Source organism: Oncorhynchus clarkii, chromosome 30 (assembly GCF_045791955.1).
Source record: "Oncorhynchus clarkii lewisi isolate Uvic-CL-2024 chromosome 30, UVic_Ocla_1.0, whole genome shotgun sequence".
NCBI lineage: Eukaryota > Metazoa > Chordata > Actinopteri > Salmoniformes > Salmonidae > Oncorhynchus > Oncorhynchus clarkii.
The window spans coordinates 28,644,990-28,717,078 of record NC_092176.1 but is presented as its reverse complement, the minus strand read 5'-3'; the positions used below and the strand labels follow the sequence as shown (position 1 = coordinate 28,717,078).

The following is a 72,089-nucleotide window of genomic DNA, read 5'->3' as shown; positions in this document are numbered from 1 at the left end:
TCCAACAGGACAACAACCCTAATCACACAGCCAAGACAACGCAGGATTGGCTTCAGAACAAGTCTAAGAATGTCCTTGAGTGGCCCAGCCAGAGCCCGGACTTGAATCTGATCGAACATCTCTGGAGAGATCTGAAAATAGCTGCAGCGCGACGCTCCACATCCAGCTTGACAGAGCTTGAGAGGATCTTCAGAGTAAAGGGTCTGAATACTTATGTAAATGTGATATCCACATACATTTGAAAACATTTCTAAAAACCTGTTTTTGATTTGTCATTATGGGGTATTGTGTGTTGACTGATGAGGGGGAAAAACTATTTAATGCATTTTAGAATAAAGCTATAATGTAACAAAATGTGGAAAAAGTCAAGGGGTCTGAATATTTTCTGAAGGCACTGTATGTGACTGTACATCAAATGTTGCATTTGTAAAATGTTTTACCTAATTTTTCGCCTGACACAATAATTTTGCATACTCTTAATCATTCCCAAACTATTGGCATGCATAACCTTTGTTTTAACCAATTCTGAGGGTTGTTAAAAGCTGAATTTTTACAATAATACAATAGTCAACACACTCCCCTTTAACAACTCTAAATAGATTTGGCACAGTACATCAAGTCACTTGTCAATGATGTTGCAGACAACGTTTGGAAGGTCTATTATTTTAATCTAACACAATCAAAGTTAACATACAGTGCATTCAGAAAGTATTCAGACCCCTTCACATTTTGCACATTTTGTTGTGTTACAGCCTTATTCTAAAATTGATTAAATATTTTTTTCCCTCATAAATCTACACACAATACCCCATAATGACAAACTAAAAACATGTTTTAAGAAATGGAAGCAATTCATAAAATAAAAAAAACTGAAATACCTTATTTACATAAGTATTCAGACCCTTCGAATTGTGCTTCAACAAAGTACTAAGGAAATGGTTTGAATACTTAAACGTAAACGTGATATCAGTTTTGTTTATACATTTGCACACATTTCTAAAAACCTGTTTTTGCTTTGTCATTATGGATTATTGTGTGTAGACCGATGAGGGGGGAAAAAACTATTTAATCAATTTTAGAATAAGGTTGTAACGTAACAAAATGTGAAAAAAGTCAAGGGGCCTTTAATTGACCAATTTATAGGCATGCCTAATTTAGGCATCTTTCTTTTAACAACGTGATGTTGTGCTCCAAAATGATAACATGAAATAACATGATGTAGGTCATTAAATATTTGAAAATATGTTTATTTATTAGCCTAGTGGCAAAAAGTATTTAAACATATCATGTGAAATAGGCCTCGTATGAAAAAACTGTCAAAAGCTCAAGAGATTATGTTACATGTAACCCTAGATTATTAATGGATTGTTCATATAGAAATATCAACATATTATTTGAACAACTCCAAAGCAATTGCATCCACTGACTTCCTGACTGATTTTTTCTATTATCAAGACACATGCTGTTTACTCTTAACCTCATGAGGTCTCCTAAATATCAGCCAACTAGGTTGGACTTATGACTAAAAAGGCTTCATGCATAGCTTTTATTTTTACTCATAAGAGTAGGAGTTAAATTGCTATTCTGAGCACTTATGACCAATGTTCTACTCTGAGATGCTTAGATACGGACCCTGGACCCATGTCCATGCAATCGTATTTATTGTGATCACAGTGCTATCAGAGTGCTATAGCGTAGCCTGTTCTCCGGTTCAGAAGGGAACATGTTCTGGAAATGGCAGACAGTGCCACTGTTGTAGTCTCACTGGATGAACACTTTGGCAGCAGTAGCTGCCTGCTGCCTCATATCCTGCAAGCTGTGAGTCCAGAAGGAAGTGAGGAAGGAAGGAAGGAAGGAAGGAAGGAAGGAAGGAAGGAAGGAAGGAAGGAAGGAAGGAAGGAAGGAAGGAAGGAAGGAAGGAAGGGCAAACTTGCTTTAGTTGAAGAGCTGAGTGAGGATTTAACACATAATGAATACATGTTTAGGCCTAGATCGCACACATAGTTGACAGCCTAGATCCCCCCGGGCGACCCCCAGGTGGTGAGGGTAGGTAACAACATCTCCACCCCACTGATCCTCAACACTGGGGCCCCACAAGGGTGCGTTCTGAGCCATCTCCTGTACTCCCTGTTCACCCACGACTGCGTGGCCATGCACGCCTCCAACTCAATCATCAAGTTTGCGGATGACAGTACAGTGGTAGGCTTGATTACCAACAACGATGAGACGGCCTACAGGGAGGAGGTGAGGGCCCTCGGAGTGTGGTGTCAGGAAAATTTCAGCCTCCTGAGGTTGAAGAAATTCGGCTTGTCACCAAAAGCACTCACAAACTTCTACAGATGCACAATCAAGAACATCCTGTCGGGCTGTATCGCCGCCTGGTACGGCAACTGCTCCGCCCACAACCGTAAGGCTCTCCAGAGGGTAGTGAGGTCTGCACAACGCATCACCGGGGGCAAACTACCTGACCTCCAGGACACCTACACCACCCGATGTCACAGGAAGGCCATGAAGATCATCAAGGACAAGAACCACCCGAGCCACTGCTCGTTCACCCCGCTATCATCCAGAAGGCGAGGTCAGTACAGGTGCATCAAAGCAGGGACCGAGAGACTGAAAAACAGCTTCTATCTCAAGGCCATCAGACTGTTAAACAGCCACCACTAACATTGAGTGGCAGCTGCCAACACACTGACTCAACTCCAGCCACTTTAATAATGGGAATTGATGGATATTGATGTAAAATATATCACTAGCCACTTTAAACAATGCTACTTAATATAATGTTTATATACCCTACATTACTCAACTCATATGTATATGTATATACTGTACTCTATATCATCTAATGCACCTTTATGTAATACATGTATCACTAGCCACTTTAAACAATGCCACTTTGTTTACATACCCTACATTACTCATCTCATATGTATATACTGTACTCGATACCATCTACTGCATCTTGCCTATGTCGTTCTGTACCATCACTCATTCATATATCTTTATGTACATATTCTTTATCCCTTTACACTTGTGTGTATAAGGTAGTAGTTCTGGAATTGTTAGGTTAGATAACTCGTTGGTTATTACTGCATTGTCGGAACTAGAAGCACAAGCATTTCGCTACACTCGCAGTAACATCTGCTAACCATGTGTATGTGACAAATAACTTTGATTTGATTTGATTTGAGATGTACACACTAGGCAATTTGGATTTCTACCACAAACAAATGATTTAGGCCTAATAGTCTAATTATTTAACATCTATTGCATGACGTAGCATGAACAACAACCATATCAATAAGCCTAATTGATTTGATTAACTGATTAACCAATTCTGTTTACAAAATAACATGGCTTCCATTTAATAACATAGCTGCCATTTTTGGCAGAACGAAAAACAGATTGCAGTTTCCTGTTGCAAAGATTACACTACAGTGTGGTCTCGGTCTGCTATGAAGCTTGTTTTATCTTGCACAAGAACACTGATAAATAATGAATGTTAACAAATTGAAAGTTAAAAACAAAATATGTAGCCTATGCATCATGAATAAGACTAGGCTATGCTTAAACAATAGTATGAACAAGGAAACATATGACATGAAACACTGATCTATGAAGTGAAGACAATGAATTAGGACGGCTAACGTTAATCATTCATAATCCTATCCTGTTTTATAATGGAAACCACTACCAGACTGGGAGACCATCTACCGCCGTGGAGTAGGAGGGATGGCTTGCTTTTTGTTAACATTCCAGATGGCACCCTATTCCCTTTATAGTGCCCTATTTGGGCCCTGGTAAAACTTGTGCACTACATAGGGAATGGGGTGCCGTTTGGGACAGAGCCTCTGATTCATGATTAACCTACAGTGTGCTGTGCTAACAGGATATAATTTGTGATCCTTCATAAACCGCACAATAAGTCAGTTTCTTCGACTACTGAAGCATACGTATTAGGAACAGGATACAGCCTATATGATCTATTATGCTCATCACAACTTTGTTTGGTTACGGATAAAATGTCCTCAAAATACATAAACTAACTTTGTCTGTCTTCCATTTAAGATTTAAGCCATACAGCTATTATGTGATAATCCATCACTCTGACAAGCTGTTTTAACACAGGTCTCTGGCTATTCCTCAGACAGCAGATAACATCAACTCTAATCTGACATGTTTATCTAGCTAGGTTATCATGATTTATCCAAGCAATTATGTTTTAATTGCTGGGAGAGTAGGAGTAGCTAGCTATAGCCATTTCAGTGTTATTTTTTTCTGAAGGAAAAATCAATTTGCTTTAACATGCCTGAGAAGAGGAATAGGCTAATATAGTTTATGAAGTGCTTCCGTGTGTGTGTGTGTGTGTGTGTGTGTGTGTATGTGTGTGTGTGTGTGTGTGTGTGTGTGTGTGTGTGTGTGTGTGTGTGTGTGTGTGTGTGTGTGTGTGTGTGTGTGTGTGTGTGTGTATGTGTGTGTGTGTGTGTAAAAGTTTGACACACAAAGGTTGGTTAAAACTACAACTTTAAATCAAGCACCAACAGCTTATATGTTTTGTTCTCAACATAGCATTCAGAAAATAGGAATGAGGACCAGAAAATGCTAAACAAGAGCTACCGCTATACTTAATTTTATATAAGCCTCCTTACCCTCATGAAATCATGATTAATGATCATGATTAAAACTAACTTGCTAACGTTATCTAGCTAACTATAGTGTTATTGTAAAGTATGCATATACAGGCTTAGATAAGGGGCATTTAACTCTGTCCTAAGAGTTTTGGAAAGCTAAAGTATGCAAACACAATCAAACCCACAATTAAATATCTACTCTCATATGCTGACTTGTCTAAGTTCTCTACCCTACAATTATCTACAAGGTGGGCCAATGAATCACTGACATTGCATTGTAGCTAATACGTGAATAGTTATTAGGGTGAAACATTTTCAACTTCAAACTCAAAAGAAGACAGAGGAATGAGGGAATGTATTATTGTTTCATCAGATTTAGTGGTACTCGCAAATTTAATTTGCTAACTCAACTTCAAGAACAACAGAAGCATAATTAAGTTATCAATGTGTTGATTAATTAGCTGACTATCTAGCTAGCTAGTTAAAATTTGCATTTGTCAAAATGGTTAGCCAGCTAGCTAGCAGCTCATCTTGCAGTCTGCCTCACACATTCATTAAGAAAAATAACACCAAGAACAAGTTAGATAATACAATTTAATACAAAACAATTTAAAATTCAATAATGCTCCATCTTTAGTGATTAGTAGCTGAGTACTGCTACTAATGTGTCCATATACAAGTTGTCCAATTCACAAGGTTCCTGGCCAGCAAATTGATAAAAAAAAAAATTGTGGGAATAATAAACCCAAAATATCTAATTTGCTATCAAATGTATAGATAGACTTTATTAATCATATATTCACAGTAAGCATGATAGGAAAAAATTAATCAGAGTTTGGGTGAATTTTCAACATTTTCCAACTAGCTCTGATCCAGGGCATCACGGCCCTGCACTCGAGCCCCTCTCAGATACTCGCCAACCAGTCCGTGCTATCCGGTTTCCTTGGGATGTCTTACTCCTACCCTTACCCTTACCTTCATTTTAGTCTTTACCAAACCCTAACTTTAACCCTTACCTTAACCTTTTTAAATTTCAGCTTCCTGTGGTAGGGCCTAGTGATGCACAGATTGACTCATAACCCGCAGTCCCCACGGTTTACTCCACGGGGCACACGGGTTTAAGGTCATTAATTATTGTGTAGCTAAAGGGCGGGTGGCTGAAAGGCGGGTTGAATAAAGAGAAACAATACCTTCAAAAATCCGCAAAGGTATAATTATTGTACAGTTTATATATTGAGGTTTTTCTTTCATTGTTTTAGGCTGTCTTGTATTACTGCATAAGCCTAAACAGCCAATCGCCAAATAATGCTTTCCGGGTGGGCAGAAAAAGTTAACATCAAGCCACAGAGTTAACATCAATCCACGTAGGAAAAATTACGAAGTTTAACTCAATAAGACAGAAAATAAGCTGCGAAAGGAGAGTTGAAAATAAAGAGAAGACAGGGCCAGAAACGTAATGTTTGGAAAACATTTGGTGAAGTGGTAAAAGAGAATTATAGTAGTGCCGGTGTATGTGTGATGATTATACAAATTCGCAATCACAAGACGGGACTTCAAATGGGCCTATGGCATGTCAAGGGAACTGTAGCCTACTGTTTAGATGGGTTAAATGGAAACTGAAATCTGGACATTGACTAACCAGAATAAACTACTGTCTTTTGGCAAATTCCAAAGTCCTCTGATAACACTAGTCCTGTGCGAAACGACATCCCTGTGTATCGAGAGAAATGTCTGTGTTTGACAGGTGTTGCTTGCGGTTTGAGCAAGAAAACAAAAACTGATTCGATAAATCGAATGAAGTGCTGCACATAGCCTATAGATGAAGGGCCTACATGTATCGACTTTCACAGTGAACGCCATTGTTTATACATTTTGTGCGAATGAATTGAATATTGCCAAATGCATCATAAAAAAAGATTGCAACTCTGAAATAACGGACATTCTGGAGTAATACAGTTGAAGTCAGAAGTTTACATACAACTTAGACAAATACATTTAAAACTCAGCTTTTCACAATTCCTGACAATCCTAGTAAAAAGTCCCTGTCTTAGGTCAGTTAGTATCACCACTTTAATTTAAGAATGTGAAATGTCAGAATAATAGTAGAGACAATTATTTATTTCAACTTTTGTTTCTTTCATCACATTCCCAGTTGGTCAAACATTTACATACACTCAATTATTATTTGGTAGCATTGCCTTTAAAATTGATAAACTTGGGCAAACGTTTCATGTAGACTTCCACAAGCTTCACTCAAAAAATTGGGGGAATTTTGGCCCATTCCTCCTGACAGAGCTGGTGTATCTGAGTCAGATTTGTAGGCCTCCTTGCTCGCACACGCTTTTTCAGTTCTGCCCACAAATTTTCTATGAGATTGAGGTCATGGCTTTGTGATGGCCACTCCAATACCTTGACTTTGTTGTCCTTAAGCCATTTTGCCACAACTTTGGAAGTATGCTTGGGGTCATTGTCCATTTGGAAGACCCATTTGCGACCAAGCTTTAACTTCCTGACTGATGTCTTGAGATGTTGCTTCAATATATCCACATAATTTTCCTACCTCTTGGTGCCGTCAATTTTGTGAAGTGCAGCAGTCCCTCCTGCAGCAAAGCACCCCCACAGCATTATGCTGCCACCCCCGTGCTTCACGGTTGGGATGGTGTACTTCGACTTGTCCTTTTTCCTCCAAACATAACAATGGTCATTATGGCCAAACAGTTCTATTTTTGTTTAATCAGACCAGAGGACGTTTCTCCAAAAAGTATGATCTTTCTCCACATGTGCAGTTGCAAACCTTAGTCTGGCTTTTTTATGGTGGTTTTGGAGCAGTGGCTTCTTCCTTCCTGAGTGACCTTTCAGGTTATGTCGATATAGGACTCGTTTTACTGTGGACATAGATACTTTTGTACCTGTTTCCTCCAGCATCTTCACAAGGTCCTTTGCTGTTGTTCTGGGATTGATTTGCACTTTTTGCACCAAAGTACGTTCACCTCTAGGAGACAGAACACGTCTCCTTCCTGAGTGGTATGACGGCTGCGTGGTCCCATGATGTTTATACTTGCGTACTATTGTTTGTACAGATGAACATGGTACCTTCAGGCATTTGGAAATTGCTCCCAAGGATGAACCAGACTTGTGGAGGTCTACAATTTTTCTTCTGAGGTCTTGGCTGATTTCTTTTGATTTTCCCATGATGTCAAGCAGAGGCACTGAGTTTGAAGGTAGGCCTTGAAATACATCCACAGGCACACCTCCAATTGACTCAAATTATGTCAATTAGCCTATCAGAAGCTTCTAAAGCCATGACATCTTTTTCTGGAATTTTCCAAGCTTTTTAAAAGCACAGTAAATTTAGTGTATGTAAACTTCTGACCCACTGGAACTGTGATACAGTGCATTATAAGTGAAATCATCTGTCTGTAAACAATTGTTGGATTAATTACTTGTGTCATGCACAAAGTAGATGTCCTAACTGACTTGCCAAAACTATAGTTTGTTAACAAGAATTTGTGGAGTGGTTGAAAAAACGAGTTAATGACTCCAACCTAAGTGTATGTAAACTTCCGACTTCAACTGTAAATACATAACCAATGTTCTCTATTTATACTAATCTTGTGCAAATAGGGCTATAGCCTCAATAATAACTCCTACCGAATTAAACATGTATTGCAGTAAAATTAAGAGTGGAGAATACGATTCATTTATTTATGCACCTTGAGAGAATGCAATGCTCAGTTAGATGCCATATGTAGAGGTGCTGTCTTCATCATGAAAGCATAAAACAATCTGATAGTATTTCAACCACATATAATATGCATCGGAGCCGAACTGTAATCTCATCAGAAACACGTTGGGTCACAGCTTTCTTTTTCCTTCCAATCGGTCAAACTGATGTAATTTGGAAATATTGCACAGAAAATCTTTTTGTGTTTTGTGTTTTATTGTATTTTCTCTCCAAAGAAAACTTCACCATGTCAACTCGATATATTACATTAATGTGTGGAGCAAGTGTTTATTTTGTCTTCTAGGGCAACATACATAAACAAAAGAGAAGCTACATGTATCTAATTATAGACAAGTTGACTTACAAATAGTTTACCAAAAAGTCAGAAATGATTAGCATAAACATATCGAATTCAGGCAACAACTAAAAAATCCTGCACATCCTGTCAAAAATGCGTTCTGCAGTCTTTGACTATGGCCGACAGCGCATTTCCTATATTTGAGGGTTAGGGTTGGGTGCAGGCCTCTGATTTTCATTTCATCACATATAGTCGGGCAATTGCGGATGGGGTATTAGCAATTGCGGGCGGGTGCAGGTGAACAAAGAGCTGACCCGCGCACCACTAGTAGGGACATCCCAATGATCAAATCAAATAAAAAAAAATGTCACATGCGCCAAAAACAACACAGAAATGCTTACTTACAAGTGAACATTCTTACTTACGAGCCCTTAACCAACTTTGCAGTTTTAAGAAAAAACTCCCCCAAAAAGTAAGAGATAAGAATAACAAATAATTAAAGAGCAGCAGTAAATAACTATAGCGGGGCTATATACAGGGGGTACTGGTACAGAGTCAATCTCAATGTGCTGGGGGCACCAGTGTCGAGGTAATTGAGGTAATATGTACATGTAATTAGAGGTATTAAAGTGACTATGCATAGATAGCATAGTAGGAGTAGCCATTTGATAAGCTATTCAGGAGTCTTATGGCTTGGGGGTAGAAGCTATTTAGGAGCCTCTTGGACCTAGACTTGGCGTTCTGGTACCGCTTGCCGTGCGGTAGCAGAGAGAACAGTCTATGACTAGGGGGGCTGGAGTCTTTGAAAATACCACCTGGTATACAGGTCCTGGATGGTAGGAAGCTTGGTCCAAGTGATGTACTGGGCCGTACGAACTTCCCTCTGTAGTCCCTTCCGGTCAGAGGCAGAGCAGTTGCCATACCAGGTAGTGATGCAACCCGTCAGGATGCTCTCGATGTTGCAGCTGTAGAACCATTTGAGGATCTGAGGACCCATGCCAAATCTTTTCAGTCTCCTGAGGGGGAATAGGTTTTGTTGTGCCCTCTTCACGACTGTCTTGGTGTTTTTGGAGCATGTTAGTTTGTTGGTGATGTGAACGCCAAGGAACTTCAAGCTCTCAACCTGCTCCACAACAGCCCTGTCGATGAGAATGGGGGCATGCTCGGTCCTCCTTTTCCTTTGTCTTGATCACGTTGAGGGAGAAGTTGTTGTCCTTGCACCACCGGGTCAGGTCTCTAACCTCCTCCCAATAGGCTGTCTCGTTGTTGTCGGTGATCAGGCCTACCACTGTTGTGCCATCAGCAAACTTAATGATGGTTTTGGAGTCATGCCTGGCCGTGCAGTAATGAGTGAACAGGGAGTACAGTAGGGGACTGAGCACGCACCCCTGAGGGGCCCCCTTGTTGAGGATCAGCGTGGCGGATGTGTTGTTGCCTTCCCTTACCAGTGGGGGTGGCCTGTCAAGAAGTCCTGGATCCAATTGCAGAGGGAGGCGTTTATTTCTAGGGTCCTTAGCTTCGTGAAGAGCTTTGAGGGCACTATACTGTTGAACTCTGAGCTGTAGTCAATGAATAACGTTCACAAATAGGTGTTCATTTTATACAGGTGTGAAAGGGCAGTGTGGAGTGCAATAGAGATTGCATCATCTGTGGATCTGTTGGTGTGGTATGCACATTGGAGTGGGTCTAGAGTTTCTTGGATAATGGTGTTGATCTGCGCTGTGACCAGCCTTTCAAAGCATTTCATGGCTACAGACGCGTGTGCTATGGGTCGGTAGTCATTTAGGCAGGTTACCTTAGTGTTCTTGGGTACAGTGACTATGGTGGTCTGCTTGAAACATGTTGGTATTGTACAATCAGACAGCGAGAGGTTGAGAAGACACTTGCCAGTTGGTCAGCGCATGCTTGGAGTAAATGTCCTGGTAATCCAATTGGCCCTGCGGCCTTGTGAATGTTGACCTGTTTGAAAGTCTTACAGAGGCTGCTGTTCTGTCCTGCCGATGGAGTGTTTTACCAGCCAGCTGAATGTTCTTCACTTTGTCTTCAGCCACAACTCGGTGAAACATAAGATGTCATTAATGTCCCGTTGGTAGTATATACGTGCTTTCAGCTCGTCCCATTTATTTTCCAAAGATTGAACAATAGTTAACAGGATGGAAGGCAAGGGCAGATTAGCCACTCGTCGCCTGATCCTCACAAAGCACCCGGATCTTTTTCCACTAAATCTCCGTTTCCTTCTCCAGTGAATCATGGGGATCTGGGCCTAGATGGGTGTCTGTAGTAGTACAGTGCCTTGCAAATGTATTCATCCCCCTTGGCACTTTTCCTATTTTGTTGCATCACAACCTGTAATTTAATTGAATTTTTATTTTTATTTCATGTAACAGACATACATACACGAAATAGTCCAAATTGGTGAAGTGAAATGAAAAAAATAACTTCTTTCAAAAAATTCTAAAAAATGTAAAATGGAAAAGTGGTGCATATGTATTCACCCCCTTTGCTATAAAGCCCCTAAATAAGATCTGGTGCAACCAATTAACTTCAGAAGTCACAGAATTAGTTAAATAAAGTCCACCTGTGTGCAATCTAAGTGTCACATGATCTGTCACATGATCTCACCTGTTCTGAAAGGCCCCAGAGTCTGCAACACCAGTAAGCAAGAGGCACCACCAAGCAAGCGCCAAGAAGACCGAGGAGCTCTCCAAACAGGTCAGGGACAAAGTTGTGGAGAAGTACAGATCAGGGTTGGGTTGTAAAAAAATATAAAAATCTTTGAACATCCCACAGAGCATCATTAAATCCATTCTAAAAAATTGAAAGAATATGGAACCACAACAAACCTGCCATGAGGGGGCCGCCCACCAAAAACTCACAGACCAGGCAAGGAGGGCATTAATCAGAGAGGCAACAAAGAGACCAAAGATAACCCTGAAGGAGTTGCAAAGCTCCACAGCAGAGAATGGAGTATCTGTCCATTGGATCACTTTAAGCAGTACACTCCATAGAGTTGGGCTTTATGGAAGAGTGGTCAGAAAAAAAGCCATTGATTAAAGAAAAAAAATAAGCAAACACGTTTGGTGTTCGCCAAAAGGCAAATGGGAGACTCCCCAAACATATGGAAGAAGGTACTCTTGTCAGATGATACAAAAATTGAGCTTTTTGGCCATCAAGCAAAATGCTATGTCTGGTGCAAACCCAACACCTCTCATCAACGTGAGAACACCATGCCCACAGTGAAGCATGGTGGTTGCAGCATCATGCTGTGGGGATGTCTTTCATCGCCAGAGACTGGGAAACTGGTCAGAATTGAAGGAATGATGGATGGCGCTAAATACGGGGAAATACTTGAGGGAAACCTGTTTCAGTCTTACAGAGATTTGAGACTGGGACTGAGGTTCACCTTCCAGCAGGACAATGACCCTTAACATACTGCTAAAGCAACAAGCAAGTGGTTTAAGGGGTATAAATCAAATGATACAACCCCCCCAAAAAATGTTATTTTAATTTGAATTCTAGGTTTTAAGGCAACAAAATAGGAAAAATGCCAAGGGGGTGAATACTTTCGCAAGCCACTGTATATCCCTCCCGTCTGGTAATAAGAGATGGTAGCAGAAACATTATGTACAAAACAAGTTAAACAACCCGAAAAAACAAACAATAGCATGGTTGGTTGAGAGCCAATAAGACGGCACCCTCCCCTCCGGGGACAATCTTGTTTACAGTCCTCAAACTAGGGGTACGTTCAGTTCGACAGAACGGTGAAAAAGTTTCATTTTAATTAAGGAAAGAGTACTGTACTGTAGTATCAGTATGTTAAGCTACAATTTCGCTCAATGTACTCCATTTAATTTCTATACATGACAGTTCCTTAAAAGGTGTTGGCAAAAGAGCAGAAACAGACTGGCACCCAGGCTGCTGAACGACCAGTTGAAGAACAGCATGATTATGGCGACCCAGAGAGCAATTAGAGGCCTATGGTGTGTGTGTAGCAGACATGAGTCGGTCATGGTATCTCATTGTCAGGTGATGAGCTAGTGGAGCCTACAAAATAAGTGATGCCCTTCTGCCGTTCCTTTTGGTAAAATAGTCAAGATGTTGGTTTCTCCCATGGAAGACCTGGGTTCAGATGACCTGGAGTCCCGTAGGGTGGTGCACAATTGGTCCAGCGTCATCCAGGATTGGCTGGTGTAGGCCGTCATTGTAAATAAGAACCTGTTTTTAACTGACTCGCCTAGTTAAATAAAGGTTCAATTTTAAAAATTTTACAGTATAAATAAATGTAACCCATAGGAAGCCATTTGGAAATATGTAATCTGTAAGCATTGGTTTAAGGGTTAGCAAAAAATAAGCAGTTTTTTCAACTTCCAATGTCCTCCAATAGTTGCTGAATTTCATTCTCACATCAGTTTTCTCCTCAATTTATGCACCTTGGTTGGAGAGATATCCCCACTACTCAAATAGTTGGACTTAATACAGAGATTTCTCAGCTAAAATAGACCAGCAGCAGTCAAACCAATCGATTTGGATAAACCTGTTTAAAAGTGAAATCGCTGGGCTATTTGTTTGTGTAACCAAATAGGGATGTCACACAACACTAATCTTATAGACACAATCGAATTTGAGAGATTAGGAGCATGGTATTTTTAGCCTTTGGTGACAAAATAAAGGCCTCATTCTAGTCATTAGTTAGCATGAGTTTCATGTTGGATTATGGAACTGCAGACCAAAACAGCTGTTTTTTGCAAATACGACCATGAATGTGTGAAAAAGACCACCTTAACATTATCTACCTACCACCACCATTACAATGCACATTTACTGTACCCTTTAACAGGCTGTGAGCCCTCTGTCTAGGCCTAACACAAGGCCATGTCCAGGTAAATAGTAATTCTAGAAGTCACTTTTACTGAGCAATTCAGCTGCAGCTGACCCATATAATTCCCCAATCCCAGCCCTGCAATGGTCAGCCTGTGTGTGAGAAGGAAGTATAGTCTTTCCATTAGAGCCCCACTTCAGCATGAGTGGACTGAGCTGCAGTAAAACCCTCATCGTGGGCTATTAACCAGCATGTGTTGTAAATGATGGGCCCAAATGGTGCTCATTAGTGGGCTCTCCTCCTCTCCCAGACTCCGGCCATCACAGAGGGGAGAGAGCTGGGGCTTTAAAGGCCTGCTGCCTGCCCCATTGCCAGGAGAAAAACAAACCCTGTAGAGGCGCAATATAGGGATTTTTACATTTATGCAGATTCACTCTAATTACCCTTTCCCTGAAAGCCAATCTAGGCAGCATCCCAAATGACACCACATTCCCTTTATAGTGCATTGCTTTTAACCATAACCCTAAAGGCTAAATAGGAAATATTGCGCCATTTGGGACGTAAACCTAGTCTCTAGCCCTCGTGATGCATGGGAAGGATGGCTGTGAAAACGCATTCCTCCCTGGCGAGTCACACAGATCCACCAAGTAAACACCCTTTTATCCTGGGCTGTGAAAAGCTCTGAACCTGGCAAAACCTGTTACTTACTGTAGCCTAGCGCTAATACCCTGTTAAATGTCATTGGTAATGTTTACCACTATGTATCATCCATATAAAGGGATATGATTCAGTCAGCCATACTCTGAGGTTCTGGAGTATTCTTGACTAAACAAAAGATACTAGTGACCCCAAGTGATACTTGTGATGTTATATTAATTTCTAATACATATAGCCACTTGTTTTGCAATAATTAAGAAAGTAATGTGCTATATAGATGTTTGAAGCTGATAATGCCCTTTGGGTGGTGGACCATTGTTGATCTACATAGGAAACTGTTGAGCGTGAAAAAGCCAGCAGAATTGCAGTTCTTGACACAAACCGGTGCACCTGGCACCTACTATGAAACCCTGTTAAAAGGCACTTTCAAATCTTTTGTCTGGCCCATTCACCCTCTGAATGGCACACATACACAACACATGTCTCGATTGTCTCAAGGCTTAAAAATCCTTCTTTATCCTGTCTCCTCCCATTCATCTACACTGATTGAAGTGGGTTTAACAAGTGACATCAATAAGGGATCATAGCTTCACCTGTTCAGTCTATGTCATGGATGTTTTGTACACTCAGTGTACTTTACCCACAATATACTTCATAGCATCTCAACTGTCTTTGAGCCTATTCTGCAGTTTCTATAAATCTAGTTGTGTAGAAAATGAATGAATTACATTAATTTAGAACTGAAGGGGCCTGGTAGCATTAGGCTACCAGCATTATACATGGTAGCATTAGGCTAGAAAAAAGGATTGTTTGTATGACACATTTTGGAGTAGATCTACACGTCAGATATTACAAATACATACTAGATGACATCAGATGACATCCCTCAAGAATGTTAACATTTATTTGAAAATGCCTGTTGACACTTTTGATGAATTTACTTTACTACAGAGGCAAATACAAGCAAAACAGGCATAGAGTGAAAAAAGCTGGAACAAAGGAGTCATCAATGGCCCAAACTCCCAAAAGAGGGACGGGCCTACGTAAGTAATGTCAGGGAAACACAGGGAAACGGGGGGAAATGGGGGCCAACAGATATCATCAGTTTAGCATGCAGTAGAAGAAACCGTAGATCCCGTTGAAAGACTGCACAACCCACCCACAAACCTATTCCATCATTACATGCTCAATTAACAAAAAACTCAGAAACATTAGTGTTGGTTGATGTGATGCATGACGAAACAAGTCTGATGCTGAATGGGATATAAATGGAGGTTGTCTTGAGGGCTCCAGTGATCCATCTCACATGGCACCCTATTCCATTTATAGGTATGCTCTGGTCAAAAGCAGTGCACTACAGTATATAGGGAATAGGGTACCATTTGGGGTGCATATTCAGTCGATGCATACTGTGTATGTCATCTTGTGAGCCAGAGAGTCTCAGTGCTGTCTGCAGCACTCCATACCAGCATGATTCTCCAGGAGACAAGCGTGAAATGGGCCCCCACGCCCACTTGGACTGCTTGGGGTTATTATCATTTTAAAGGCATGCAGATCTTTTCGTGAGGCAGAGGCCGGCCTTTTGCTTTGGCTTGAGATCCTGAAGCCCAGGAGGGGTGACGCAAGCTGGTTCCTTTTAAAACAGATTTACAGCCATGAGACTAATAAGTGAAGACACACAACTGGAAGAGATTTCAATTTCTTTCCTAGAGTAAATATAAAACCTGCTACGTGTGCTGCTAAACTGAGATCCTTGTGTTTAATATCCTTTAATGTCCACTCTGCCCCAACAGCCTCCTTGTGGACTCGCTGTGGAAGCCAAGATGGAATAGCATAGTGTGCTTTGTGCCAATCTGGAGCAAGTGGAAATAGTGTTTCTTTGCTTGCTAAACAACATGCTAGGGGCGGCAGGTTAGAGCGTAGTGGTTAGAGCGTTGGGCCAGCAACCGAAAGGTTTCTGAATCGAATCCCCGAGCTGACAAGGTAAACATCTGTCATTCTGCCCCTGAACAAAGCAGTTGACCCACTGTTCCCCAGTAGGCCATCATTGTAAGTCAGAATTTGTTCTTATCTGACCTGCCGGTTGAGGCAAAATATAAAATCTTTCATAAAGCAAAGGACTTTTATACTGAAAAGAGTTCTGCATTTTGTTCCTGCCCGTATTTGTGTTGGAAAACTCAACAGCCTTGTGGAATTTATGAATGATTTCTCTGAACTTCAATCATTCCTACTCACGTAATCACAGATGCAGGAGGTTAATGGAAAGTGAAGCGTGCCACCCCAGGAATCCCATGGTCTACCCCAAATTCCAGACATAATGACATTATTTCATTATCATCTCACATCCTTGTGATTTACTGCATCAAACCTGGTCTTCAGTTTGAAAATGTAAACAATCACTCTCTTCAAGCTACCACGTAGGCATTTAAGGATAAATTATATTATATGGCTTTAAATGTTTATTAGCTGTTTAATATCCTGTTTAAAGTGTCTTTTATCAGTTTGCTGCATTTTAGTATCTTGTTTGAGTCACTTCTTCCCGTAATTACCAAAGCCTCCCCCTCCCTCTCTCTCCCCTCCTATTTGGACCTACTCAGATATCGCTGTGTTTAAACTGTGCCTCTTACTACAGACATTTTCAAAGATATGCATAATACATATCTCAACCGTAGTTTTGGTATAGCGTAATTCATTTATTTACATAGAATACTTATTCATTAACAGTCAGACAATCTACTGTTTTATTGAGGACATAGTTTTAGGGTTCAAAAGATAAAATAATGACTAAAAATGAATGTGTCCCCCCCAAAAATTAAATCAATACCCTGACACCAATAGCGATTATGGTAGTATTTGTGATCCAAATATTAAAATGGAGGTATAACCCTAGCCTACATAATCACAAATGTTTATCATTCATTCTTGGAGCCAGGATGTGGGTTACCCTCATAGTAGGCATGTTTTGACTGGGATCATGGAATCAGATTACCTCATATTTTGCTCAGCAGTCTGAGAGGCGTTAATCATCCCGTTAAATCGAGACAGTTTCATAGCCCCGTGTGTGAGTACCTGCCTATGACCCACATAACTCTACTGCTCCCTAAAATGTCTAATTTAACAAGCAGCAATCTCTTAAGTGGCACATTCCTAAACAGTATCACTGACCAAAACACTTGGACCACCAATACCACTTAAATCCTGTTTCTCCTTTTGTCTAGTAGTGGGTATAGCACAATACAACTGGCATCCAAATATGTTAAAAGGCATCAATATCCGTCACAGTATGTTCCTGGTTTATGTAATCCTATATGATTTTAACCTACACCATTTTATTTGCTTTGCATGAGATTAAGGACATTTCTTTAGGTTCAATCTTGCTAATACTTAGATATTGCACACGTTTTGCAGTAGTCAAGTTGCTTTGTTTCTTAACTTAGCTCTTACATCGTCTTCAATTACACCATCAAATTACCTTTTTTTCAGTGCAAATTAGACTGATCAAAGCAAAACCACAGTATTCACTCGATTATCTATATATATTATGTCTCTTAAAAATGTTCATACATTTGTGGTCCATGAAGGGCTTGCTCATACCAAATGGGTTGGGGAAAGGATTGTGTTTATCCCTCCAAAACCACTTGAGATTTTTATTTATTTATTTAACCTTTATTTAACTAGGCAAGTCAGTTAAAAACAAATTCTTATTTACAGTGACAGCCTAGGAACAGTGGGTTAACTGCCTTGTTCAGGGGCAGAACAACAGATTTTTACCTTGTCAGCTCAGGGATTTTATCTAGTGACCTTTCGCTTACTGGCTCAACACTCTAACCACTAGGCTACCTGCCACCCCATTACATGGTCCTAAATTGAAATCTCTCCTTTCCTCTGGCTACCTTATCACATAGTGCTGTTGGAACCATTGGAATGTTGTGCTTTCTGTGCTTAGGAGTATTCCAGTCCATCTGATTTCACGCAATGATTACCAAACAATAAGAGGCCCAAGGAGCCAATGGTCAGACTAGTCCTGGGGCAGGGTCATCATCCGTGGCCTCAGCGGCAGTGCACTGAGAAATTTACAGCAGTTACAGTATGTTCGCTTTACATGTCAACATTTCCTATGCTTTGTTTAACCTCCCTGAGGTTTTCTATTGTACTTTAAGCTTTCCAAAAGGTGACGGGACCACCACTTTGAGACAATCATGAGACAATCAAGTCCAAAGGAACATGCTGACAGCAGTTCATGGTTGCTTAAATGGTACCCTATTCTCTATGTAGTGCATTACTTTTGACCATGGAACATTTTGGCTCTAGGAAATAAGGAATAGGGAATAGGGTGCCTTTTGGGACACATACCATATCATGCAGTAGTTCGTTGCAACATGAAGAGCAATTTCCCACTCAGGAATGTCATCACAAGCATGATTCCAGATTAGATTACATTTTGTTTAATTGATACTGGCATTCCTCTAGTTCAGTGGTTCCCAAACTTTTTATAGTCCCGTACCCCTTCAAACATTCAACCTCCAGCTGTGCACCCCCTCTAGCACCAAGGTCAGCGCACTCTCAAATGTTGTTTTTTGCCATCGTTGTAAGCCTGCCACAAACACACTATACGATACATTTATTAAACATAAGAATGAGTGTGAGTTTTTGTCACAACCCGGCTAGTGGGAAGTGACAAAGAGCTCTCATAGCACCAGGGCACAAATAATAATATAATAATAATCAATGATTTTGCTCTTTATTTAACCATCTTACATATAAAACCATATTTGTTAATCGAAAATTGTGAATAACTCACCACAGGTTAATGAGAAGGGTGTGCTTGAAAGGATGCACATAACTCTGCAATGTTGGGTTGGGTTGTATTGGAGAGTCTCAGTCTTAAATCTTTTTCCACACACAGTCTGTGCCTGATTTTAGTTTTCATGCTAGTGAGGGCCGAGAATCCACTCTCACATAGGTACGTGGTTGCAAAGGACATCAGTGTCTTAACAGCACGATTTGCCAAGTCAGGATACGCTGAGCGCTGCCCAATCCGGAAATCTGGCAGTGGCTTCTGATAAAATTAAATTTTCACAGGACCGCTTGTTGCAATTTCGATGAGGCTCTCTTGTTCAGATATCGGTAAGTGGACTGGAGGCAGAGCATGAAAGGGATAACGAATCCAGTTGTTTGTGTCATCCATTTAGGGAAAGTACCTGTGTAATTGTGCATCCAACTCACTCAGGTTCTTCGCTGTATCACATTTGACATTGTCCATAAGCTTGACTTCATTTGCACACAAAAAAATCATACAATGATGGAAAGACCTGTTTGTTGTCCTTGTTAATGCAGACAGAGAAGAGCTCCATCTTCTCATAGCCTCAATATTGTCCCGTACATTGAATATAGTTGTGGAGAGTCCCAGTAATCCTAGAGTCAGATCATTCAGGCAAGAAAAAAATCACCCAGATAGGCCAGTCGTGTGAGAAACTCATCATCATGCAAGCGGTCAGACAAGTGAAATTATGGTCAGTAAAGAAAACTTTAAGCTCGTCTTTCAATTTAAAAAAACGTGTCAATACTTTGCTCCTTGATAACAGAGCACTTCTGTATGCTGTAAAAGGGTTACATGGTCGCTTCCCATATCATTGCATAGTGCAGAAAATACACGAGAGTTCAGGGGCATTGCTTGAACAAAGATAACCATTTTCACTGTAGTCTCCAAAACGTCTTTCAAGCTGTCAGGCATTCCCTTGGCAGCTAGAGCCTCTCGGGGGATGCTGCAGTGTACCCAAGTGGTATTGGGAGAAACTGCTTGCACGCGCGTTACCACTCCACTATGTCTCCCTGTCATGGCTTTTGTGGCATCAGTACAGATACCAACATGTCTTGACCACCAAAGTCCATTTGATGTCACAAAGCTGTCCAGTACTTTTAACATCTTCTGTTGTCTTGGTTTCCAGTGGTTTGCAGAAGAGGATGTCTTCCTTAATTGACTCCCCATAAACGTAATGGACATATACCTGGAGCTGGGCCCGCCAAGTCTGTTGACTCATCCAGCTGTAACGCATAGAATTTATTGGCTTGTATGCGAAGCAGCAATTGTTTCAAAACATCTCCTGCCATGTCACTGATGCGTCGTGAAACAGTGTTGTTTGATGAAGGCATTGTCTGTATATTGTTTTGGGCCTTTTCCCCCCAGCATTGTCCCTGCCATATGTGCGGCAGCAAGAAGAATTAAGTCCTCCACAATAGCATGGGGCTTACCTGTACTAGCCACTCAGTAGCTCACCATATAAGATTCTTCTAGCCCCTTCTTATTAATCGTACCTGTTGCTTTTATACATGACTTACTACTCGAAAGTTGTCTTAATTCTCGCTCCAAAAACTATTGTGGCTTATTTTTGAAATTGGCATGTTTGTTTCTAGATGTTTGTGCAAGAGTGAAAGTTTCATTGAGTTGTGAGATAGTAATTTTTCACATATTGATTTTACACACTGTGGCTGAGGAAAGGCAATATAAATGAACCCCAAATTAATGTAGTTCTCATCATATGGTCTCGGGTGAATCAGATTCACAACTGTCAGGGTCCATTCTAGCTGGGCTAACAACAAATGTGGAATATCCGATGTGCTTGTGGAAGCAGAACAACGTGTCCCTATGGACTCGGGCCTTACTTTCTTTAACCATTTATCAATTTTCAAGCAAACAGAATGAGCAGCAGCTATTTTATTTTTTATTTACCAAGTCAGTTAAGAACAAATTCTTATTTTCAATGACAGCCTAGGAACAGCCTGTTCAGGGGCAGAACGACAGATCTCGTCAGCTCGGGGATTTAAACTTGCAACCTTCCGGTTACTAGTCCAACACTCTAACCACTCGGCTACCCTGCCGCCCCAGCTACGGTTGGCTACATAAGTGGATTGATTTCCTGCGAGAGGGTAACGGTTAATGTGATTGGATGTTAATTATTTGACTAGTCTACCTGTATTTGACATTGTGTTGGTTTAATTTTGTTTAGAGACTCATACTGTGGGTACCCTCTCATGGCCAAAAACCTCCTGGAAGACCACATGAAACATACATGGACAACATCTGCCGAGACCCTCGTCTCAGAACAGAGTACCTACAAGCTATCATGAACAACAGAGAGCTATGGCATGCCGTCATACATAAGCAAGTATGCAACGTCCTGCCAAATCGCAGTTTTTAACTTTAGTGCCTGATAGGCAGCCCGTGTTGATACCCACAATTCTCAATTAGAAAATTCACAACTCACATATCTTTAACTATACTTGTCGGTGTGGGACCTTGGCTGTCAGAGGTTGAGGCTATATTATATATTACAGTATATTGGCTTATCTATACCAGAGTACAGCAAATAGTATGTCAAATAGTGAACCTGAGTGGAGGCCCATCCACCATGAGACATTTGTTGGAAAATGGAGACCAAAATGAATCAGCATGTGTGTCGTGTGTTCTGTCTATTGTACTGTATTGGATAGAGGAACTGCCAAATGGCTCTGTCTGTAAGGATTGTTTGCAGGGCTTAGATCTGTAAGAAGCCAGAGAACTTACCATGAAATCTGCATCAAAGACTTGGCCTTGGATGGAGCCTGTCCATAAGCCGTATTATAGATGAACAGTACGAAGCCTACGAAGCCTGTGATCAAGCATTTGGAGATAGAAAGGCTTGGCATACTAAAACCGACTGTCATTTTTGTGTTCCTTGTTCAACTCTAAAAAAAGTCTGGGAGCAAAGGAGGAGGGAGTGTTTAACCTCAGTTTGTTATTATGTTAGCTACAGTTCTTAAGGTCAAACTTTTAGGTGTATATTTTTTAATAGGCCTTCTATGCATGCTACCTATACAACCTCTATGCTGACTCATAATTTGAAAGTGAGTTGGAAAGGAGAAGGACATCCTTGTTCACACAGCTTACAATTGCATGCCACCCCATGAGTTACAGGCAAATCAAGAGAAAAGCCTAATTCATTTGTGTATGGTCATGGAAATCCCATGTACAATGACCCTGAGATTAGACTGTTTTAGGCTGTCTCCTAAACAAACCGAGGGAAAAGCCTGAATGTCTAGAGCTGGAGTGAAGGCATGGGTAGAAGAAGAGGGGGCGTATATTCAAGTGAAACCTGCCCAAACAAAGACTCCCTGTTTCTGGGACCAGATATCCCCCACTTCTCCAAGCAAGATAAATAAATAAATACAAATGTAAAAAGAAACCACATACGCCCACTGAAAAGGTTCGTAAGAGAGAGAGTGACAGACAATTGAAAAGACAAATTGTTGCATTGTCTTTCATTGGGGGTTGCAGGAGAGTTGATGCGCAAAGGTAATTAAGAGGAGATGAGAACCAGGGGGCTAAAGGTCAGACAATGTGTCTGACCCCAAGTTTTAGGCCATCCAGAGGAAAGACAGAAAGGGGCTGAATTGGACCAATGTCTGTCTTACCCCTTCACTATAGCTTAGCCTATACTGGTCGCCTGGTGACACAAAATGTCTTAGTCTTTTTTCCCCTGAGGGCTCTCTTTCTCACTTTCAATACTCCTTTTTCTTTCAACACCCCTCCTTCAAAAACCCCACAGGCTTTTCTCTGACCGAGCTGAAAAACGCTGACGAGGTATTTGTCCTGCAGCCACTCACCCATGTTTGATTTAATTGCTTTTCCAGCCCTCGGTGCCATAGCACTCAGCAGCTGTGTCTTAAGGGACCATGCTGCCTGCCTGAGGGAGAAGTACTGTTATTTTGACAGTCAGGCGAGGAGACAAGGTTGACCTGACCCATACTCAATTGGCTGGCTTTCCCATGGTGCTCAAAGGCTGGGAATGACTACCCTGGTCCTGTTGTCCCCATAGCTCAGCCAGTCAGTCAATGCTGCTTGCATGGTGGAAGCTTCTTGTGTTTGAGAAACACTGCAGAGTGAAATGGAACCAATGCTGTTCTTTAGTCATCTCGCTATAGCGCCCATGTTGAGCATTTTGACTGTGTGTGATATTTTATGCGAGACATTACACAGATGCACACAAAGAACTTGTTGATAAAATACAGTAGTTACAGGTACAATACGTATCAATGGATTCATCTTTGATCTAAGCAATTGTCACAAAAACTTTAACTGTGAAGTTACAGTATATGAAACATGATGGTTGCAATGAGCTGCAGTGGAATTTGCATGTCCAAGAAAATGTTGAAGTGTTTCACACTTTCAACACTGTAACATGATTTCTATCAAGTATAGGGTGGGGAGTGGGGTAGGTAGAAACATCCAGTGGTGGGGATGACTAAACTCAAGGCAACATGCTTTCCTTGTTAACTGCAATGGGTTCCTAATGAAACCACATTGGGGTTGCTATGTAAGGGATTTTTTTTTTTTTAAGTTGGAAGGATGAGGCGTTCTCAATTTCCTTTGGTGTTACTTACCAGCGTGTGACAAAATGTCCAGTAAAAATCTGCTCTTGATTACTGTCTTAACTCTGCTCATATGTGATGTTGCTGTAGGACGATGAGGGGAATGATGCTGTTACCAAACTGGCCTATGACATCATTATTTGCTTCATGTCACCAATTACTGATCACAGTCTGCAGTCCTGATAGAGACACTCATTTTGAGAGGGGCCAATGTGCTATGTAGGGAATAGGGTGCCATTTGGGACGTACTCTTGAAGACATTGCTTTTTATAGCACTGGAAATGGAATGTTTTCTAGAAAAAGCTACAGTACTATATATCACATATACTGTGTACAGTTTGGAGCGAATAGTACAACAATACTAACTCTACCCCCTACCAACAATGCAATCAGTACAGCCAATAAGTAAAAGTCAGAAATCATTTGTAGTTTTCCATCAGTGAGAAAACATGATGAAACTCTCTCTCTCTTTGTGTGTGTGTGATTGTGCATGTGTGCACGTTTGTGCATTAGCATATGCCCCAGCTGATCTTAAACAAACAGTATAATCGGGGAAGATTAGCCAGATTGTGTTAGTAGGGTGCAGACGGCCTGGTCGACCGACCTGCAGGATTTAACTGCTGTTTTACTTTTCTCAAGTTGGCAGGGCAATTCACTGTGGCCAGTTTCCTCATCCTATGTGTAGGAAAACAAGTAAAGACACCATACAATCACTTAATGGGGCAGGGAGGGGGGGGGCACATAGCCTGGGGCTGGGGGTGAGGGTTGGGGGTGGGCTGGGTTTGCTTATAATTTACAGGGCTGTAGTAGCATTAGCCTCATGGTGAAGAATGGAGTATAATCGATTGCATGAAAAATGACACTACATTTGTTTTAGGGGGAGAGTTGTGTTAGCCTTACGCTGTCACAAAAGACCCATTCATGTGAATGTTTATGCATGTTAATGTTAACCAGAGTGCCCTGCAAGCACTGCTTTGTGTCAAACAGACAGCGTGCATGTGACAGAGAGGGGAGCCTAGAGACCAGAACTGTGGTCTAATGTCTTTGCAGAATGCACTGGGCCAAGGAGACATGGCACATATCTCTCTGGCTCTGTCCACACTCACTCACATCATGATCATGCTCTGTGCATTTTAGTGTTCAGCTGCTTTCTACTCTTACATGGGTCTTTACAGTCTTTGACAGTGAGTGAGCATTCCTGAATTCTGATAAAACTACCTCAAACTCAAAACCTGTATATTTTTTATACTGAAGAAAATGTTGTAATCTGTATCATTATAATAGTGAACTGATCCTGAATGCAACAAATTATTTGCACTGAAATCAGTAGGTACAGGAGCTAGGCAGTCACCCTCTAGTAAAAATGTCTCTCTTTTATTTATTGGCTGATTTCAACTTAAAGGAATGTAGCAAGATTCATATTACTAAAAAGGAAATAAATGACACAAAGATATATATCAGATGAAAATAAATACATACAAATGTGGCCATGAAGAGCAAAAGTAATTACACATAGATGGATGTCAAAAGCTACAGTCACCCCCCAAACGACAACAACCACCACACTGTTCTCTGAGGCAGTTAATACATCTGTAGCTCATCACAACTAGCTGTCAGCCTGTAGAGAACTTGTAAAGAGACATTTCCCTGTCAGAAAATGTTAGTTGCTGTGTGTGAATGATAATATCCAGAACAGCATAATGTAGCCAGAGAAACAATCTAATATTTTATGTCCGTGCTTTCTAAGTCAAGTCATTCATCATGCGATTTTGTATCATTGTTAATAGTATATTGATATTCAGCAGTTTGGTAGTCACCACATTTTGAGTCTGCTTACTGTTCGACAACAAACTTCATTTGTAATAAACACCCCACTGTTTAATATTATGTCTAACAAGAGAGCCATTTATTACAAAAGATTCAAGAAGTTACCTAAAACATCCACTTAAAAAGGTAGAAGAAGAATCCACTAAATGTTTGCCCAGCTAGCACATTTGGCTCTTTGGAAGTTGTGGGAAAGTATGTTTTTGTTTTCACATTGGTTGTGGGAACGAAGCCATGCATTTCCTGACCGGTAAAACACATTTTTTAACATTCTGAGAACAGAAGTGAATATTTCGCCTGTTGTGTAAAATTGTATTTTTAGGTTGCAGGGAGGTTAAATGTTAAATGCTTAAATGTTTTCCTGGGAGGTTTTATTAACGCTCTGAGAACAGAAATTATAGGTTATGTGGAGGTTTTGAATAACTTCCTTTTCTTTAGCCGGAAGTTTCAGTAAGAGTTTTAATAACACTGCTAGCTTATTCTGCAAGCACAGATAAGACACATGGAAATGCATTTTCTTAGGTATTAATGATGCAAACACATCATTGGCATGGTCAAGACACCTTAACACACTTAACAAGATAGAGGATAGAGAGAGTTTTGTTATTGCTGAGAACATAATGCATATGTTTTTAAATAACATTCTTATAATGTTTTATGAACGTTACTAAAGTGTTCTTGTGGTTTTGAATGGAATGTTTTCTTCATGTTCTGAGAACAGAATTTAGAGCTTATTGATCTTAATGTGTACAATTCATTTTTTTTACATTCCCAGAATATTGCAAAGAACTGACATAAAAGAGAACCTTACATTCTCTGAACATTCTGAGAACATTGCTTCAGTCACTGTTCCCAGAATGTAGTAAACATATGACATTAAATAGAACCACATCTTGTGTGGAATGTTCTGTGAAAGTACTGAAATTCCCACAAACAAGTTGTTTCTTAACGTTCTCGGAACAATTTGAGATCATGACTTTACATAGAACTATAAAGAAACCTGTAAGAAACATTATGCTGAAGTACTGAAATTCTCACAATACAATGTTGTTTCTTAACGTTCTTGGGAGAATTTGAAAACATTCCCAATGTCAAACCAGTTGGAAATTGTTCCTAGAAAATTACCAAAATGTTTATGAAATATAACCATGTTTGAACTTTTAGGAAACATTCTGTTAAAGTAATGAAATACCAAGAAAATCTAAATGTTTTTTCAATTTCTTTAAATGGGTGAGAGTTTTACAAAGCCAAGCAACTATCCTGCACCATTTCTAGAAAGTTGTGGGAGGCTGTGTGCAGTGGTGTAAAAACCCTTTAAAGTACTGCTGTCACTACTTCCACCGGCATTCGGCGGTCGATGTCACCGGCTTTCTAGTCTCCACCGATCTACATTTCTTTTTCCTTTTGTTTGGTCTTGATTGTACACACCTGGTTTCCATTACGTTATAATTTATTCCCTATTTAACCCTCTGCTTCCATCATGGTTTTGTGCGTGTTTATTGTTGTCAAGTTGTCTCGTTTATGTGCTCTGGAATTTTGTTCTCCTTGATGGAAGATTGTTTATTGAGTAAAGTTTCGATTATTACTCATCTCTGTGTCCTGCGCCTGACTCCACCTTACCAACATCACCTAGACTATTGACAGAAACATGCACCTCTAATGGAGTCAGCAGGTGCACACAGCCCTCCTCTACCTGTGGAGGAGCGCGTCCTGCAAACCATGGAACAATGGGAGAGAGGGGGTTTTACAGCAACCCCATCATCATCACCCCAGCTCCCACAACAACCCACACCACTGTCCACCCCTCTTTCACCTGGATCCAGTGGGATTCGGCTCGCGCTCCCAAGGGTATATGATGGAACGGCTGCCTGGTGCCAGGGGTTCCTACCCCAGCTGGAGCTCTACCTGGCAACCGTTCACCCAACTCCTTCGGGACGCGATAGTGTGAACACCCTCATCGCCTGTATGACTGGTAAAGCACTTGAATAGGCCAATGCCATCTGGGGAAGGGAAGGACTGACGTTGGACAACTATGAGGATTTCACCCGCCGCTTCCGGGTGGTTTTCGATCATCCATCTGAAGGGAGAGTGGCGTGGGAACGCTTGTATCATCTCAGACAGGGGATGAGGAGCGCACAAGAATTCACTCTGGACTTTCGAACTCTGGCCGCCGGTGTGGGATGGAATGAGCGGGCCCTGATTGACCACTACAGGTGTACCTCCATTGATAGTCCAGGCTTGGGCAGTGACCCAGAGACCTGCTCAGGGCCCTTCCACCTTGAGCGGCTAGCTGGGTGAAAGATTATGTTTTCTCACTTGAGTGGTATCTCAGGACAGCCAATGCTAACAGATTATACCAGTGTATAAGAAACAAAAGCAAAGACTTGTTGTTTTTTTTCCTCTACACAAATCAATCTGTCATTTCTGTCTGAGGGATAATAAAAAAATGTGCTGTGTTAAGATACTTTATGTGGAGAGGGTTAGATAAGCAGTGCCTGGTATTGGCAACCCCTGATAGCATGCCGTGCATTGTGCTCAACTTAAATATATATCATATAAAATGCATGGTCAGTGATTTCACCATAAATCAGGATATTGTCACAAATAGCTCACATTTCCCATGCCTAATTAGGCCTAAATGTGGTTACTTGAAATAATTATGTGTGCAGATCAATAGTACATCCCAAATTAATTAGAAGAGCAGTTCACTTCAGAAGATGTCATTCAAGCTGACTTTGCAGTGAGGTCAAGGTCATTTTTTATGTAAAGTAAAAGAGAATATGTTTGAGAGGATTTTCTTACTCAATAGGCCTACAGTACATCCACTTTATGGTTTCTGTTTCAGAGTGTGATTAGATTTGTTCCAATTGATTCTGTCAATTCGAGTTGTTTCTTTCACATTTATGACTTTAACATGCAAACTAACTTGACCCATCATTTCCACAGAAATTGGGAATTGATATCATAGAGTACCACAGTACGAAGGGTGGAAAAAACATTTCCCTGTTTGACCGCTAGGTTTTATGGGTATTATGACACCTCCACTGTGGTGCTCCATTGGTGAGTCAATCTACACAACAGGCAGTAAATCCAGCTAGCACATAACGTTCTGAAAACCATACGTTTCTTATAGTTTGGTGAGAAAGGTATTTTTCTTGCTTCTTCTTCTCTTTTGGGGTCAAGTTGATTCAAATCCAAGAACAGAGAATGATGCTTGTTGGCTTCGTCTACATGCTCTTTTTGTATCTCGTGGCTGTAACGTTAGGGTGTAATTGACTTTCACTTCCACTCCAGCTCCAGGGCAGCAGGGTCATTCGAGTAGGCTTGATTAGCGCAAAGACACACCTTGCCCAGCAGGCCAGCGCAAAGCGGCTCAGGCCTCAACCCAGTTAATTTGGTTCAAAATAAAAACACTACACAAGAAGTGGGGTGGCATAGGGTCACCCGTGACCAGCGGATTTCTGCTTTACGGAACTTTTTGCAGATTTCCTCATGGTTCGATTTAATGTCAGGATCTCAGAACATTAACAAGAATTTAAGCTTTCTGCCAATATCAGATATGTCTATGTCCTGGGAAATTTCTCGTGCTAACTGCATTAGTCTATGTTAGCTCAGCAGTCTCGTGGAAGGGACACCAATCCCGAAGAAGTTAAGGTTTTGTCTAGATTGTCTTTGTCTTATTATTGATACGTTTGTTTATTTGTAATTTGGCTTATTTGATTATTGTTTTGTAGTTAACTTGGGTTAGTTAGTTCAGATTGCCAATTTTTTTGTTTGAGGGGATGTTTTGTTTGGGCCAATATTGTTGAAGAGAGCTTTGAGAGCCATGTGTTATTTTGGTTTAGTTAGCTTGGTAGCTAAATTTGGTTAGCAATTCACTCTGGGTTTTTCTGGGTTTTGTTCAGGTGGGAGTCCTCTCCTGTTCAGGCTTATCAGCGAGTATCAATAGGAGGCTCGTGGTGTTTTTTTTTTTTGGGGGGGGGCAGTTTCTGGTTGTCTTTTCCACTCCACTGGTTTTGTGTGCATAAAACTCCACCACATGTGACTGCACAAAGACCAGGGCCAGTTAGTTAGTTGTTTTTGGAGGATAGCGGGGTGTGGCTCCTGTCCTTGAACCCAGACTGACAGCAGGTGAGTTGTGTTTTTTTTTAGAATTTGAAATAATTGTATTGGTTGAGGAAAATGTATTCCATTCTGAGCAGTTTTGTTCAAGCTCTTTCAGAGGTAGCCTTAGAGTTGTGTATTAAGGAGCAGTTAATTTAAATTGCTGAACATTATCAGATTGAGATTGTTGATAAAAAATTTAAAGACTGTTAACTAGATTAAAGCAGGGTCCTAGAGAAATGGGTGTTTTTTGGGGTCAGTCTGCTAGTAGTGAGGGTGCAAGTTTTCTGTCTAGCCCTTCATTAACTTTTGAGCAGCAGAGGGAGCTGTTGCAAATGCAGTTGGAGATAGTGCGATTGCGAAATGCTAATAGACCAGAAGGACTACTACAGTTTGATGTTTCACAGAATATTTGTTTGTTGCCTAAATTTGATTAGTCAGATCCAGACACATACTTTGCTTTATTTGAGCGTATTGCGGAAGCTAGAGCTTGGTCAGATTTGGACATGACTATGTTGTTGCAATGTGTACTTACAGGTAAAGCACGTGATGCTTTTGGAGCACTGAGTGTAGCTGACAGTAAAGTTTTTGCTAAAGTTAAATCAGCAGTTCTGAAGGTACGAGCTTGTGCATATCCTCAACGTTTTTGTTACAGGAAACAGATTCACAAACCTATTCTGAGTTTGTTCGTGATTTGACAACTGCATTTAATCGTTGGTGTACAGCTTCTGAAGTTAGTACTTTTGAGGATCTGTCTAATTTTATTGTGTTAGAACAGTTCAAAAATTCTGTCTGACCAGGCTGCTACATACATGAATGAACGTAAAGTTAAGTCTCCAAGTGATGCAGGCCGACTCATAGCCTGTGGCAAAAATGAGGGGACGCGAACAACAGGTACAGGCCAATCAAAAAGGTTCTTTATTGTAAACCAAAACAATTAACTTTAAACAAAGAAAAAGGAATGAGGTGTGAAAGTATCATAATGTAAGGTGTATGTAAAGTGCAGGGATGAAAACTATGCAAAACTACAAAGGAACAAACAAAACAGGATCATACCTGGAGGAGCAGAGAGAGAGAGAGAGAGCAGCGTGATTAGTGAAGCCGTTTAAATACCCTGAGCCCAGGTGACTCCAATCACTAAAGACCCTCCTCTGCCTGCAGGAGGAACCGCCCCTGCACTGCAGAGGAGGGGCCGTGATGATACAGTATATATACATACACCTGTTCTGAAAGGCCCCAGAGTCTGCAACACCACTAAGCAAGGGGCACCACCAAGCAAGTGGCACCATGAAGACCAAGGAACTCTCCAAACAGGTCAGGGACAAAGCTGTGGAGAAGTACAGATCAGGGTTGGGTTATAAAAAAATATCAGAAACTTTGAACATCCCACAGAGCACCATTAAATCCATTCTAAAAAGACTGAACGAATATGGAACCACAACAAACCTGGCAAGAGAGGGCCGCCCACCAAAACTCACAGACCAGGCAAGGAGGGCATTAATCCGAGTTGGAACAAAGAGACCAAAGATAACCCCGAAGGAGCTGCAAAGCTCCACAGCAGAGTATCTGTCCATAGGACCACTTTAAGCCGCACACTCCCCAGAGCTGGACTTTACGGAAGAGTGGCAAGAAAAAAGCCATTGCTTAAATAAAAAAATAAGCAAGCACATTTGGTGTTCACCAAAAGGCATGTGGGAGACTCCCCATAAATATGGAAGAAGGTATTCTGGTCAGATGAGACTAAAATTGAGCTTTTTGGCCATCTAGGAAAATGCTATGTCTGGCGCAAACCCAACACCTCTCATCACCCCGAGAACACCATGCCCACAGTGAAGCATGGTGGTGGCAGCATCATGCTGTGGGGATGTTTTTCATCGGCAGGGACTGGGAAACTGGTCAGAATTGAAGGAATGATGGATGGCACTAAATACAGTGGAATTCTTGAGGGAAACCTGTTTCAGTCTTCCAGAGATTTGAGACTGTATACATGAAGGTATACATGAAAATTATCAGCTTGAAAAAGTCTGGAATGTCCGAGGGGGAGAGGAAAAGGAAAATGTTTTGAAACAGCAACCACAAGTGCTTTTTGTCAGGTAGCATCTAAAGGAAAACTCCACCCAAAACCAAATGCTAAAATGTGTCATAGAAAATGTATTATACCGGCTGTATTTTGAAAGATCTAGATTTTGAAAACTTGATTGCTGACATGCAAAATATTATAGGACTGTATCAACAATGGACTAATAAAACAAATACCAAAACCTAGTTTTGGGGTGGAATTTTCCACATTTTCCTTAACGCTGGGAGAGTGTAGCCCTCGCTCATGTCTTACTTTAGAGAGCCAAGTGTTGTCTCTGTCACAGTTGACAACCTTTGTGGGTTGTGCTCATGGGCATTGAGTAGAGTCTGAGATAGTTAAGCTAACGTTACTGCATAATACCTGCATTGTGGGTATTTGACTTATCATAAGATGGAGAACAACCTCTTGATAAGACTCTTTGCATGACATTAGAGTAAACAAAGCTTAACAGCTGGAGGTCCATGCTGATGGTCCATTAATGTTAAAGTAAGACTATTGTAGGAGTAATGATGAAGATCCTTTTCAAATTATGCATATCTTCTCGCTAAGAAATAAAAACAATTCATTCTTACCGCAAACAGGATTGACACATAGGAAGCTGACCCATTGTGAAAGGTCAATTAGGGGGTAAAATGCAGATTGGATCCCTATCTTTACAATGATAAGCTGTAAAGATAAATATAACCTTTACCTTGGTAGAAGTGAATGGAACTGAAACAGATCACAATCCTATCAAAATATGCATTTACATTTTTTTTAAATGTCTGTTTGTGCAGAAGTAGAGGAATACTGAACATGTTGCCATTGTACTTCCATTCTGCTGCTACTTAAAGGGTTGTGATCGCCAAATCAAAGCACATGTTTCTGTTATACCTTGAGGGAATTTCATAAGACAGTAAGGTAGCATGGCAGCGTGGCCTGTGATGGCTTGTCTGGATGCACTGCCCTGTCCATGACTAATGCAGGTGATTTGAGATTTTTGATTGGATACAAAAAAAGGCTGCTCCGGTTACTCAAGGTTACAGAAGCTTCTGTTCTCCTGAAGATTGGGGCCAAAATACCTCTCACATAACTCCAGGATTACTGCTCAGCAGGGGAGAGCACACTGCTTATCTGGCCCACATTGTGTAGAGAGTGCCTGGCCACAACATACAGTATCAGGGCTATCCCAGCTAGCACATTTGGTTCCTTGGAAGTTGTGGGAATGTACATATTTGGTTTCCCATTGGTTCTGGGAACGAAACCATAAGTTTCCTGACCGCAAAACGTTTCTTTACATTCTGAGAACATTTTGCGTGCTCAGGGAACTTATTTTTTTGGGGTTCTGAGAACATTTTACTATGGTTCCCTGAAAGTTTACCTGGGAGGTTTTGATTAGGTTCTCAGAACATTTTTTTTAATCTAGACAAGTCAGTTAAGAACAAACTCTTGTTTACAATGACAGTGGGTTAACTGCCTTGTTCAGGGGCAGAACAACAGACTTTTACCTTGTCATTTCAGGGATTCAATCTAGCAACCTTTCGGTTACTGGCCCAACACTCTAACCACTAGGCTACCTGCCACCCATGAAATGCAATGGTCAAATAAATGTAAAGGTAATTGGTTGCACCAGATCTTATTTAGGGGCTTCATAGCAAAGGGGGTGAATACATATGCACACACCACTTTTCTGTTTTTTTATTTAATATTTTTTTTAAACAAGTTATTTTTTTCACTTCACCAATTTTGACTATTTTGTGTGTGTCCATTACATGATATCCAAATAAAAATCCATTTAAATTACAGGTCGTGATGCCACAAAATAGGAAAATCGCCAAGGGGGATGAATACTTTTGCATGGCACTGTACAGATTTCACATGACTGGGAATACAGATATGCATCTGTTGGTCATAGATACCTTTAAAAAATGGTAGGGGTGTGGATCAGAAACCCAGTCAGTATCTGAAGTGACCACCATTTGCCTCATGCAGCGCAACTCATGATCAGGCTGTTGATTGTGGACTGTGGAATGCTGTCCCACTCTTTTTCGATAGCTGTGTGAAGTTGCTTGGCATTGGCGGGAACTGGAAATCGCTGTTGTACACTCTGATGGGTGACATGTCTGGTGAGTATGCAGGCCATGGAAGAAATGTGACATTTTCAGCTTTAAAGAATTGTGTACAGATCTTTGCGAGATGGGTGTGTGCATTATAATGCTGAAACATAAGGTGATGAAGGCAGATGAATGGCAAGACAATGGGCCTCGGGATCTCGTCACGTTATCTCTGTGCATTCAAATTGCCATCGATGAAATGTAATTGTGTTCATTGTCCATAGCTTATACCATAACACCACCACCAAGGGGCACTCTGTTCACAACGTTGACATCAGCAAACCGCTCGGCCCCCACAATAACATACACGTGGTCTGCGCTTGTGAGGGTGGTTGGATGTACTGCCAAATTCTCTAAAACAATGTTGGAAGTGGCTTATCGTAGAAAGTTAGCATTACATTTTTTCTCCACAGATATTGTGGACATTCCTGCATTCAGCATGCCAATTGCAAGCTCCCTCAAACTTGAGACATCTGTGGCATTGTGTTGTGTAATGAAACTGCACATTTAGATTGCCCTTTTATTGTCCACAACACAAGGTGCACCTATGTAACGATCCTGCTGTTTAATCAGCTTCTTGATATGCACACCTGTCAGGTAGATGGATTATCTTGGCAAAGGAGAAATGATCCCTAACAGGGATGTAAACAAATTTGTGCTCAATATTTTAGAGAAATAATATTTTTGTGCGTATTAAACATTTCTGGTATCTTTTATTTCAGCTCAATAAACATATATTTTTGTTCAGTGTACATACAACTTGTCACACTTACTAAGACGTTATGGCCTAGAGGAGATCTGGTGTTTAGCTAACACTAATGACTGATGTTTAGCAACATATATGTTACCTCTGCTCTACCAAAATGGGGATACTATACATGAACATGTACTGTATGTGAGATTATGTAGTTAAACACTGTTGAATGGAGATGGATGATTGTTAAAGATCTAATCGCAAACAAGTTTTTCTTGGGCCCTGAAAGTTCAAATATTTAGTCTCTCTATTGTTAAAACATATGCAACCCCAATCTAAGTGCTCCTTTTGAAGTTCATACAACATGAATGTGAATCAGTCTAGCTTTCTAGCTTAACAATGTGTTGTTAACAATGACTTCCACTGGAGAACTAGGACTATAGTATGTTGAATATCCTTTTCTTCTCTGCAAATGACTGTTGTGGTGTGTCGTAAGATTTTTTTTCTCACAAACCTTGCAAGCCACTTCACAGATGTAATGTCTATTTCTATAATAAAAAAATATACATACAGTACCAGTCAAAAGTTTGCACACACCTCCTCATTCTTTATTTGTACTAATTTCTAAAATGTAGAATAATAGGGATGATATTTAAACTATGAAATAACACATATGGAATCATGCAGTAACCAAAAACAAATTAAAATATATTTTATATTTGGCACGCTTTGCCTTGATGACAGCTTTGCACACTCTTGGCATTCTCTCAACCAGCTTCATGAGGTAGGAATGCATTTCACCTGGAATGCATTTCAATTAACAGGTGTGCCTTGTTAAAAGTGAATTTGTGGGATTTCTTAACTTCTTAATGCATTTGAGCCAATCAGTTTTGTTGTGACAAAGTATTCAGAAGATAGCCCTATTTGGTAAAAGACCAAGTCCACATTATGGAAATAATAGCTCAAATAAGCAAAGAGAAACGACAGTCCATCATTACTTTCAGACATGAAGGTCAGTCAATGTGAAAAATTTCAAGAAGTTTCTTCAAGTGCAGTCGCAAAAACCATCAAGCGCTATGATGAAACTGGCTCACATGAGGACCACCTCAGGAAAGGAAGACCCAGAGTTACCTCTGCTGCAGAGGATAAGTTGATTAGAGTTACCAGCCTCAGAAATTGCAGCCAAAATAAATGCTTCACAGATTTCAAGTAACAGACACATCTTAACATCAACTGTTTAGAGGAAACTGCGTGAATCAGGCCTTCATGGAGGCATTGCAGCAAAGAAACCACTACTAAAGGACACCAATAAGAAGAAGAGACTTGCATGGGCCAAGAAACACAAGCAATGGACATTAAACCGGTGGAAATCTGTCCTTTGGTCTGATGAGTCCAAATTTGAGATGTTTGGTTCCAACTGCCATGTCTTTGTGAGACGCAGAGTAAGTGAATGGATGATCTCCGGATGTGTGGTTCCCACCGTGAAGCATGGGGGAGGAGGTGTGATGGTGTGGGGTGCTTTGCTGGTGTTACTGTCAGTGATTTATTTAGAATTCAAGGCACACTTAACCAGCATGACTAACACAGCATTCTGCAGTGATACCCCATCCCATCTGGTTTGCGCTTAGTGGGAATTTAATTTGTTTTTCAAGAGGACAATGACCCAACACACCTCCAGGCTGTGTAAGGGCTATTTGACCAAGAAGGAGAGTGATGGAGCACTGCATCAGATGTCCACAACCCAATTGAGATGGTTTGGGATGAGTTGGACCGCAGAGTGAAGGAAAAGCAGCCAACAAGTGCTCAGCATATGTGGGAACTCCTTCAAGACTGTTGGAAAAGCATTTCAGGTGAAGCTAGTTGAGAGAATGTCAAGAGTGTGCAAAGTTGTCATCAAGGCAAAGGGTAGCTACGGTTACTACATGATTCTATATCTGTATTTCACAGTTTTGATGTCTTCCACAATGTAGAAAATAGTAAAAATAAAGAAAAACCCTTGCATGAGAAGGTGTGCCCAAACATTTGACTGGTACTGTATGTTTAGACTCAACATGGTATCATTAGAAATTGTCCAGACTCTGACATCCAATGTCACACAAGCTGATATATTGGTCTATAGTCATTTTTGCGTGTTTATTCTTGGCTGTACTCTGAACTGGTTTTAGGTTGCTGCTACCTAGCTCCATGTATGTGGAACATCCCAGTCACAGACTGTTTTCAGCTGCTGGCTTCACAGTTAGTCACATTATTCCTGACAGACATGGTAGGAATCCCAAATGGCACCCTATTCCCTACATATTGCACTTCCTTAAACCAGAGATTTACAGGCCCTGGTTAAAAGTAGTATACTATTTATAGGGAATAGGGTGCCATTTGCGATTGCAGCCAAGGAATTCAGTTTTCTCATTCATCTGAGTGAAGCCAGGTCTGGAGAGGAGAGAAGAAAATAAATTGAAAAGACTCCCCTCACCTCCACCCCAGTCTTAAATACTTGGAGTTTGCTTTAGCAATCCCTACTGTGTGCAAACTGTAGTTGGGTGCCTAAACCTCATTAAGCTGTCTATGTAGCAGCACTGCTAAACAGACATAATATCAGCATAACCCTTATCCCAGTTTATTGGCAGTTCTATGATGATCCTGTAGATTGGAATTGCATTATAAATGAAAAAGTACGTGTCACCTAAACTAACCACATGTGGCTATAGTGGAAGACCATGGCTTCTGTGATGTCAAATCTAGATGCATTTTTATTTGATTTTAAAGCTCACAGTATTTCTGCTAAATGGAAAGACCAATGCGATTTAATGTTTAGGCTATAGGGACCACCTTTGTCTGCTTTGTTTTCTAATGTGGAGTGTTTCATTGGGTTTCGTTATTAACAAGACAATGGCATGGAAATTAATGCACATTTAAATTGGTAGATTCCCCATCTTTTGTCTTAGTCCTGTCTAATCTGGGAAAGCTATTAATAATACTTGGAGTGACATGCAGATGGACACTTTTACTTGAACAAAATCGAATTACATCTAAGTAGCCTAGACTGAAATAAAAATGTATATTTAATTTAACAGTATTATCTGTTCTTCACGTCAGGACAATATGACTGTTATTTACATTTAGAATGTGTGACGTTAAGTATCTTTAAACACTATTGGTCTGAACTCATTTTGTTTTCAGATATATTTAACATAGTTTACTTTGACTTAAAACTTTTGAAAGTTTTTCGCCTAGTTCCTTATATTTGTTGAGCATACTGTATTTCTGCATATTGACGTTGGAAGTAAATACTGTTTCTTGTCAAATATAATTCTCCAAATAGCTGTCCAAAATCGTAAAAAAAAAAATGTAGGCTACTGAGCGTAATGGCTGTCAATTGATTGCGCGCGTCCGTTTGACCCACTATTAAATCTTTTTTTGGTTTGGTGTCAAGAAAAGGTATTTGTTTTGACAAAGGAAGAGAAAGGCTAATGAAGGGGGTAGGGAAAGTTGAGCCGTGTTCTACGCAGTGGGTAATTGAGCACTTTGATTGACATGTGAGTGCCAAAAGGCGCAGACGCTTTCGGATTGGCCGAAGCACACTTCACAATTTCCTCTTGTTTCCCAGCTGCCATACTCCAGGCAGTTATCTTTACAGGCGGTTGTGTGAGTCAGTCCCTGCAGAAGGGAACAGAACAGCGGGGGTGCAACAAGAGGAGGCAGGAGTGGAGTTATACTGAAACCTGAAACTTTCTATTCAGAGAACATTTATCCACTGGACTCTTGGAGCGTTTCTACATTTATTTTTTCTCTTGAAGCAGCTCTGTTCTATTCTATACTGAAAGCTCCAGTGAGTTGCATTTTACTTTTATCCTGTAGACTCTCCTCTGTTGTGAACAATGAGGTCCATTGAACCTTTGTGCCGTTGGAGAATCATCCCCCTGGCTTTGACCATGGCAGTGGTGTCTACGAGCAGAGCCTCTGAGTATGAATACCTGAGCTGGAAATCGGACTTGTACAATGGTGGTCGCAGCTATGGCAAGCCTCCTCAATGTGTGGATATCCCAGAGGACCTGAGGCTGTGCCACAATGTGGGCTACAACCAGATGCTGCTGCCTAACCTACTGGAGCATGAGACTATGGCTGAGGTGAAGCAGCAGGCGGGCAGCTGGGTGCCCCTGGTGCATAAGAGCTGCCACCCGGGTACCCAGGTGTTCCTCTGCTCCCTGTTTGCCCCAGTGTGCCTGGAGCGTCCCATATACCCCTGCCGCTGGCTGTGTGAGGCTGTACGAGATGGCTGCACCCCTATCATGGAGTCCTTCGGCTTCCCCTGGCCTGAGATGCTCACCTGTGACAAGTTTCCCCAGGATGACGTGTGCATTGCCATGACTGCACCCAACGCCACTGAAGCTACCAAGCCCACAGGTAAGGCTATACCTACTTACCTACCTACCTACCTACCTACCAGCAGGCATCATGCCTGTCATCATGTCTATATATATATAATTACATATAAAATCCCTATGTGATTTATAAGATCTCTCAGCCTGGTACCAGATCTGAAACTGTGCCATTGCTTGGCATAATGCTTAAATAACTGAGGTGTTGGCTAGGGCTAAGCTGTATTGTTCAACTGACATTACATTCTTCACTTGGAAGATTATGATTTATTTTCAATTGTATAAACATTTTTGAATCAATTTTGTGAATAAACCATGATAATCTGTAATAATCATTATCAAATATCTGGATTGGGGAACACAAACTAATGTGAACACCATATAGCTGCAGTACTTGACTGAGAACACTCAGTCACTGCTTTGAAAAAGTGTGAGAATCAACACCCATGCAGTAGGCAGCAGATTGTTGTTTCAGGGGTTAAAATATGTTTGTTGATCTCAAACCTCATGCAAATGACCATTCCCAACCTTTTGGGATCATTTTTCCCATGACTGCTTAGATTATTTCTCGATTCGATTATCTCAAAGAATATAAGAGTGAGATAGTAAAGCATTTACTTCGTTAGTTCAGAGCAATATACGCTTCTGTCTTTACCAAGAGATAACCTCTCTTTCGAGCAAATGTTAAGTTGCTTGCTATTGACAAACAAGTTATATTGTAAAACTCCTTAACAGATGGTAGCAATTAATTTCAAGGTGTTTGTTGAATACTGGGAGCCCAGCCAAATAACTGATACATCTATTAATAACCACCTCTCAATTACTGGCCTCTTCCTTTAGAACTCCCAAGAAAGGTGCATAGGGCAATTCCACGGTAACAGAGTGAGTGATGCTGAGACTCCAATTTTTCACTTTATAATGTATGTTAAACAAAAACCAATGATTGCAAAGTTAAACAATCCTAGGGACTACTTTTAACAATTTCAACAGAACATTTGACAAAAACACATTTATGGCCTAAACTCACCAAAAGTGAGTGTGTCATTTATTTTAGAATGCATTGTTTTGAATTGTAATGACCCAGCTGGGCAGGCATTGGTTGTCTTTACCATACTGTACATGCTACAGTGCCTTGCAAAAGTATTCATCCCCCTTGGCGTTTTTCCTATTTTGTTGTATTACAACCTATACTTTAAATTGTCTTTTCATTTGGATTGCATGTAATGGACATACACAAAATAGTCCAAATTGGTGACGTGAAATGAAAAAAATAAAAAGAAGAAAAGTGGTGTGTGCGTATGTATTCACCGCCTTTGCTATGAAGCCCCTAAATAAGATCTGGTGCACCCAAATACCTTCGGGAAGTCACATAATTGCACACAGGTGGATTTAAGTGTCACATGATCTGTCACATGATCTCAGTGCATATATAGACCTGTTCTGAAAGGCCCCAGAGTCTGCAACACCAGTAAGCAAGGGGCACCACCAAGCAAGCGGCACCATGAAGACCAAGGAGCTCTCCAAACAGGTCAGGGACAAAGTTGTGGAGAAGTACAGATCAGGGTTGGATTATACAAAAATACAGAACTTTGAACATCCCACAGAGCACCATTAAATCCATTCTAAAAAAAATTGAAAGAATATGGCACCACAACAAACCTGCCAAGAGAGGGCCACAAACCAAAACTCACAGACCAGGCAAGGAGGGCATTAATCAGAGAGGCAACAACGAGACCAAAGCTAACCCAGAAGGAGCTGCAAAGCTCCACAGTGGAGATTGGAGTATCTGTCCATATGACCAGTTTAAGCCGTACACTCCACAGAGGTGGGCTTTACAGAAGAGTGGCCAGAAAAAAACCATGGCTTAAAGAAGAAAAATAAGCAAACGCATTTGGTGTTCACCAAAAGGCATGTGGGAGACTCCCCAAACATATGGAAGAAGGTACTCTGGTCAGATGAGACACAAATTTAGCTTTTTGGCTAACAAGGAAAACGCTATGTCTGGCGCAAACCCAACACCTCATCACCCTGAGAACACCATGCCCACAGTGAAGCATGGTGGTGGCAGCATCATGCTGTGAGGATGTTTTTCATCGGCAGGGACTGGGAAACTGGTCAGAATTGAAGGAATGATAGATGGCGCTAAATATGGGGAAATTCTTGAGGGAAACCTGTTTCAGTCTTCCAGAGATTTGAGACTGGAACGGAGGTTCACCTTCCAGCAGGACAATGACTCTAAACATACTGCTAAAGCAACACTCAAGTGGTTTAAGGGGAAACATTTCCATTTCTTGGAATGGCCTAGTTAAAGTCCAGACCTCAATCGAGAATTGAGAATCTGACTGAGAATCTGTGGTATGACTTAAAGATTGCTCTACACCAGCGTAACCCATCCAACTTGAAGGAGCTGGAGCAGTTTTGCCTTGAAGAATGGGCAAAAATCCCAGTGGCTAGATGTGCCAAGCTTTTAGAGACATACCCCAAGAGACTTGCAGCTGTAATTGCTGCAAAAGGTGGCTCTACAAAGTATTGACTTTGGGGGGCTGAATAGTTATGCACGCTCAAGTTTTCTAGTTTTTTGTCTTATTTCTTGTTTGTTTCACAACAGAACATATTTTGCATCTTCAAAGTGTTAGGCATGTTGTGTGAATGAAACGATACAACCCCCTCAAAAATAAATTTTAATTCCAGGTTGTAAGGCAACAAAATAGGAAAAATGCCAAGGGTTACTTACTGTCGCAAGCCACTGTAAACACAACATCACTATAAAGAAAGATGATTGGAGATATGGACTATCCATACAGTCACTGCTCTGCCTGTCCCGTCCTTTCCACCGCATCGCTCTGTTTGCTCTGCCCGCCCGCTTCTGGTGAAGAGCAGTGCAGATGCAAAGCTTGGTAACAGAACGACAGTTTGTGCTGTTTGTGCTGTCATTCAGTTACCAAGTAAATGTGTTTTTGTCAAATAGTCAGTAGAAATTATTAAAAATAGTCATTGTGCAAATAGTTGTATGGTTTGTTTAACTTTGTAATCAATGGTTTTTGTTTGACATACATTTTAACGTGAAGAATCTGAGTCTCGGCATCACGTTGTTAATGTGGAATTACCCTATAGCTTAATTTGATGAGCAGATACAGTGGTATTTCTAAGAGTGAATACCAGAGGGACAACGATGAGAGATAAAAAAAATGAAAAACAGGCCATGTCAATTTCGCTAATGTAATAAACGGTGTTTCAAGGCTACAGTGAACTCCAAAAGACCTCAGACCCATGCTGCCTTTCTGTCTAGGGCTCTGGTCAAAAGTAGTGCACTATAAAGGGAAATGAGTGCCATTTGGGATGCAGCTTCAGTGGTCAAAATGACTAAATGTACCCAACAGCTTGGTAGTAACAATGGTTTAGATATGTTTTGTAAACAAACAAAACAAAAATTATGAAATTACAACAGAAATCAATGCTACAGAAGGCCTTTCACAATGAAAGGACAAATTGTGTCTACAATTCTTGTTCCTGCCATGGGTTGTAGTATTTTATTGCCATACCAGTGTCCCTGGCAGGAATCTGGATGTGTTGGAAATTCTGCTCTGCTCTTTAACTAGAGGTGTCCCAGAGAAGGGGAAGTACAACCACCAGATTTGCTCATAAATTAAAAGGGACTTTCCATCATCAACCTCCTTATGTTTTGATCTACATTGTATAACATATGCATGCTGCAAAACAGTGTTAGCTTAGTGTTCAAACATTTCCTCCATTCTGAACATGAATGACTCGTCTTACAGCAGGATTACATTGATATGGTGACTGGTGACTTAACAGTCCAGCACCCGATGAAGAGGTCTTTCTCACTCCATGGTGCTGCAGTTACAGGGCACTTACTGTATATCTGAGGTAGTCCCTCTGTTACTGGGACGTGTTGGGTTGAGGGGGGGTCCAACATGGTGGTGTTTGTGGAGCCAACATGGTGGTGTGTGTGCTGTTTGGGCAGTAGCCCAGCAGCCTGAGAAAGGTCTCCTGTTGGAGCTTTGGGACCACACAGAGATCCACAATGTGTGTCACAAAGACTCTCGTCAAAAGTAGTGCACTACATATGGAATAAGGTGCCATTTGGAACGCATACCCTTACGTTGACGACTTTTTGCAAATCCAATTAGTTTTCCACGTTTATTCAACGTCATCATTGAGTTTTTTCTCTTGAAATGATGTGGAAACAACATTGATTCAACCAGGTTTTGCCCAGTGGGTCATGTATTTTATTTAAAGAGCCTCTCCACTGCTGCTGAACATGTATGAAGCAAGCAGTAATTGATTTAGAGTAGAAACAAGATGAAATAGAAAATAGTGACTCTCTGACTCTGTAAACAGTGCCTGTTCTCACAAGCTCTTTCCACCTGGGTGTAACTTTCACATGGTTTTGTCAAACACACATCCTGGACAACTAGCAATCACAACAAAACAGAATACGTGCGTGTTAATATGTATTGATTTATATTTCACCATCTGTTCATTTGTTTAGAGTTTAGATGTTAAACCTCGCAGCCTTCCAAATGTTGTTTGAGAAAGAACAGAACAGTTATTATCAGAAAATTCATGAACATCACTTGACAAAGACACTATCCATAGTTGTTACACTATATAGTCACAATCGTTCATTGTTTTAAATCATAATGTCAAAATATTCTAAACATTTCATGTGTAACTTGGCTCCTGTAACTGAAAATAAATATCGAACCCTGAGTGGAAGATTTTCCTGCTTCATTCAGTCATCTCTCCATCTGCACAGTCAGTGCATACAGTGGAAAGAAAGACTATGTGAACCCTTTGGAAATACCAGGATTTCTGCATAAACTGGTCATAAAATTCGATCTGATCTTCGCCTAGGTCACAACAATAGACAAACACAGTCTACTTAAACTAATAACACACAAACAATGATACGTTTTCATGTCTTTATTGAACATACCATGTAAACATTCACAGTGCAGGGTCGAAAAAGTATGTGAACCCTTGGATTTAATAACTGCTTGACCCTCCTTTGTCGGCAATAACCAAACGTTTTCTGTAGTTGCAGATCAGGCCTTCACAATGGTCAGGAGGAATTTTGGACCATTCCTCTTTACAAAACTGTTTCAGTTCAGCAATATTCTTAGAATGTCTAGTGTGAACTGCTCTCTTGAGGTCATGCCACAGCATCTCAATTGGGTTGAGGTCAGGACTCTGACTGGGCCACTCGAGAAGGCATATTTTCTTCTGTTGAAGCCATTCTGTTGTTGATTTACTTCTGTGTTTTGGGTCATTGTCCTGTTGCATCACCCAACTTCTGATAAGCTTCAATTGCCGGACAGATAGCCTAACATTCTCCTGAAAAAATGTCTTAATAAACTTGGGAATTCCTTTTTCCATCAGAGGTTGGCAAGCTGTCCAGGCCCTGAGGAAGCAAAGCAGCCCCAAACCATGATGCTCCCTCCACCATACTTTACAGTTAGGATGAGGTTTTGATGGTGGTGTGCTGTTCATTTTTTTCTCCACACATAGTGTTGTATGTTCCTTCCAAACAACTCAACTGTAGTTTCATCTGTCCACAGAATATTTTGACAGTAGCGCTGTGGAACATCTAGATGCACCTTTGCAAACTTCAGATGTGCAGCAATGTTTTTGTTTCATGGGAGGGTCCCATGAACACCATTCTTGTTTAGTGTTTTACGTATCGTAGACAGACAGAGTCAACAGAGATGTTAGGGTGTTCAATAAATATCTGTAAGTCTTTAGCAGACACTCTAGGATTTTTCTTAGCCTCTTTGAGCATTCTGCACTGTGCTCTTGCAGATCGTTGCAGGACGGCCACTCCTAGAGAGAATAGCAACAGTGCTGAGCTTTCTCCATTTATAAAATATTTATCTTACCATGGACTGATGAACATCAAGGCTTTTAGAGATACTTTTGTAACCCTTTCCAGTTTTATGCAGGTCAGCAATGCTTCATCTTAGGTCTTCTGAGATGTATTTTGTTCGAGGCATGGTTCACATCAGGCAATGCTTCAAGTGAACAGCAAACTCAAATTTTGTGATTTTTTTTATAGGGAAAGGCAACTCTAACCAACATCTCCAATCTCGTCTCATTGATTGGACTCCAGGTTAGCTGGCTCCTTACTCCAATTAGCTGTTGGAGAAGTCATTAGATTAGGGGTTCACATACTTTTTTCAACCTACACTGTTGAATGTTTAAATTATGTATTCAATATAGACAAGAAAAATACAATAATTTGTGTGTTATTAGTTTATTAAGCACACTATGTTTGTCTATTACCGTGACTGAGATTCAGATCAGATAAAATTTGATGCCCAATTTATAGAGAAATCCGGGTAATTCCAAAGGGTTCACAGACTTTTTCTTCAGAATCTGTTCTGACAGTGATAAATAAGGCCTAATCTTCCTTAAAAGTCTCAAGTAACAGGGAATGTGTATGTACAGTTGAAGTCGGAAGTTCACATACACCTTAGCCAAATATATTTAAACTCAGTTTTTCACAATTCCTGACATTTAATCCTAGTAAAATTTCCATGTCTTAGATCAGTTAGGATCACCATTTTATTTTAAGAATGTGAAATGTCAGAATAATAGTAGAGAGTGATTTATTTCAGCTTTAATTTCATTCATCACATTCCCAGTGGGTCAGAAGTTTACATACACTCAGTTTGTATTTGGTAGCATTGCATTTAAATTGTTTAACTTGGGTCAAACGTTTCGGGTAGCCTTCCACAAGCTTCCCACAATAAGTTGGGTGAATTTTGTCCCACTCCTCCTGACAGAGCTGCTGTAACTGAGTCAGGTTTGTAGGCCTCCTTGCTCGCAAACGCTTTTTCAGTTCTGCCCACACATTTTCTATAGGATTGAGGTCAGGGCTTTGTGATGGCCACTCCAATACTTTGACTTTGTTGTCCTTAAACGATTTTGCCACAACTTTGGAAGTATGCTAGGGGTCATTGTCCATTTGGAAGACCCATTTGCAACCAAGCTTTAACTGATGTCTTGAGATGTTGCTTCAATATATCCACATAATTTTCCTACCTTATGATGCCATCTATTTTGTGAAGTGCACCAGTCTGCCACCACCGTGCTTCACGGTTGGGATGGTGTTCTTCTGCTTGCAAGCTTCCCCCTTTTTCCTCCAAACATAACAATGGTTATTATGGTCAAACAGTTCTATTTTTGTTTCATCAGACCAGAGGACATTTCTCCAGAAAGTACAATCTTTGTCCCCATGTGCAGTTGCAAACCGTAGTCTGGCTTTTTTATGGCGGTTTTGGAGCATTTGCTTCTTCCTTGATGAGCGGCCTTTCAGGTTATGTCAATATAGGACTCCTTTTACTGTGGATATATATATATGCTTTTGTACCTGTTTACTCCAGCATCTTCACAAGGTCCTTTGCTGTTGTTCTGGGATTGCAATTTTCGCACCAAAGTATGTTCATCTCTAGAGGACAGAACGCGTCTCCTTCCTGAGTGGTATGACGGCTGTGTGGTCCCATGGTGTTTATACTTGCGTACTATTGTTTGAACAGATGAACATGATACCTTCAGGCGTTTGGAAATTGTTCCCAAGGGTGAAAGAGACTTGTGAGGTCTACAATTTTTTTTCTGAGGTCTTGGCTGATTTCTTTTGATTTTCCCATGATGTCAAGCAAAGAGGCACCGAGTTTGAAGGTATGCCTTGAAATACATCCACAGGTACATCTCCAATAGGCTAATTGACATCATTTGAGTCAATCAGAAGCTTCTAAAGCCATGACATAATTCTGTGGAATTTTCCAAGCTGTTTAAAGGCACAGTCAACTTAGTGAATGTTAACTTCTGTCCCCCTGGAATTGTGATATAGTGAATTATAAGTAAAATAATCTGTCTGTAAACATTTAAACCATTTTTTAGTAGATGTCCTAACCGACTTGCCAAAACTATAGTTTGTTAACAAGAAATTTGTGGAGTGGTTGAAAAATACATTTGAATGACTCTAACCTAAGTGTATGTAAACTTCCGACTTCAACTGTATGTGTATCTGCGTGTGTGCGTGACTGTGTGTGCGTTAGGGCTGTGACAGTCATGGAATTTTGGATGATGATAATTGGCCACCCAAATGATCACATTTTCTCCTCTCCTCTGCATGTGCTGCCATAGAAATATAATTAATATAAAGGGGTGTCCCCATTCAAGTCAATGGTGGCATAATGGTTGGACTGGCGGCCATTGCGAGTGTGTCCGTAGGAGCAAAGCAGGAAGTAAAAGCAGTAAGTGTACCCATGAATACAGTATGTGCTGTGATTTGTTGATTCAACTCAACTGACATTACAAAAAATACATTCCATTGCATGAGCCACATCAGTTAGCATAATTTGAATGAACATTCTAAATTATCATGTAAATTATTGCATACCACAATACCAGTCTTCAGTCTTCTGTTTTTCCAAAAAAAGAAAGACTGTTGATGACGGTTATTTTATTTTCATGACGGCGGTCTTCATCCATAACCGTAAGTTACACGGTTATATAGTAACTGTGCCGGCCCTAGTGTGCGTGCGTGTGTGCATTCGTGTCACGACTTCCGCCGAAATTGGTGCCTCTCCTTGTTCGGGCGGCGTTCGGCGGTCGTCGTCACCAGCTTTCTAGCTGCCACCGATCCACGTTTCTTTTTCCATTTGTTATGTCTTGTACACACCTGGTTACCATTACGTTACTATTATTTCCCTATTTAACCCTCTGGTTCCCATTATGTTTTGTGCGTGATTGTTCCTGGTTTTGTGTTAGTCTTTTGTGTTTGGGTTTGTTATCCCTGCATGGATTTATTGGCTGTTTATTTTTCTGAGTAAAGTACATTATTTTAGGCCAGTTTTATTTCTTCTTTAATCAGGACAACAGTTTTCAGCTGTGCTAACATAATTCCAAAAGGGTTTTCTAATGATCAATTAGCCTTTTAAAATAATAAACTTGGATTAGCTAACACAACGTGACATTGCAACACAGGAGTGATGGTTGCTGATAATGGGCCTCTGTTTGCCTATGCAGATATTCCATTACAAATCAGCCGTTTCCAGGTGCAATAGTCATTTACAACATTAACAATGTCTACACTGTATTTCTGATCAATGTGATGTTATTTTAATGGACAAAAAAATGTGGTTTTCTTTTAAAACAAGAACATTTCTAAGTGACCCCAAACTTTTGAACTGTACTGTAGGTGTTTACATAAGATTTTGTCTGCAAGACTGATGTGAAGCACAGGCAGGGAGATAGGTGGTAAAACAGTGTTACTACCATGGGAAATGAGCTGATGTTGAGGTAAATAGAGGTGTGAACAATGCTTGGGTCTGTTAGGGATTCAGTTGTATTGCCTGACAGCTGTTTGAATTGGTAGGTATTCTAGAAATCCTGTTTTGAGGATACTGGATTTCCTGCTGATCCTTTCAGTCTTGTTCCATTTTTTTCAGAGCTATGTTAACTGGTAGATTACTGTGTCAGTGCTACATGTCTTACCCTCTAAATAGACTGTCTCTCCTCCCTCCTTTTCACAGGTTATTCCCCCATATGTCCCCCATGTGACAATGAAATGAAAACAGACATCATTCTAGAGCACATGTGTGCCAGCGAGTTTGGTAAGCTTCTCCTAACCCTAACACTACCATTTACATACCGATGATACACATGCACACACACGTTTTGTCATGACATGTTTTCCTATGGGCTACCATACCTGTGGATCATGTTTGCCAACACCACAGGATAGTAGCCTATACACCTGGAACCACATACAGTAGGCTACAGCAGTATGTTTATCCTTACAGCTCTGGAATATATGCCTCAGACAGACCTAATGATCCCTTCCTCCCACCCACCTTATGTTGACAAAGTGCATAGTAAGATATTTACATATCAAGCTTAGAGAAGTTAAAGTGACACTCTTGGCACTAGGTTTTCTTACTTACATGCATTCCCGACTCTTGCCTTTTGCTTTATCTCTTGCTTTATCTCAGCTATAGATGATGGCCCATAGCACTGCACAGTCATCTCTTGGTATGATCTTAAAAGTGAGGTCTTTAGTGGGGTTAACCAGTCTATTGGAAACAGAAGGGTTCTGAAAAGAAAAGCCAGTTAATGTAGATTAACTGTAAGAAAAACAGAAAAAGGGATCAGTTCGACATTAAGTCTCATAGAGGCTCATGAATTTAGTACCAGCTGACTGTAGATTTACAAGGTGAAGAAAATACAAACCCACCTCCTTCTACTACTCTATAGCATAAACATGCTTTACTAGCCTAGCGATGAACGAGCATAAACATGCTTTACTAGCATAGTGATGAATGAGCATAAACACGCTTTACTAGCATAGTAATGAATGAGTATAAACTTGCTTTACTAGCCTAGCGATGAACGAGCATAAACTTGCTTTACTAGCATAGTAATGAATGAGTATAAACTTGCTTTACTAGCATAGTAATGAATGAGTATAAACATGCTTTACTAGCATAGTGATGAATGAGCATAAACACGCTTTACTAGCATAGTAATGAATGAGCATAAACTTGCTTTACTAGCCTAGCGATGAACGAGCATAAACATGCTTTACTAGCATAGTAATGAACGAGCATAAACATGCTTTACTAGCATAGTGATGAATGAGCATAAACTTGCTTTACTAGCCTAGCGATGAACGAGCATAAACTTGCTTTACTAGCCTAGCGATGAACGAGCATAAACATGCTTTACTAGCATAGTAATGAACGAGCATAAACATGCTTTACTAGCATAGTGATGAATGAGCATAAACTTGCTTTACTAGCATAGTGATGAATGAGCATAAACTTGCTTTACTAGCATAGTAATGAATGAGTATAAACATGCTTTACTAGCATAGTAATGAATGAGCATAAACTTGCTTTACTAGCATAGTAATGAATGAGCATAAACATGCTTTACTAGCATAGTGATGAATGAGCATAAACACGCTTTACTAGTATAGTAATGAATGAGCATAAACATGCTTTACGTTTCAAAGGTCCAAGCATATTTTCAGCAAAGGATAGTTTTATTTTAAAGAAGATTTGCTCAATTTCATGCTTGTTGGATGGATGGGACATTATTGTTTTTAAAAAACTTTCATTATCGGAGAAATTATGTGGCTTTGACCAACATTTCACAGAGCCTACTCTCAGACAGTGCTCAGGGTAGTTGTTCTGTCTGAGTATTTTATTTATTTCACCTTTATTTAACCAGGTAGGCCAGTTGAGAACAAAGTTCTCATTTACAACTGCGACCTGGCCAAGATAAAGCAAAGCAGTGCGACACAAACAACAACACAGTATTACACGTGGAATAAACAAACGTACAGTCAATAACACAATAGAAAAGTCTATATACAGTGTGTGCAAATGAGGTAAGATTAGGGAGGTAATGAAATAAATAGGCCATAGTGGCGAAATAATTACAATTTAGCAATTAACCTCTAGCGTCGAGCAATCCCGTATCCATAGCCTCAAGCTCATTACCATAACGCAACGTTTCCTATTCATGAAAATCGCAAATGAAATGAAATAAATACATTGAAACACAAGCTTAGCCTTTTGTTAACAACACTGTCATCTCAGATTTTCAAAATATGCTTTTCAACCAAAGCTACACAAGCATTTGTGTAAGAGTATTGATAGCCTAGAATAACATTAAGCCTAGCATTCAGCAGGCAACATTTTCACAATAACAAGAAAAGCATTCAAATAAAATAATTTATCTTTGAAGAACTTCGGATGTTTTCAATGACGAGACTCTCAGTTAGATAGCAAATGTTCATTTTTTCCAAAAAGATTATTTGTGTAGGAGAAATAGCTCCGTTTTGTTCATCACGTTTGGCTAAGAAAAAACCCCGAAAATGCAGTCACTACAACGCCAAACTTTTTTCCAAATTAGCTCCATAATATCGACAGAAACATGACAAACGTTGTTTAGAATCAATCCTCAAGGTGTTTTTCACATATCTATTCAATGATAAATCATTCGTGGCAGTTGGTTTCTCATCAGAGGCAAATGGAAAAATACTGCAGCTGGAGATTACGCAATAATTGCGACAGAGGACACCAAGCGACCACCTGGTAGATGTAGTCTCTTATGGTCAATCTTCCAATGATATGCCTACAAATACGTCACAATGCTGCAGACACCTTGGGGAAAACGTGGAAAACGTAAGCTGACTCCTAGCTCCTCCACAGCCATATAAGGAGTCATTGCCATGAGGCGGTTTCAAAAAATGCGGCACTTCCTGATTGGATTTTTATCTGGGTTTTTTCTGTAACATCAGTTCTGTGGCACTCACAGACAATATCTTTGCAGTTTTGGAAACGTCAGAGTGTTTTCTTTCCAAAGCTGCCAATTATATGCATAGTCGAGCATCTTTTCGTGACAAAATATCTTGTTTAAAACGGGAACGTTTTTCATCCAAAAATGTAAATAGCGCCCCCTATATCCAAGAAGTTAAACACTGGAGTGACAGATGTGCAGAAGATGAATGTGCAAGTAGAGATACTGGGGTGCAAAGGAGCAAAAAAAGAAATAACAATATAGGGATGAGGTAGTTGGGCTATGTACAGGTGCAATGATCTGTAAGCTGCTCTGACAGCTGATGCTTAAAGTTAGTGAGGGAGATATGAGTATCTAGCATCAGTGATTTTTGCAATTCGTTCCAGTCATTGGCAGCAGAGAACTGGAAGGAAAGGCGGCCAAAGGAGGAATTGGCTTTGGGGGTGACCAGTGATATATACCTGCTGGAGCACGTGCTACCGTTGGGTGATGCTATGGGGACCAGTGAGCTGAGATAAGGCGGGCTTTTCTTGAGAAAGCACAGTTAAACTTGTTTTCTTGCTCATACAACTTCTCATAGCTTTACATATGTATTACCACAGTTATGACTTGCCTAGTTAAATAAAGGTTAAATAAAAATAAATAAAAACATTTAAAGGCTAATATTCTGTAACTATCGAATTGTGGCCCTAAAGTCTTTATTTGGCAGGTATTTAAAGCTGTAAATCGGTATGTTTGTTTTGCTGTCTGGTATTCTGGAGGTGTCCGTAGCGTTGTACTTTAAAGTTGAATTCCTATTGGTCCATATCACAGACGGTCTGATGTCACATGGGACTGATGTCACATGTATGGACATGTCTTTATGTCATTCTATCCACAGGGTGTCAATGCAGAGAAGCAACAGCTGTTGGAATGTTTTGTTTTTGAATGTAATTAAAATGCATTGATAGGTTCTCGCATGCAGGGACACTGTAAATTCAACCCACCTTGAGACTCTGATTGTGTGCAGTGAGAATGTGCACAAGTTTACAGGATGCTGTGCCTTATTTTTTATTGCTTGTAGCTGGCCTCTCACATTTTTGGTGGTTTCCAAATCAATTCCAAGCAGCAGACGTTGGGAAGACAGACTTTGTGCATTAAAAACAAGTTTTCTTTCAGAGTGGTTCTCGGGAACAGCTAATACAAAGTTAGGTCCATTGTTACACTGCAATGATTGGCCTCACTTTTCTGTCCTCAGAAACCCTCCCTGGTTTGCCAAGAGAGAGTGGCACATTATTGGTCTGTTTCATCTATGATTAAGATAGATTTTGTTTTGATTTCTTGTCATAATCTCTTTAACGCTTGATGCCTGAGCTTATCCAGGCAGACTGAGCATGGCCGCTGACAATGGCGGTTAAATGAGACTGTTATTGCATCCATGAGACGTAATCACAGCAGGAGTGGCCCACAAAGGGAGAGTCCCAACTCCCATGAGAAAAAACAGGGCTTATGTCCCAAATGGCTCACTATTCCCTATAAAGTGCACTACTTTTGACCAGGGCCCAAAAGGCTCTGTTAAAAAGTAGTGCACTATGTAGGTAATAGGGTGACATTTGGGTCACTGTCAGGAGCTGATGAGCTGATCTTCTTGCAGTGTGGCAATGCCATGGGCTATATGGTGGTTAGTTTACTTTGCTTTGCTCTACCGGTTGGGCAACATGTAAACAAGCAATGTTTATGCTCCCTAGAGATGTTCTAATTGACTAAAGAAATGAGAAAGCAGGCTTCTAAGATGGCTGCTACAGGTTAATCAATAATGTAAGCAGTAACCTATGGTTTTAGCTTGATTAAACTTCTGGAGGGACAAACATTAGGTCATGTTTTTTTTAAAGCATTAACATTGTGCAGATTTAGATGATTTTCATTATAATTTGTCTGACGTGATGTTCCTCCAAACTGGCTTGAGCCCTTCTTATTTTGCCCTAAAACTGATGCAAGGTTGGGCTTGACTCAAATAACAACTATTTATTATATGGTGTGAAAGATCTGTCATACATTTTTGTCAGAGGAGGGAGATATGAGTAAAATGTGGAAGCAATTAGGACATGATTTGATCTGTTTTGACCTCAACAAAGCATCTGGTCATGTCAGTCGTGACTTGTGAGCCAATCTATTATTACGCTTTCATCAAGCCACTTTTGGTCAGACCAAAATGGATAAGAGGGAGGGATAGCTTATAATAGACACCAATTGATAAGTTAAGTGCACTACTCTAGGCTTTCACTATGAAATATCCTGCCTGCCTGGCAAGCAAGGGATGCTGAATGTAACACGTTTTATCACTACTATTCACATAAAGGGTACATGTATATACCCATATATTTACATGTACTGTAGAGACCACAGCATAACCTTAGGCCTGGTATAGGTACATTTTGACTAACTTCAGACTGTGTAGTTGATAGGTTACCTCAGTCAGGGCAGCAAGCTGGAGGAATCTGAGACTTACATCAAGGTCAGTTTTATTAATCTGCATGGACTAATCATGTCAAAAAAATGCCTCTGCTGGCACAGAATGAGCATTTTTGCTCACTGAAACACTCAGTTCCTGGAAACATCTCACTGCGAAAGGTCTGTTCTCATTTAACATGAAAGTTAAGTGTGAACGAGAGGCTTATTAATATTGTGTGCCATTGTTTGAAGTCATGAATAATTGCCTCCTTCCAATCTCACAATCAGTTTTGACATTCTCAGGAGAATTTATCTTGATGAAGTTGGAGTATTTTGAGATGAGGCAAGAGTTGTTTTATGCTTTGTGGTTGGATACAAGACAATCTGGCAGAGGAAGAATACATGTGTTTGAAAAAGTCATGGAGGAATAGATACATTAAATGTAAACAATGTAAGTAGAAGGGGATGTTTCTTGAAGGTCTGTGTGACCATACTGTATGTACTATAATATATACCATTTAGCAGTGACTTGAGTAGGGACCGCAGTTTGTCTGAGTAACTGAACTGCATTTTCAGCTCCAATTGAAGAGTGAAGATGCAAAGACAAACAAAAAAATCAACAGTTCAGTTAACCAATGTTACGTGTTGGTGACCATGATCAACCATGAGGAAAATAACAATCTAGCTAGTTTAAACCCCTCCCAGTCCCTGGTCCCTCAGAGATCATGATTAATTTGTTTATTTTTATTGTATGTATGTGTGTATATATATTTTCCTTTATTATTTTCCCCTAACCCTAACAGCCCTTCCCTAATTAGAGTAAACTAATGGACGACAAAAACACTTAGGCTTCTACTTCCAGCTTATACATACTATATACATTTTACAGTATATTTTACAATAGTTATATTTTGTTTGTTTTTAGTCCCATCGTTCAGCTACCTTCAACCCCTCCGATCTATCTCTGAATAACATCCAGTTTTGATTTCTATTTGACATATATTTTTCCGCTGTGCTGTTTCACAAAAGTCATGAACCTACAGTGCATTCGGAAAGCACCCCTTGACTTTTTCCACATTTTTCTAGGTTACAGCATTATTCTGAAATGGATTAAAGTGTTTTTCCCCTCATCAATGTACACACAATACCCCATAATGACAAAGTGAAAACTGTTTTTTATACATTTCTGCATATGCATAAAAAAACTGAAAAAGCACATTTTACATAAGTACTCATACTATACTATATTAAAGCACCTTTGGCAGCGATTACAACCTTGAGTCTTCTTGGGAATGACGCTACAAGCTTGCCACACCTGTATTTGGGGAGTTTCTCCCATTCTTCTCTGCAGATCCTCTCAAGCTCTGTCAGGTTGGATGGGGAGCATCGCTGCACAGCTATTTTCAGGTCTCTCCAGAGATATTTGATCGGGTTCAAGTCCGGGTTCTGGCTGGGCCACTCAAGGACATTCAGAGACTTGTCCCGAAGCCACTCTTGCATTGTCTTGGCTGTGTGCTAAGGGTCGTTGTCCTGTTGGAAGATGAACCTTTGCCCCCAGTCTGAGGTCCTGAGCTCTCTGGAGCAGGTTTTCATCAAGTATCTCTCTGTACTTTGCTCCGTTCATCTTTCCCTTGATCATGACTAGTCTCCCAGTCCCTGACACTGAAAAACATTCCCACGGCATGATGTTGCCATCACCATGCTTCACCGTAGGGATGGTGCCAGGTTTCGTGACGCTTGATGACGCTTGGCATTCAGGCCATAGAGTTCAATCTTGGTTTCATCGGACCAGAGAATAATGCTTCTCATGGTCTGAGAGTCCTTTAGCAGACTGTTGTGCCTTTTTACTGAGGAGTGGCTTCCGTCTGGCCACTCTACCGGAAAGGCCTGATTGGTGGAGAGCTGCAGAGATGGTTGTCCTTCTGGAAGGTTCTCCCATCTCCACAGAGGAACTCTGGTGTCCTGTCAGAGTGACCCTTGGGTCTTTGTCACCTCCATGACCAAGGCCCGTCTCCCTTGATTGCTCAGTTTGGCCGAGCTGCCAACTCTAGAAAGAGTCTCGGTGGTTCCAAACTTTTTCAATTTAAGAATGATGGAGGCCACTCTGTTCTTGGGGACCTTCAATACTGCAGACATTTCTTGGTTCCCTTCCCCAGATCAGTGTCTCAACACAACCCTGTCTCGGCACTCTAGGGACAATTCCTTCAACCTCATGGCTTGGTTTTTGCTCTGACATGCACTGTCAACTGTAGCACCTTATATAGACAGGAGTGTGCCTTTCCAAATTATGTCCAATCAGTTGAATTTACCACAGGTGGACTCCAATCAAGTTGTAAAAACATCTCAATGATGATCAATGGAAACAGCATGCACCTGAGCTCAATTTAGAGTCTCATAGCAAAGGGTCTGAATACTCATCTAAATAAGTTATTTCAGTTTCAATTTTTTAAAATAAATTTGCAAACATTTATAAAAAAACGATTTTACATTGTCATTATGGGGTATTGTGTGTAGATTGATAATACTTTTTTTCATAAATTTTAGAATAAGGCTGTAAAGTAAGAAAATGCACTATATATACATTTTACGGAAACAGTATATTTTACATTAGTTATCTTGTCATTTTTAGTTCAACTCCACTTAACCCCTCTCATCTACATGTATCTCTGAACACCAACCAGTTTTGATTTCATGAATCTGTTTCTTAACAGAGTAATTGGTGCTTTCTGACCTGCTGATGGTTTTATGGTACATCCAACTCAACACTTTTTTCCCCACTGTGATTTATCTCCATAGTTAATCTGTTATTACTGCAGCTCTTTGTTACAGTGACAGAACACTTCAATTCAAACCCACCCTACTCTACTTCAGACAGATACTTTCTCTCTGGTGGTATAGGCAATTGCACCATCCATCCCTCCCCATTCTAATGCGTTAAATAAAAGTGCAGCAGCCCTGGCCCTGCTATAAACTGATTACATAGGTTGCTTCCCAAATGGCACCCTGTTCCCTATATAGTACACTACTTATGACCAGGGAACATGGTGCACTACTTTTGACCAGGCTTCTATTATGTAGGGAATAGGTTGCCATTTGGGATGCATACATTGGGTCATGGGGGCAGACAGGTTCCATGGTTGTGAATGTGCCAGAGCTGTGTTATTCCATGGTTGTTTTCCTGCTGGGTTTATGACACCATCTGAGCTGGCTGAAAGCCTGTCTTGCTTTCTAAACCAGGAGAGGAAATCAGGTTGAGTTTCGGAGACAAAGGTTGCAGCCTAGATGTCCACAAAATGTAAAGCATTGCCTGATTGATGGAGAGAGTTTGATTGCTCTGAATTTGTCCAAACCTGTAACCTCTGACAGATGGAGATGATGTTGAATATATAATGACAGTTGAAGCTTGCTGTTTTTGCATTATTTCCTATTTTCGCCCTGGTAACATTGAAAGGAAAATTGTGAAATGATTATAACTCTAGTGTCAGATGATAGTTTGGGGAGAACAGTTTTCCAAAACACATGCCCAGAATGTGTTAGATTAACTTCTAGTTTAACTGCCCCGAAGGCACAACTGATCAATGGCTGAGCCTTAACAGTTAAAACATTAAATGCCATAGCCTAGCTGGTCAGTCACTGTACTATACACTTTGGCTGGAAGGGAGATTAAGCACACAAACAACCAAGATGCAAAGAAAGTTCAGCTGGATCCAGTTTGAGCTGGATTTATCCAGATAAAGTGGTTTCAGGGATGGCATAGAAATTATTTTATGACTCGCTAATTATGAAAGCTGCCCATTTTGGTTTCATTTAACACTAAGCCTCCTCACAGAGACTTTTCAGGGACCAGAGATGGTTGATGAAGGTCCTAATCCCTACCATAGGCACTGTTAATACCTAGAAAACCACTGGGACTCCTTTTTCTGGCAATGGAAGATAGAGGGTGTAAGAATGGGAAGATAGGGGGTGTAACGTCGGGAAGCAAGTTCAGGGAGTGAATCATTTAATAAAAGAACGAAACATAATACAAAACAAGAAACACGAACAACGCACAGGCATGAAACTGAAACAGAAACCATAACACCTGGGGAAGGAACCAAAGGGTGCGACATAAATAGGGCAGGTAATCAAGGAGGTGATGGAGTCCAGGTGAGTGTCATGGGGCATGTGACGATGGTGACAGGTGTGCGCAATAATCAGCAGCCTGGTGACCTAGAGGCCAAAGAGGGAGCACACGTGACAGTACCCCCTCTCTGACGCGCGGCTCCAGCCACAGGACGCCGACCAAAATGACAATGGGGATGATGGAGATCAGGAGTGGACGGGTCACCTCTGCTGAGGCGCGGGAACCTGTCGATCTGGCGGAGGTGCGGGAGCATGGCGACCTAGAGCTTCAGAGAGAGAGAGCATACGTGACAGTACCCCCTTTCAGGCACGCGGCTCCAGCCGCAGGACGCCAACCAAAGGGATGATCCCGGGGATCAGGAGTGGACCGGTCGCCTCCACTGAGGCACAGAAACCTGACAAATCGGCTGAGGCATGAGAGCCTGATAAGCCGGCTGAAAACTCCCCAGTTGCTTCGACCGAGGAACGGGAACCAGCTCACCCAGCAGAGGTACGGGAGCCTGTCGAGCCCGCTGAGGCATGGGAGCCTGTCGAGCCCGCTGAGGCCTCCGTGGTAGCTCCGGTACTGATAGACGGACCCGACATCACCTCCAAACAAACAACACTCCCTGATGCTTCCCTTTGGTGAGGCATTATTCTGTAACGTTGTGCTGGGAGTTGGGAAGCAAGTTCAGGGAGTGAATAATTTAATAAAAGAATGAAACATAGCACAAAACACGGACAACACACAGACATGAAACTGAAACAGAAACAAGGGGCGCGGGAACCTGTCGATCCGGCTGAGGTGCGTGAGCATTGCGACCTAGAGTGCCGAAGAGAGAGCACACGTGAAGGGGGCAATAGATGAACCCTCAGTCCTGGTAGTGTTAGTTCATGTAGAGGCCTATTCAGAGTTCTGATATTCACTGTCTCCAAAACCTTAAGGACACCTAATGTTGAGTTGCTCTCAGAACAGCCTCAATTCGTTGGCACATGGAATCTACAAGGTGTCAAACACTCCACAGGGATGTTGGCCCATGTTGACTCCAATGCTTCCCACAGTTGTGTCAAGTTGGCTGGATGTCCTTTGCGTGGGTGATGGACCATGCTTGATGCACACAGGAAACTGTTGAACATGAAAAGCCCAGCAGCATTTCAGTCCTTTACAACAAACCAGTGCACCTACTGCCATACCCTTTTCAAAGGAACTTAAAATCTTTTGTCTTTTCCATTTACCCTCTGAATGGCAACATACACAATCCATGTCTCCGTTGTCTCTAGGCTTAAAAATTCTTCTTCAACCTACATCCTCCCCTTCCTCTACTCCGATTGACGTGGATTTATCAAGTGACATCAATAAGGGATCATAGCTTTCACCTAGATTCACCTGGTCAGTCTAAGTCATAGAAAGAGCAGGCGTTCTTAGTGTTTTGTACACTTTATAAACACATAGCCCATACAAATGCATTGTACATGTACAGTAATGCACAAACATGTACAGTACATGTCGGTTGTGTTGCCCATAGGCCTCACAAGACACGTTTGAAGGTCCCCCAGTACCAGTTGAAAAAATGTATAGAAGTACACTGTACATTTAGACGTTTTAGTGCCAGACATAAGGGGTTATTTTCTTTAGGATAGGGGACGGTTGCGTCCCACTTGGGAAAAAAACAGGGAAAATGCAGCGCGGCAAATTCAAAAAAATTATATAAAAATCAAACTTTCATTAAATAACATGTAAGATACTCAATTAAAGCTACACTCGTGAATCCAGGCAACATGTCAAATTTTAAAAAGGCTTTTCGGCGAAGGCATAAGAAGCTATTATCTGATGATAGCACAATAGTAAACAAAGAGGGTAGCATATTTCAACACTGCAGGCGCTACACAAAACGCAGAAATAAAATATAAAACATGCATTATCTTTGACAAGCTTCTTTTGTTGGCACTCCAAAATGTCCCATAAACATCACAATTGGTCCTTTTGTTCGATTAATTCCGTCCATACAGTGGGGAGAACAAGTATTTGATACACTGCCGATTTTGCAGGTTTTCCTACATACAAAGCATGTAGAGGTCTGTAATTTTTTTATCATAGGTACACTTCAACTGTGAGAGACGGAATCTAAAACAAAAATCCAGAAAATTACATTGTATGATTTTTAAGTAAATCATTTGCATTTCATTGCATGACATAAGTATTTGATCACCTACCAACCAGTAAGAATTCCTGCTCTCACAGACCTGTTAGTTTTTCTTTAAGAATCTCTCCTGTTCTCCACTCATTACCTGTATTAACTGCACCTGTTTGAACTCGTTACCTGCATAAAAGACACCTGTCCACACACTCAATCAAACAGACTCCAACCTCTCCACAATGGCCAAGACCAGAGAGGGTGTAAGGACATCAGGGATACAATTGTAGACCTGCACAAGGCTGGGATGGGCTACAGGACAATAGGCAAGCAGCTTGGTGAGAAGGCAACAACTGTTGGCGCAATTATTAGAAAATGGAAGAAGTTCAAGATGACGGTCAATCACCCTCGGTCTGGGGCTCCATGCAAGATCTCACCTCGTGGGGCATCAATGATCATGAGGAAGGTGAGGGATCAGCCGAGAACTACATGGCAGGACCTGGTCAATGACCTGAAGAGAGCTGGGACCACAGTCTCAAAGAAAACCATTAGTAACACACTACGCCGTCATGGATTAAAATCCTGCAGCGCACGCAAGGTCCCCCTGCTCAAGCCAGCGCATGTCCAGGCCCGTCTGAAGTTTGCCAATGACCATCTGGATTATCCAGAGGAGGAATGGGAGACGGTCATGTGGTCTGATGAGACAAAAATATAGCTTTTTTTTTTACAGAAGGTCTGTATGGAGGAGTGGGCCAAAATCCCTGCTGCAGTGTGTGCAAACCTGGTCAAGAACTACAGGAAACGTATGATCTCTGTAATTGCAAACAAAGGATTCTGTACCAAATATTACATTCTGCTTTTCTGATGTATCAAATACTTATGTCATGCAATAAAATGCTAATTAATTACTTAAAAATCATACAATGTGATTTTCTGGATTTTTGTTTTTAGATTCCATCTCTCACAGTTGAAGTGTACCTATGATAAAAATTACAGACCTCTACATGCTTTGTAAGTAGGAAAACCTGCAGAATCGGCAGTGTATCAAATACTTGTTCTCCCCACTGTATATATCCAAATGTCCATTTATTTGACGCGTTTGATCCAGAAAAAAACAGCTTCAAAAAACACAACTTCACTACAAAATATTTCAAAAGTTGCCTATAAACTTTGCCAAAATATTTCAAACTACTTTTGTAATCAATCAAATTGTAGACAGGTCTATCTGTGTTCAATACAAGAAGACAACAAACCATGCTACTTTTCACATCTTGCACACTCTCAACAGTGTTACCCAGTTCCTAGATGGCCTACTTCTTCATTGCACAAATGAATAACCTCAACCAAATTCCAGAGGCTGGTGACATCCAGTGGCAGCGGTAGGAACTGAAAACTGGTTCCTAAGAAATCTAATTTGCCAATGAGAACCAGTGAACAGACGGAGACCAAAAAAAAACTATTTTGAAAGGTTAGTCCTTGGGGTTTTCCCTGCTACATAAGTTCTGTTATACTCACATACATAATTCAAACAGTTTTAGAAACTTCAGAGTGTTTTCTATCCAAATCTACTAACAATATGTATATCTTATATTCTTGGCATGAGTAGCAGGAAGTTGAAATTGGGCACGCTATTTATCCAAAAGTGAAAATGCTGCCCCCTATACCTTAATGCAGTTTGTGAATATGTTACGCCTGTGCAGGTTAAAAAAACATATTTTATGGGGCTCTATGCTCAGATAATCACATCGTATTCTTTCGCAGTAAATCCCCTTTTAAATCTGACAACGCAGTTGGATTAGCAAGATTCTAGGCTTTCGATACATGTGAGACACTTGTATTTTCATTAATGTTTAATATGACTATTTATGTAGCGATCACCGTATGTTGTGGAATTTCAGCCCGCTAGCGGGTTCCGTGCGCAGAGAGGTTAAGCACAACTGTTACAGCGGATAAGATTGGAAATAGCTGTGTTGAAAACATCTTAACTCACTGCTTCCATGTTTACTGCTTTGCACGTGTCCACAAGGATCATAAACACGGGTGAAAATAGCAGAAGGGGCGGATTTGGCCGAGAGTTTCCTTTTGCGAGGGAGGAGACTTCGCTTCCTTCCTTCACACAACAGAAATCACAATTGTGAGTGTCATTCCCCCCAGAAGTTAAATGCAAAGTGACAACTTTTGCAATAATTTTACTTCTGGGAAACCGAGATTACCACTACTATAAGGTTTTTCAAATCCATAAATCATTGAAAACTGCTTTGATTTAAATGGTAAAGTAAACCTTTTTAAACTTTTACTACTACCACAAAAATAATTTTAAAGAGTTAAAGAAAGTCCCATCAATTGTATTTCATTTACAATTATAATTTAGTCATTATTATTATTCTTGAGCATGCTACTCCTCTTCTTACACTGTTTAAGATAGAAACACTGTTCAAACTTTCAAACGTGTTGACTGGTCTCACTTGAGTTGCTTGTATACAACTTCTGATATATTTTATGCTTTTTAAAGCTAAGACACACTGGAAGGATTGTCAAATGTTTGCCTGCCGACAGTGCTTAGCACCTCTGAACAGAGTGTCAGCAGTCAATCTCTTTTGTGTTCACTCAGTCTTGTTAAAATACTCCAAACCAGAAGGTGGCAGTAGCGCTGTTTGGCATTCCATATCCATAAGTGTTAATTATGGTCTAGATTCAAAGCTACATATTCATTAGCTAGCATAACATAGCTAGCTTGCAAAGGTCACTGCACTAACTCGGTAACTAACACAGGCGGCTGTCTCATGGAAGCTAGCTAATACGTTGTAATTTAGTTATAATGTCAATACTAGCTACAGTGGTTAGCTAGCTTGGAGGAGGTATTTAGTATTGTGTGCATTGTGTCTGTGCACTTGGCCAGAAAATGCCATTTTTTAAATCTATTTTTTTGTTTGCTTTTCCACGTACAATCGGTAGGTTCTTCACTACCGAGTCGGCACGGGGCAGGTACCGCTTTATTTCTTGCAAGAGAAGCCTTCCACTGTGATAGGTATCTATCGGCAGTCTATTGGCAGTGAGATGCTCGGTGTGTTTCATGCTTTAGCTATTCAAGTCTTTATAGAGGACCATGTTGCATTTTAAGTAGGGACCTATTTAGTTCAGATATAGTAGCCTATATTTCTTGTACCAGTCTTTACCCCTACCTGTTAGCTACACTGATACTAATGTAATTTATTTTAGTTACATGTAGGCCTATGAATATACATTTTTTTATCAGATATTCAAAGACAGATCAGTCAGAACTAAAATCTCAAGCAGCAGTCATTTTACCAAGTGCAGGTGCAAATTCCTGTATTAATAGATCACAAGGTGGTCACTAATCTGGTCATCACAGCAACCTACCAGATGTTTTCCTTATATTACCGTGTATCAAGTTCACCTTCACTGGTGTAGTAGTCTATTTTACTACCACGCAGTAGCCTACATTACATTTGCGCGGGGAGATGAAGAGGTTGGCCTATACCCATAATTGCTGAGTCTGCATCTCAAAATACATTTGATGCTTGCATCGAGGCAAGCATCACTGAAGCATGCATGAGAGCCGTTCTGGACGGCTGTGTGATCACGCTATCGGTAGCCGACGTGAGCAAGACCTTTAAACAGGTCAATATTCACAAAGCCGCAGGGCCAGACGGATGACCAGGATGTGTACTCGGAGCATGCGTTGACCAACTGACAAGTGTCTTCACTGACATTTTCAACCTCTCCCTGACCGAGTCTGAATATCTACATGTTTCAAGCAGACCATCTTAGTCCCTGTGCCCAAGGACTCGAAGGTGACCTGCCCAAATGATTACCGTCCCATAGCACTCATGTCTGTAGCCACGAAGTGCTTTGAAAGGCTGGTCATCATCCCGGAAACCCTAGACCCACTCCAATTCACATTCCACCCCAACAGATCCACAGATGACACAATCTCAATCATGCTCCTGGACAAAAGGAACACCTTTGTGAGAATGCTGTTCATTGACTACAGCTCAGCGTTCAACACCATAGTGCCCACAAATCTCATCACTAAGCTAAGGATTTATGGGACTAAACACCTCCCTCTGCAACTGGATCCTGGACTTCATGACGGGCCGCACCCAGGTGGTAAGGGTAGGTAACAAAACACATCCGCCACGCTGATCCTCAACACTGGGGCCCCTCGGGTGCATGCTTAGTCCTGTCAGTGTGGTGCCAGGACAACAACAACCTCTCCCTCAATGTAGGCAAGACAAAGGAGCTGATCGTGGACTACAGGAAATTGCGGGCCGAACAGGCCCCCATTAACATCGACAGGGCTGTAGTGGAGCGGGTCGAGAGTTTCAAGGTTCTTGGTGTCCACATCCCCAACAAACTAACCAGATCCAAACACACCAAGACAGTCGTGAAGAGGGCACGACAGCACCTTTTCCCCCTCAGGAGACTGAAAATATCCTCAAAGTTCTACAGCTGCACGATCGATAGCATCTTGACCGGTTGCATCACCGCCTGGCATGGCAACTGCTTGGCCTCCAACCGCAAGGCACTACAGAGGGTAGTGCTCACGGCCCAGTACATCACTGGGGCCAAGCTTCCTACAATCCATAACCTATATAATAGGAGATGTCTGAGGAAGGCCCAAAAAATTGTCAAGTCATACACTGTTCTCTCTGCTACCGCACAGCAAGCTGTACCGGAGTGCCAAGTTTAAGACCAAAAGGATCCTTAACAGCTTCTACCCCCAAGCCATTAGACTGCTGAACAATTCATCAAATGGCCACCGGACTATTTACATTGACCCCCCCCACCCCCCCTTTGTTTCTACACTGCTGCTACTCGCTGTTTATCATCTACTTACATGTTCAAAATAACTAATTGACTCGGTACCGGTACCCCCTGTATATACCCTCGTTATTGTTATTTTGTATTGTATTACTTTCTATTTTTACTTTAGTTTATTTAGTCAATATTTTCATAACTCTTTATTGAACTGCATTGTTGGTTAACGGCTTGTAGGTAAGCATTTCACAGTAAGGTCTACTGTTGTATTCAGAGCATGTGACAAATACACATTGATTTGAAATGACACCCTATTCCCTATATTATAAACTACTTTTGACTTGGGCCCTGGTCAAGAGTAATATGTAGGGAATAGGGTGTCATTTGGGACTCATCCATGGAGGCTGAGATTTGGACCACCATGGGTTTGACTCGTGTACCATTTCAAGAGGTGAGGTGGAGGAACCAAGAAGATTAGGAGGTTAAATTAAGTTTAGTGAAAGATCAGACTGATTTAAGACAATTCAGAGGTAAGATTTGGAGAGATATAAGTGAATAAAAACAGATTATGATTATTCAGACATTTGGTGGGTTTAAAATTGTGGCAATACTTGGCCTTATATCAAGGGACAATGAGAGTCAGGGTTATAATGTACTGTAGCATCAAATGTTCCACTTTCGTTCAGTAACCAATCAGTGATGGTATTGAAGTGGGAGTAGTAGTAGTGGTATGGACGGGTGGCAGTGGAGGCTGCTGAGGGAGGACAGCTCATAATAATGGCTGGAATGAAGTGTAATGGTTGGAATTGAGTGAATGGTATCAAACACAACCATGTGTTTGATTCCATTTACTCCATTCCGACCATTATTATGAGCCATCCTCCCCTCAGCAGCTTCCACTGACGGGTGGGTTGTTTGCCAATTAGCTAATTTTAGCCATATTGTGACCGTTCAGAATCCTAACAACACACAGCCTTCAGCCTCCAAGATGTGTGCGCATAATTTTTGCGAAGTTGTCATCCCACCCATCCATTGAACTTAAAGGTATGGTATGGTTGCAAAATGGTAACTTTCCCAACATGTCCAGGTCTTCCAGAAAGCCTGGTTGGAAGATTCCCGGAACCAGAAGAAATAAGCAGGAAATACGGAATCATTCAACCAGGATTTGTGGAAAACACTAGGAATTTGGGGGACGTTACGAGAATTTTCCAACTCTAGGTGGTGCATTTCACAAATAGATCATTAATCTCACTCAATATATTTGAAGTCTAGCTCACTGAGGTACAGGGCCACTTCCCTAAAAGCCTATGAGACAGAGAGAGGAGGTACTCAAGGGGGAAAAAAACAAGTCCTGTTACAGCTGGAGGGGCACAGGGCAGATAGGCAGTCATTTGAACATTCCTGTCCATGGAAAAGGACAGCAAATGTAAACTGATCAGTTTCCCATAGAGATGAATACTTCTGGATGCTGTCTCTTAGTCATGAAACACATAAATACTTTTCCTATCATAACTACCCCCAAGACCTTGCAGGGTGAGGTTGATATAGAATATCCATACCTCTGGCAATGTCACCCTATTTCCTTTATAGTGCACTACTTTTGACCAGGACCTATAAGGCTTAGATTAAAAGTAGTGCCATATATAGGGAATAGGGTTCCATTTGAGATGCAGATGGAGTCACTGTGTAATCCCTCTTATCTTTCCTTAATGGTCCTGGGCATCTGGGGCCTAGCTATCTAACCACTGATACCCTCTGCTCCGCAACCCAACCCTTCTGCCTGCCATCTTTCCTCAGAGCCCCAGGCTCTGGTACAATGCATACACAATGTTTATATGACTGTCATTCTGTTCTGACATTAAATATTAACAAAGCTAAAAGGAAAAGTGGCTAACCACAGTCTTCAGGCTAACCATAGTCCTCAGTAGGGGTGTGCCGACATGGCCATACTCGTATTCTTAATCGTATCTGTAAATTGACAGTCGGATCGGTTGATACTCGTGATCAGAAAAAAAAACGGAAGTGTTTTAATATGACTAAATAGATTTTGGCAAAATACTACCCTGCATGTTCTCACTGCAAAAAATCAACAGATTTTTCACACACACACACACACACACACACATACACACACACACACACCTCCCCACGCTGCTCCGGGGAAGGGTGTGTGTGTGAAAAATCTGTTGATTTTTAGCAGTGAGAACATGCAGGGTAGTATTTTGCCAAAATCTATTTAGTCATATTAAAACACTTCCGTTTTTTTTTTTTTGTGTGTGTGTGTGTGTGTGTGTGTGTGTGTGTGTGTGTGTGTGTGTGTGTGTGTGTGTGTGTGTGTGTGTGTGTGTGTGTGTGTGTGTGTGTGTGTATTTATGTATGTCTGTGTCCTCAACTTGCAGCGGACAGCCAAATTTCCTGGCAATAAGTCAGATTGCACATCAGCATTTCATCTGTTTTCCCTGCCCCTTAGATATTATGCACATTGATTGCTTGATAACAATTGTCCTTGCCATGTGATTAATATAGTAGCAGGCAGCAGCAATCTAAATGATCAGACCGAAAACATGCAGGAAAAAGTGATTGTGTCCAATTATGAAGCGAGTAGATGGAGAAATACTGCATCACTCTATCCAATCAGAGCAGCGTACAGTGTACAGCCCACCCTTCTCTCTACAGACAGGCAAACTAGCCATTTTTTTCCCCGATCAAGGATAATAAAAAAATACTCGATCATAATAGCATCCAGAATATTGCCCAAATTCGTTACGATACTTGTTTACTCCGCACACTTCCTCAGGCTAACCATAGATATGATACAACATGCTGAACTTGCCCACCAGCTACATATTTACCGCAACACACAGTGCCTTCATAAAGTATTCATACCCCTTGACTTATTTCACATTTTGTAGTGTTAAAGCCTGATTTCAAAATGGATTACATTTATATGTTTTTCTCACCCATCTACAGTACACACAATACCCCATGTTGACAAAGTTAATTCATGGGTGTTTGTCAATATGCATACTACCGTGCTCTACAATCTCATGTTCCATCTATTGTATTACCTCACGCTTCACCTCCCCATTCACTGAACCTTCTTCCAACATATACACAAAGCAAACTTTTTACTTCATAATTATTAGCTAGATATGTGAATTGTAATAATCTAGCTAGTTAAACAGGCAAAGATGACCTAAAACCAATGTTATCCAAGGTAGATGTAATTTATTTTGTGGGTATCCACCAATTCTTTGTGGCTAGATAGCTAGCCGGTTAGCCCTATTGACTTACTATGGACTTCACTGAACCATCTTTCAGCCAGAACAACAATGGCAGTAGAAATGAAACAAGATATACACAAAGCAACCATTTTACTTCATAACTATCAGCTAGCTATATGTGAATCATAATTATCTAGCTCACCAGATATTTAACAGGCAAAAATGACCTAATAATAATATTTTTAAAGTTAGATGTCAATTCTTCGTGGGTAGGTAGCTAACAATTCTTTGTGGCTATCTGGCTAGATAACAGTACCTGATAACCCTATGTATTCATTATGGGCTTGCAATCTAAAGTACGTAGGCAGGTAAACATGCCACAATTAACACTGCATGTATTTATTAATGTATCAAGACAAAATATTGTAGTCAAGCAACATACGGTATGTGAATAAGCATTGTTTCATTCCGAAGTCGGAGTGTATTTTCTCTCGTTTCAGCTCAAATAACTGCCGCCATTGATTGAAAAAAAAATGTAATTTTTATGTGGTCGAGTCATATTTCTTTGCATACTTTCCATTGAAGCTTGCATTGACGCATGCTTCAAAATATGTACAAACGGAGCCCTCTATGCTTCGCTTCGCATACTTTGATTTGGACTCCGACGCTCCCATGCTCCAAATTGTGTGCTCAGAGCACGATAGTAAGCATTTTGAGGAACACTGCAGTTTAGCAAATATATTGAAAATGAAATACAGAAATGTCTCATTTAAATACTGTAAGTATTCACACCCCTTTGCTATGAGACTCCAAATTGAGCTCTGGTGCATCCAATTTCCTTTGAGCATCCTTGTGGTGTCATTATAACTTGAATGGAGTCCACCTGTGGCCAATTCAATTGTTTGGACATGATTTAGAAGGAAACACACCTGTCTATATAAGGTCCCACAGTTGACACTGCATGTCAGAGTAGAAACTATATCATGAAGTCCAAGGAACTGTCCTTAGATCTCCGAGATATAAGGCTCATCACAATTCTATCTGGGTAATGGTATAAAATAATTTCTAGAGTGTTGAAAGAGAACAGTGGTCTCCATCATTTGGAAATTGAAGAAGATATGGAACTATCCAGACTCTCCCTAGTTCTGCCCATCCAACCAAACTGAGCATCTGGCAAGAAGGACCTTGGTCAGGGAGGTGACCAACAGCCCAATGACCATTCTGACAGAACTACAGAGTTCCTTGGCTGAGATGGGAGAACCTGCCAGAAGGAGAAGTCTCTACAGCACTTCACCAATCTGGGCTTTATGGTAGAGTGGCCAGATGGAAGCAACTCCTGAGAAAAAGGCACATGACTCTGAGATCGTAAGGCAAAATATCATGTTGTCTGATGAGACAAAAATGTAACTCTTCGCTATGTCTGGAGAAAACCAGGCACAGCTCATCACCCTTTTAACACCATCCCAATGGTGGTGGCAGCATGCTATGGGGATGCTTTTCAGCGGCAGGGACTGGGAGACTGGTAAGGATAGAGGGAACAATGAATGGAGCAAAATACAAGCAAAGTCTTGACGAGAACCTGCTTCATAGTGTAAATGACCTCCAACAGGACAATGACCCCGAACATAGAGCCAATGCAACACTGAAATGGCTTCAGATCAAGAATGTGAAAGTCCTTGAGTGGCCCAGCCATAGCTCAGACTTGAATCCCATTGAAAATCTGTCGAAAGACTTGAAGACTGCTGTTGACCGCCGCTCCCCATCTAACTTAACAGAGCTTGAGAAAATCTGCAAGGAAGAATGGGAGAAAATCACCAAATCCAGATGTGCAAAGCTGATACAGACGACTCAAAGCAGTAATCAAAGCTATAGGTGCTTCTACAAAGTATTGACTCAGGGGTGTGAATACTTATGTAAATTAGATATTTCTGTATTTCGTTTTCAATACATTTGCTAAAATGTCTAAAAACACGTTTTCATTTTGTCATGATGGGTTATTGTGTTTAGATGGGTGAGAAAATATACTTAATCAATGTTGAATTCAGGCTTTAACACAAGAAAATGTGAAATAAGTCAAGGGGTATGAATACTTTCTAAAGGCGCATCCCACTTGGCAAGAACTGGTTGAATCAGCATTGTCATTTCAATAACAAAACAATCTATGTGATAATGTTGAATCAACGTGAAAAATTTATTGGATTTGTAAAAAGTCATCAACGTAAGGGAATTTTGTCTTTCACGCAACTTTTAACCTAAATCCAATGTCATGGTGATCTTTTCTGTTGAATTCACGTTACTTGACAACTCAACCAAATGTAAATAAAAATAGACGTTGAACTGATGTCTGTGCCCATATATGATTGTTTTTAACAACCACCTTCTTTCTTTTGATGTCTCTTTTGATCTTAGCTATCAGGACCAAGATCAAGGAGGTGAGACGGGAAGGCATGGACCGCAAGGTAATTCTGCAGAAGAGGAAGAAGCCATTGAAACTGGGAAACCTAAAGAAGAATGACCTAAAAAAGCTGGTTCTGTACCTGAAGAATGGAGCCGACTGCCCTTGCCAGCAGCTGGATAACTTGGGCAACACTTACCTGATCATGGGGCGCAAGGTGGACACTCAGTTCCTCCTGACGGGCATCCACAAGTGGGACAAGTCCAGCAAAGAGTTCAAAAAGGCCATCAAGAAACTCAAGACACACAAGTGTCCAGCTTTCGAGAATGTCTTTAAATAATCAGACCCAACTTTTTTAGAAGCATCTCATCATCATGATACACAAGAACTTGCACAACCAACAATCCACATTTTGTTTTTGTTCATATATCTATATAAACTGTATATCTTTCTATATTTACAGTCCTGCTTTACATTTTTCCACCATCCATTTTGCAGTGGAGCGTTGTGATCATTGAGACCTCCTGCTATAGTGGTTTCCAGTTATCTGAAAAAGTTAATGACACTGCACCCTCTTCCTCCTCTATTGAAACCATTTCCACTTCGTGTATGTAGATACTTGTGTTACACACTCCCTGAATGTGCAGTAAAAATACCACAATTCAGTGAGTTCTGCTGAAGTGGATGGACTTGCTTCTCTTGCTCTGAACATGGATAAGTAGATCATAGAATCATCAATTAGATCACATTGAATAGATTATACAGAATCAATAATAACGTGTATTTTAGCTTTAAAAGCCACATTATAGAGGAGGCATGGATAGGGTCATTGAATAACTTATTGATGATATTATGATAGCGTGCCTTCACCTGATTGTCTGATTGTCTCATCAAAATAATGACTGCACTACAGTTGATATTAAGAATGTCGTCCTCTTTTCAGTTGCCTCATTTGTTTGACATTGTCTTTGACTTTAACAAATATATACAAATGTCAATCCAATCAATTCCAGAACATCAACTGCATCATCTGAGTGAAAATACCTTTTGCCTAATGGTACAGTATATGAATTGTACTGTGTGCCAAACTCTGTATGTTATAATGCATGCATTGTTCGGTGTTTCAATTCAATTGTACGACAGTCTCTTGAGTGGCCACTCTGGTATAGAATAATTAAATAAATCCCTTGTATTTGTATATGATGTCAGATAATATTTGACCAAACATTTTCTTATTGTTTTTTGTTAATGCAGTCTTCAATTGCTGTCCCTCCAGATTGATGTTTATTAAGTTTGTGACAACTTTGAAAGTGCATATAGTTGCTTAACAAATCTTTATTTGTAATTGTTAATTGTTCAGTATTGATGGTACATCTTAGCACTATCACATTAAATGACAGATTGTTTTTTATGGCTGCAGTGCATTGCTGCCCGTTATGTACATACACATTTTACATAAATATAGAAAACATGTTGTCTGGAATGCTCTTTCCATTTCAGATTGTGTGACCTATACTATTTTTGTGGAGATATTACTCCCAGTACTGCTTGCTCTCAAGCAGTTAAAGCTGGAATGAAGTATCAGGTGTGGCTTGTATTTCAATGATACCCACAGCTTATACTAATACAACACAGTAATAAAATGGGAAAGCACTGTAACGGCTGTTGGAAGGAGTGGAGGACCAAGGTGCAGCGTGGTACGTGTTCATCTTTATTATCTGAACTGAACACTGATTAACAAAAAAAACAACGAAGAGAACGAACGAAACCGAAACAGTTCTGTCTGGTGCAGAAAGACATGAAACAGAAAACAACTACCCACACCACACAGGTGGGAAAAGGCTACCTAAGTATGGTTCTCAATCAGAGACAACGATAGGCAGCTGCCTCTGATTGAGAACCACACCTGGCCAAACACACAGAAATAGAAAACATAGAACCCACAACATAGAATGCCCACCCCAACTCACGCCCTGAC

At 40.7% G+C, this 72,089-nt stretch overlaps 1 protein-coding gene across 1 annotated transcript; it reads left to right on the top strand.

Annotated features, from left to right (window-relative positions):
* Positions 1 to 37,792: 37,792 nt before the first annotated feature.
* On the top strand, positions 37,793 to 71,582 carry LOC139390000 (secreted frizzled-related protein 1-like). The gene is made up of 3 exons (XM_071137083.1): positions 37,793 to 38,736; positions 48,272 to 48,352; positions 70,126 to 71,582. Exons 1-3 carry the CDS (start codon positions 38,211 to 38,213, stop codon positions 70,449 to 70,451), a joined length of 933 nt encoding a protein of 310 aa, XP_070993184.1. The 5' UTR covers positions 37,793 to 38,210; the 3' UTR covers positions 70,452 to 71,582.
* Positions 71,583 to 72,089: the final 507 nt, after the last annotated feature.

Coding starts and splice junctions, on each gene's coding strand:
- LOC139390000 (XM_071137083.1), top strand. CDS start 38,211: ATGAGGTCCATTGAACCTTTGTGCCGTTGGAGAATCATCCCCCTGGCT. Junction 38,737..48,271: donor TGAAGCTACCAAGCCCACAG/GTAAGGCTATAC, acceptor TCCTTTTCACAG/GTTATTCCCCCATATGTCCC. Junction 48,353..70,125: donor CATGTGTGCCAGCGAGTTTG/GTAAGCTTCTCC, acceptor TTTTGATCTTAG/CTATCAGGACCAAGATCAAG.